This window comes from Musca vetustissima, unplaced genomic scaffold (assembly GCF_032173495.1).
Source record: "Musca vetustissima isolate MV318-11 ecotype Yass unplaced genomic scaffold, APGP_CSIRO_Mvet_v1 utg1769, whole genome shotgun sequence".
NCBI lineage: Eukaryota > Metazoa > Arthropoda > Insecta > Diptera > Muscidae > Musca > Musca vetustissima.
The window spans coordinates 290645-362733 of record NW_026882413.1 but is presented as its reverse complement, the minus strand read 5'-3'; the positions used below and the strand labels follow the sequence as shown (position 1 = coordinate 362733).

Here is a 72089-nt window from a genome sequence, read left to right as displayed (position 1 = left end):
TTTTAGATTTACACCAGACAACAATACTCAATAGTAAGCGAGATAAACAATTTGTTATAAAATGAAAATATGAAAATGTGAAAATGAGCAATTTCTAGTCATAACTTTAAAAGATTTTTATTTTTTCTTCTGTTATAAAACAGCAATTTATTTTTGGTTTAAAAGTTTTGCAAGTTATAAAAAAGGTATAAATATGATGAATTAAATATCATCAGAGGGGAGGAGTTGTGGGCGACATGTAAAAGTATTGCAATGTTGTGACATTTCCATCCTATGAGGCTATAATATCGTACATGTAATATGAAGGGGCAGTTACCAAATACGTTGAAATATGTGTCCATGTTTTGGAATGGATGCATTGGTAGAAATTGCATTTTCCAATACGTCCAATGAGTTTAATACTTGATGAATTATTTATTATTTTTTCATGTGAAACATGAAATATTTCATAGAGTTACGTTCGAACTGACGCTAGAAATTTTCCCAAAATTAATACAGATTTCTAAGGTGAGTTTGTGGAACCCCATTTTGGAATATCATATTTTATGTATTTAATTGAGTTTTACCAGGAAAACTCTCATGCAAAACTTTTTAACAAAATTTAGTTTTTATGTTATTTTTCCTTTTATTATTTATTCTTAAGCATTGCTACAAACAAGGACCCTAAAAGTGTCCAGCTAAAAAAATAATCTTCAACATTTTACTGTAGATATTTAAAAAAAAACTTGCTAAGATTGCAAAAAGAATATATTGTTAAAAGAATTATAAATCAGGCGTTAGGCCTACAAAAAATTATATATATTAAAAGAAAACACATTTTTTATAAATTATATATTTATAAACAACAAAAAATAAAATGCAAGGCAATTTTTTTATTTTTACATTATATATTAGGAGCATAGAATTAGTTACGTTTTTAAATAAGATTTAGAATTAAAAACCAATACAAACCCCTAAGCAAAGGCAAACACAAAACAACAACTTAAAGTAAAAATCCCATGCAACGAATATTATGGAACATAAGTAGAAATTCTATTTATACAAACAAAATATATAAATAAATTATTAAATTATATAATAATTATTACACTTTAATACAGACAAAGAAAAATACCAGTTAATTAAAATATGAAAACGAAAACAAACAAAAAATTATACATTTATAATTATATATATTATATACATGCATATATATAAAATATATATTTTAAAATACATTTATAGTAATAACAAAAAATTAAAAAAAATATAATTCTAAACAATTAATTACAACTCGCCAATATATAAACAAATGACATATTTCAATTCAATTGGGTAACAAAATTCCAGAGATATTTTATTTTTGATGTTATAAAACTATCCGATTTTTTATATTATATAAATAAAAATACAAAAATTTAAAATTTGGTTTAATATATTCGTATAAAAAGAAGAAGTTAAAAGATAAACGAAACACAATATTTTAAAAAATTAAATAGAATTGCCATACTTTCCATGGGAACTACAAAATTACCCATAATTTTTTATAAACAACTTAATCACTTAAATTTCTGACATCGTTAAAAATTGGGTTTTGTATAGGTTCAAGTTTTGGAATCGATTCAATATAAGGGGACTATTGTCTGTGTTTTGAAAGATAGTAAATTTTTATTTCAAACAAATTCCAGATTTCCATGAATAAAAATCCTTATCACAGAAAATGTTTAAAATACGATCAGCTTTCGAGCATTTGGGATATTTTATAAGTAGATAATACTTTTGCAATAATTCCATTTCTTGTTATAGCATCCGATTTTTAATCATTTTTCACGGCCTTTTACAGAAATTTTCGGCAGATCTTGCTGTATTCTTTTTATATTAAACCAAATTTTAAAAAGAGGTTAACAATTCCAATTTTCAAGATAAACAACATTTCATTTTATCAAAAACTGTATCTTAAATATAGAAACTAGCTCAAATTACTATAGATTTGAAATTAAAACAAAATATAAGCAACCTAAATAGAAAACCAAATCCCTCATTACAAAAAACAAAAACAATAGAAGTTGGAAATGAAGCACAAATTAGAATGCCATCAAAAAATTTAGGAATGGAAATTTACAGCTTACAGCCATATACACTTAGCATCATTTCAATTTTAAAATAGGGTCCAATAAAAACCAAGAGAATACCAAAATAAAATAGACAAAATGAAAATTTAACAAAATTTGAACGATTTAACAACAACAACAAAAAGCGTAATTATGAAGTATGAATTTCGTTTAAACAAGAATTACAATTTATTAAAATTAAAAGAATAAAACATAGAAAATTATAACGTCCATATAGAGTAGAGAGAAATAAAACCAAACAAAAAACAACAATTTGCAAACCAAAAAAATAAGAACAAACCAAACTTAACAATACTCTCCCTCTACATTGAAAATTTAACAAAAAAAAAAAATCTAAAGACTCTAAACAAAACAGTGGCGTATTACTTTAATCTAAAATTCCAAAAACAAAACAAACAAGCAAGATATAATCAATTTTCAAACTCAGATTTCTTATTACGAGTATATCCAAAATAATGATAACAACAACAGTAACAATTTAACAAGAACTAGAACAATTTCCTTTCAATTATAGAAAAAATTCAATTAGAAAATCAACTCTCCTTAAACAAACAACCAAACATAAAGAACAACAACAATCCTTAATCAAAACTAAAAAATTCTTCAAAATCTAAGAAAAAATACAGATTTTTATTGAAATATTTTGAATAAAAAAAAAAACAAAAACTAAACCGCAAAATTATGATATATAAAATATTTAAAAAAAGAACATATCAAAAGGACAATACGTATTGTATAAAAAATAATTTATAAAACCATATAAATTAACAAAAACAAATATTTATATTTAAAGACCATAACAAAAACATACATACCGAAGTATATAAACCAGATAAAAATATAAAAAAAACACAATTATTTTGTATTCATAGATGATACTATATAAAAATATGTTACTTTTGTTTAATACTTTTGGCGATTTTTAATTTAATAAAAAATAAGGATAATATTAGTTAAAGTAACAGTGATTCGATAGTTTCAAAAAATAATTTCGATTTCGTTGAAGTTCTTGAGGTGTAAATTAAAGTTTAAAATATTTCATTTTTAATTTTGTGTTGGAGGGTTGTCAGAGAAAACGATTGGTCCACATTTTGGCATACGTTCCATATAATGGTATGTAGATATATTATGTAGTTTGAATGTCGGATGGCGACAGTGACAGTTCCAAGCTTCAGTTTCAAAACAAATTTGCAAAAAATAGAAATTCTAATATTTTAATATGGTCACCTTATATTAATTTTCTTGAGATGTCGGGTGTCTAAATTATCTGAAGTGTCGCTACTTCGTACAAGTGTTTTTTTTTAATTCAAGTTTTTTGTTTAAATTTTGTTAATTATAGAACCACTGTTACAAATTTAAGTTATTATTTATTATACTAAAAATAGACAGCAACTAAAAGCAATTCTACTTTTTCTTAAAAGAAATCTCACGAAACATTTGGCAATTACAAAAAATGTGAATATTTTGAAACAAAAAAAAAACTACAATTAAATTTTAATTATAAATTGTCAATTAAAAATGATAAATTTATTTGATAATATTTTGTTTTGGTTTGTAACCCAAAGAAAAACAAAACCAGAAAAACATGAAAGCAATTATTACAAATATTTACAGCTTAAACAACAAAAAAAGCAAAACTATTTGAAAACATTTCGAACTTAAATAGAACAACGACAACGATTTAAATTTAAAATACAATACCATTTATTATTATTAATTAAAACATTGAAAAATATATTAATTATTAAACTTAAGTGGTAATTTAGGTATGTAAGTACCACAACAACAACAACAACAACAACAACCGAAACCAAATACAAACAACACAAGCATGTAAATTGAAAAAAAAAACAAAAATTAGTTTTAGTTACACACACACGGACACTGACACTCATACAAAACCAAGTAAACAAACCAAAAACAAAAAAGATGAATAAACAAAGCGAATAGATTACAATTAATTATATATTAAATTTTGATTTTTTAGATTTTTAGATTAAGCTAAAGTTAGAGGAGGCAACAACACACAACACACATATATACCTATATATTTAAATTCGAGCGAGTAGCAGCAACAATTTTGTGATTGATTAAAAATATAACCAAGAAAAAATATATAGTAGAAGAAATAAAATTAAAAAATATATACCTAAAAATATTTTTTTTAAATACCAAATATATGTTCTCATATAATTTTAATAATATTGTTTTTTTATTTTTGTATACACAATGAAATTTAATTCGAACCTATAGCCCCAGATTACCATTTTTATAATCCATGAAAACTTTTAACAGCAACGTTACCCGGGTTAAATTTATAAAAAAAAACTTTTTTCCAGAAAACAAAAAATAACAACTCTTGTACCTTTAACTAAACTTCCATTTCAAAAAGAATTTCTATTACGAAAACATACTCCTATTTTTCAAAATTTTATTTTTAATTTTAAGATTTATATTAAAATAATTTCTAATGAATTAAAAAAATATTACATTTCAACTACTATCTATAGATATTTATTTAAAACTAAATTACATTTCATATTTATTATCTATAGTTTTATCTAGTCACCTAACTCCAAGTCAATACAAAAGAAAATAGCATGAAAACAAAAATCTCAAGCCCAAATTCTAGTCAGTAGTGTTAAAAACAAAACAATTTTTAATAATAATAATAATTAATAAAAAAAAGTAGTTTTTATTACTTAAAATGAAATGATTGACAAACATAAATTATTCTCAAATAAGAAGAAAGACACCAAAAAACAACAATTTTTTATTAAAAAATATACATACCATATATATATTATACATTATATATAATAAAAAACATATAAAAAAATAAAACTTATATGAACAAACCAAAAACAAAAAAAAAACTTATTTTATTATATTGCAATTAAAATAAAATGATATAAAACAAAGACTTGAATAATAAGTTTACAACAACAACAACAAAATATTTATTATTAGAATTAAAAACCAGCAAAAAAATCATAAAAATTATTGACGCTACGGCCAATGCAATCAAGCCGTTTTATTTAGAAAACCAAAACTCTCAAGCTTATGGCTTTAAAAAATTACAAAAAAATCAAAAAAAATACACAAAAAGGTAACATCTAACAACAAAAATTATAATTTGTTTATCAACAATAAATAATCATACATTTAAATAAAAAAATAATTATATCTATAACAAGACAAAATATAATCAAGTAATCCACAACGATTTTCACAGTACAGTTGAAATAAAATCAAGAAATTTAAAGTTCAAGCAGTCAATAGAAAATATATATAAAATAAAAAAGTAAAACTTTAACAGAACAACAACAACCACAACAATTACTCTTATTAACCAAAATTATTTCTTCTGCAAACTTATTAATTATTGCTACTAATAATCTTCACATAAAGAAAATGTATATATTTTTTATTGAAACTGAAATTCAAATTGAAAAATAAAAAACAACAACAACAAGAAAATCAAAAATTATTAAACAAAATCACCCATAACATAAATTGAAATACGTAAAAATATAACAAAAGGTGAAGCGAAAGAGACTAAATTGTGATTGAATTTTTATTGAATGGAATTTGGTGGAATGCTGACAAAAAAAGGATTCGATATGTTTTAATAAACAAATTGTGTGGGAAGAAGAGCCGTATTTTGTAACCAAATTTCGACGAGACCACAAGTATAAATTTTTGGCATCAAGAAATCGGTTATCATGGTACGAAACAAACGTCATACGTTTTCTCCGGCATCACTTTTAAAGAAATTGGGACCGATAATTCTACCAGCCCAATTCAATTCAATCCAATCCAAACCTTTGTTTGAGAATTTATATTCAACAAGCTAGAAATGCATGAGTTCCATTTCTGAACAAAATTCGGCTTGAAAAACTTGAATATTCTTTTGACGATTTATATACATTGTTCAGGAGTAAATGTTAAACAATGATGAAAAAATAGCATGACGCTACTCACACGTGATCTGTCGAAAAATATCTATAAAAAGGTATGTCTATGTCGACCACTGTCTGTGGGCACCGCCAGATTTTAAAATTAAAATGCTTTAGTTCGTTGCAAAATCTTTAAATTTATGCAAATTAAAATTTGTATTACAAACTACAATAAATTGAAAACATTTGCAAACATTGGAATGCAATACAATTTCGGAATAAAATTTTAATTTCATATACATAATTGTACCTTATACCATTCGATGGATAATATTTTATTATTCAATTTGCAACACCTTTAAATATTCAGATATAATTTCGATATAAATTGTAGTGCGATTTTATTGTATTATATTCTCGTTTTTATATAGTTCTTTGATTTCTCAGGGCTCTGAAAATGTACAATTTCCTTTATTTTTGCTCTTTATTATTATTATTATTTTTGTTACACCACTCCGCCCGTCAAATCTCCAGATTCCCACAAATACTATTAAATATCCCAAATTCCTCGTTAAACAAAACAATTACTTATGAATTTAATTTAATCTAGATAATTTGTTGTGTTTCAATTGAATATCAATAATGACTCCTATTATAATTATTATCACATTTTCATGACTAACTAACCAGCAGCAGAATAAAAAAAAAAAAAAATTTAACTTTAAATGCATATATTTGCATATAAAAGAGCAAGGTTATATGAAAAGGGAAGAGAGGGAAGGAAGAATAGAAAGGAATTTAATTTGGATAATATTTTTATAAATCCCATTTTTGCAATATAAATTTTAATTCAATAAAAATTCAAATAAAATACACAGAGGTTAGGTAGCACAGACACAGACTCACACGTATAACAGCATAAAATATTAACATCAAACATGAACACACAAATATACATACATATTGAAACCATAACAAAATCACACACACACACATAAGTGGACTTTCTAACAATTAATAATTTATCTAATGGATAACACTCATACACACATACATACAGATTCAACACAATTCAACATTATATATGTACGTACATATCGATATGTATATACATATGTATTTATGTAGACACATGCATAATCAAATGAACAATGATAAGAGATATTGGACAATTATAGATGGAGACAAAAATTCAAGTAGACCGACAAACATGCTTACAGACTAATGGACAGACAGACCGACAAACCGAAAGAGAGACAAATCAATACAATAAACATATTAAAACATACCACAATACACATATAGCCCCAAACGCTCTTATAATACAAATGTATGCACACTTACATTGATACTCGCAACCACTAGCCACATACGGCAAAGGATACACAGACACACACACATTGACACACAATATTCGGAGACGCATCAACACATTAATGCAAGACACACACACAGACGCATGCATATACCGAAATATTGGTGAACAATAAAAGCATTAAAATGACATAAAAATTCCACAACAACAGAACACCAACACATGGACACATTACACACAGCCACATATTACATATAATTTATAATGATAAATGAAAATCCATATATTACAACATTAAATATTACAAGCTGTAACGGCAAAAAATTGTATGGGGATGGGATGGAGATGCAAGAACACACACACACACACACAAATAAAATGTAATAAAATTATGAATTATAGTATTTATAATAATTATTATTACATAAACTTATACATACATATACATAATTATATACATACATTATATATATATGAAAAACAAATATATTATATTATATAAAAACAAAATATATCTACATTTTAGTGGAACCATGTAAACTATTTTTAGAGCCTTGAAACAGCAGTGAAAACAATGAAAAAAAAAACAATTATATATTAATAATAAATCCAACAAAAATAACAACAACAATAACAAGAACAAAAAAACAAACAAAATAACAATATGTGTTTTTAATTATTAATCTACTCTGGGGAATAATTGCTTGGGGGTGAAATATAAAGGTAAGTGAAGAGTAAGTTAATAACTAGTGACCCGACTCAAGTTTTTATTTAAACACTGTCCTTAATGGATACTTAAATATCTTGGAAGACTAATGACTAAAAGAAACGTAACTACTTCAGTTATTATGTGCCTTATTTTAAAAGAGGTATGGAATAAAATTTGTTTAAGAACATTAATAAATTAGTTTTCTCATTGAAAAGCAGTGCGTCTTCTTCTACAAGAGAAGTACTCCTCTTAGAAGAACAGAAATTTTGGTCCTAGAAAATTTGGTCCTCTCACGAAGGGAAATGTGCATTCCTTATCTCATAGAATAAAGGAAAATAGAAACACAACAGGGTTGCTAATAGAAGAGCAATAGAACTTCTCACAGAAGAGAAAACTGTCTTCCCGCAAATGAACGGTAGAGTTGTATAGAATAGCTTATTTTTATAGCAGAATTTTGGAGTTCTCATAGAAAATAAATATCGCTGGTTTAACATGTAAATGCAATAGACAGCGAAATGTGATAAATTGGACTTAGCGCTTTTACTCATCACTACAAAACAACAACAACAACAAATAGGATAACTGTAGATTTTTTATTAAACCGATGCATTCTTACTTATTGGACATGGCTGTATAAAAATGTCAATTTCTGGAAAAAGTGGACTTATTGCATTTACATATTAAGACTGCGATATATTAGGTTGGGAAAAAAAAACATTATTTTTATATGAACTGTAGGACTCTATTTAACATGCTTCGTCCGAATGTCCTATTTGGGCCAAATATGCACCGTTTTGTTGTATGATTTGTTGCCATTTTAAATGTAACTACATAATGCCTCTCTCATAGAATTTCTGTTCCCTATTTGCCCAAAACTTTAGTAACCGATTTTCACAATTCTCCCGTTGTGCCAAGTCCGGACTGTATGGCGGATGCATTAAAACTTCCCAACCAAGCTCCCGCAGTTGCTGGCAAGCCATTGTAGATGTTTTTTGCCTAGCGTTGTCCTGGTGGAACGACACTTCTCCTGCCTTGCAATACTGGCCGTTTCTGGTCAACTGCTATCTTCAAATGGTCCAGTTGTTGACTCATAATAAATAATACCCTTCCAGTCCCACCAAAAGCATAGCAGAACATTCCTGGCCGTTAGTCCTGGTTTGGCCACCGTTTGAGCTTCTTCTCCTCTCTTTGACCACGTTCGTTTCCACACAGGGTTATCGTATGTTATCAATTTATCATCTCTAGTCACCATCTGTTTAAGAAATGGATCTATCTCATTCCGTTTGGCCAAGGCTTCGCTGATGGAAATTCGATCCATCGACACCCAAACATCGAGCTTCTTTTTGAATCCAGCTTTATGTAAATGGTTTAAAACCGTTTTATTGTTGATTTTTAGCTCCTGGGCGATGTTAAGACTGTTAACATGCCGGTCAACTTCGATCATTTCTCCAATTTTATCGATATTTTCATAATGGATTTATTTTTCCCCAACCTAATATATAGCAGATCTTTCATATTTTAATAGAAGAACCAACAATATGTATTCTCATGTAAGCTTAACAGGTTGCGAAACACTGTTTGTCTACCTTCAAAATGTTATTACCTTTAATAATTTATTTCTCTCTAATGATCTTCTCTGGCCATTCAATGATTAATGAGCAAGCAAATAAAATATTGTCCACAACCAAAAGGGAGAGAATATAAACCTCTTCTCCCTTATCTTACAAACTCTAGTAACTCTAGAGAGAATGAGCATCGTTAACTACATCACCAGTAGTAGTGGCGATATAAGAAGCGTTCTAGAGACAAACTGATCTCAGTTTATAAACAACGCTTGGAAACTTAAGACATTAAAATAGAATTGGCAACGTGTAAAGAAGTGCAAAATAAAATAAAAAACCACAAAATAAAAAATAACAACAACAAATGACAACCAAAGAAACCACAAAAATGAACAGCTTCATCTCCATTTCACTGATCTTTGCCATTCTGTGCACCATTGTTGTTGGTAAGTATTCAAAGACATTTTCCAATGATCTCATCACTTTCTATTAAATTGGGCGAAATTGTGTTAGCCTCGCATTGTGTGGCTAATTTGAACAAATTACAAAAAAAAATAAAATGTTTTTGTTTAACCCTTTTGTTGGTGGGGCCAATAGCCAGAATTTTTTGAGCGCTTTGGAAACTGGTTTTTTGGATTAAAGTTAGGCTTCATTTATGTCATACCCGATCACAACAATAGCCAATGGCCACGACCAAGACCAACTATCAGATGAAAATGATGCTTGTTGCGATGATGCTTCAATGAACGTGACGAATAGACGGACGTTTAAACCTGTTGCAAATAGAATTTTGTGTCTGGAACAATTGTACTGCTGGGTTATTTGTCTGTGTGTCTTTTTTATGATTTCAAATAATAAACAAAAATCGTGCTTTGTTTTTTAAGAATGATGCATCACTTCCTTGTTCATAAATTGTTGAATGTAAAAAAATTGCGTTGTTTGTGTTAAAAAAAAAAAAAAAAACATTACTACAAGTTGACAATAATCACTACTTCTGAGGGTCCTGAGTAAGCCACTACTCAGTACCTAACCACGACATTAAACCCTATGTGGTTAATCACATAAAATACAGAATATTATGCAAATTGATGCATTTATTTAATACTTAAATTTTAGATATATTACGTATTCGGCGTTCACCACATTTCGAAGTCGAAATTTTAAACCATATTTTTGCGAATCGTAGGGGAGATTGGGACAGCTTCGGCATCGGGCATATTCGTCAATGGCCATATACAGAAAGTGCTATATTATTAGGTTGAGGAAAAAGAAATCCATTATTTTTTCGGCAAATGGCTGTCCTGATAGATTTCTCCTAAAGTACGATGAAACAATTTCATATTTATGCTCGTTGGATAGATTTCTCCTAAAGTATCAATGAAACAATTTCATATTTATGCTCGTTGGAAGGGTGACATTTCGCAGTAAAAAATGTTTTGCTGTTTGGTGCATTCAGTTCTGCGTCACATGGTGTTAAAAATGGAAGTGAACAAAGAGAAAATTCGGTACATTTTACAGTTTTTCTTTGACAAAGGCTAAAATGCAAGCCAAGCGTCTAAAATTGTGAATGGTGTTTATGGTTCCGATACTATAACCACCAATTATGTGCAATTTTGGCTTCGTAGATTCCGTTCAGGAAATTTTGATGCTATCGAAAATGTCGATAAATTTGGAGAAATAATCAAAGTTGAGCGGCATGTTAGCAGTCGTAACATCGCCGAGGAGCTAAAAATCGACCATAAAACTATTTCTATTCATTGACAATTGATCAGAAACGGTCAGTATTGGCCAACAGGAGAGGCGAATTTTACTTCTTTACAATACTTAAAAATTACAAATATTACGTTTATATATATATATATATATATATATATTTTTGTTTTTTGGTAATAGTTTTTATATTTAGGTATCAGTATAGCCATAAAATATTTATATCTGTTAAATAATTACTGAAATGTAGAACTTTTAACAAAAAGTGCCGAATCTGCCCCAGTCTCCCCTTGATAGAGCCGAGCGTATTTTCAAAAGATCAATGTATTTTCTATGTGGCGGTCTTCGAGGTGTTGCGAACAAAGTGGCAAATTCAATACAGGCTTCACCTTGAATTTTTAAATCTGGTACCAAATATGCTACAATGGTTTAAACAAAAAACCATCTGTTCAACTTCCCTTGTTCGTCCGTCTGACTAATTCTACACATTGGTTTATTTTTAAAATTTGTTTGTCTTTTTTTCTTCGTTTTATTTCGTATTTCAAGTACATTTCACCTTTTCTACTATTTTATCTTGTACATATACATTCTATCTACCTTATATATTCATCTTTAAAAATGTTATTGGCTTTTCGAGCACATATACAACCTGACATTCAATAACGGCTGATTAAATAGTTTTGATTGTTTGCCAATTTTCCTATTGGCATTGTTGTAGCTACGTGTTCTGCTCGCAAGCAGCCAATCAAATCAAAAATGTCAAATAAAAGAAATACTCGGTAATTATAGCCAACAAAACTTTCTTTTTCAGATTACCCTCAACGAATGTCTGTATATGTAATGTATATAAGTAATGTATATACATACATAGGTGAAACAATAATATGGGTATAAATAATAACAAATGTAATGGAACTTAAATTATAATTTTTTCTTCATGTAGTGAAATGCTATGCTCTGATTTTGAACAGTGATTAGTCTTAATATACTTTTTTTAGATCATACCATAATTAATCGAATATTATTAGTAAAACCTAAACGAACTGATATCAAAAATTGAACGGTATTCGACTTCTCAATTTGAATACTGATATTCTATATTTATCATACAGTCGGCTGGTTAATAGAAAATGTTTAATAAAACCCAAACAAACTGATATGAAAAAATGTGGGCGGTATTTCAATTCTTGACTACTAATCTCTATCTCTATATATATAAAAATTACATGAATGTTCGTGATCGCTAGACTCAAAAACTACTGCACCGATTTTTAACAAATTGGGCCTCGATGGGGCATGATGAGTGTTTCTGTTAGTTTGATGTTCATCTGACATATGGCGTAATATTTAGTTTTTTTTTTTTTTTGTGTTTTTGCGCCGTAACTCAAGAACTTCTGCGCCGATTTTGACCAAATTGTATGTACGCTCTATGGGCCGTGAGGAGTGTTTCTGTGTAGATTTTGACCAAATTGTAACAACAAACTGTACGCTCTATGGCAAAAACAAAACATTACTTAATATATTGGGGTATCCGTAAATGAAGGTTTACCGTTATGCGTATTTTTATTGCGGAAATTTGACGTAAATTATTAGGTAAATAGTTTCTGAAATATATTTTTCATGAATTCTGATACGGCAAAACAACGTTTGCGGGGGTCTGCTAGTACTCAATACTTATTTTTAAAAAAAAAATAATAATAACGTTTTTTTAATTATCATAATTCTTCAAAGTTTGGTTTGTATTGTATATATTTTTTTGATATTTTTGTTATTTGATATTGTTTTTTTTATATTAAAATTCATAACTTTTATGCAGAAATTTTGTATTCACTTTATTATTACCCACCTTACTGTGCAATCACATGAAACCTTTCATCTATATTTTTGTTTATTGCTAATCTCAAAAATAAATTTGTATGTCATAAATCCTTTACGTTTCAATTACGAAATATTCTATGAATTCTTGGAAGCACACAAACGTTCTCATGTAAATAAATATATGTATATGTATAACTAAATATATGTGTGATGTTATTATACGCACACACACACATATGTATATACAAATCAACATTGTTCATAAATATTTCCTTATTTATTTTGCATGATAACTCTGTTGTGTTGTTGTTTTTGTTTTCATTACTTATATTTTCATAGTAGTAAGAAATGTACCTTGAGGCCATTACTTTATTGTTGACTCCCTCGCTCCGTCTCGTTGTTATAAGCTTCTTTGGTCTATACCCTACAGTAATGATTAAAGATGTACTAGGTAATAGCTTTACTGCTATTTTGTGGTGATCCGAAGTGATGACGTATCTTCGGAGGCAAAGTAAAATAATAAAAAAATGTGTGTAGATACAAAATAAATGACAACGTTTACGGGACAGAAAGATTTTAGGTAATACTGATTTTAATTTTTAAAATAAATGTGAAAAAATATTTCTAAATACAATGCATTTAAATAAAAAAACTACCAATATAATATTAAATCAATGTCCAAAGTCCAGCCAAACTGATAGGACCGATAAAGTTCATACTTTTTAGCTCCATCTTCGGGTCTAACTTACCTTTTGAAAAAGTATATTGCTTTTGAAAAAGTCACTCAAATCCAATATTTATTTTGTTTAATATGATATGTACAAGACCTTGTGACGGAAATAAAAAAGAGGTTCACCGATAAATGTAAACTTCGGTTGTTATAGATTTTCGTACAAACATCGATCAAACAGTTCTTCCGTTCAAAAATATATGAATTGCCTTTTCTTAAAAATACTGTTCCCATTGTGAGAGAGGAAACAGAAATAGTCGGCCTTCGGACATTCGATATGCAACGGTTGTACCAAATCTGTTATCAGGGCCACAAACCCACAGCTAGACAGACGGATCAATCAAAAATCATTTGATTGAAAATTGTATGAAATGTAAAGACCCTTGACATCTCACACCTATATTTCGATTGGACACATTTTTTATCGCATTAAGAAATATTTTGAAACGTTCGAATTCATATCAACATTTCTATAAATTCTCGATCATCATAGCTCATTTTGTAAGTCGTTGCTGAGTCACTCTACTCGGTAGCGACTTCTGTTGCTTCAAGTGTTTATTTTTATACTTGGACAAGAAAAAAACAAGAAGAACATTGTATTTCTACATCCTCTCGAATTTTATTATTCATTCCTTTATTTTTTATTTGTTGTTGTTGTTGTTCTTAAAGTCAAATCAAAATATCGTAATTATTATTTGTTTAACAAATTCATATGTATTTTCGTTGTATTCATCAGAATGTGTGAGTGTGTGTGCAATGCACACATACGTGTATTTATTTAAGCTCTTCCACGAAGTTCATATGCATTAAATACACGAACAGCCGACAACAACAACAACGAAAATCATCGTTCACGTTCTATTTGTCCGTCTTCAATAATAACAACAATAACAACGATGTATGATGTCATTAATAATTAATAAATCAATCAGACTTCAGGGGAGGTAAATACAACAACAACGGCAATGAGAAAGAGCCACGGTCTGCAGGAAAAGAACCCAAATTTGTTGTTATTTGGCAAAATGATTGTTGTTTGGATTTGCTGTTGTAGGGTAACATCGAAGTGAGGTTTTTTTCTTTTTTCTGTCGGATTTATTGAAAACAAATAATTGGTTATGTATTGAGAAGTGGAATAAACTATGAAATTAACCACTAAGGAATAATTGGTTCTTGATCAGTAATATACAGCAGTTTAAAGGAATAAATTGAAAATAAAAAATATTTGAATACTCTATTGTTTTTGCGTCATGCAAGTGGAAAGTATGTAGACCCGAAACTACTTGCGATGATATACTTACAAAATTACAGACAATCCGGTTGAAAATAAACATGGAACCTTTACGTAATGAAAATTAAATAAGAACTTTTTGTATCGGGCCTATTTAAAAACATGGACATACATTATCTTCTCTGAGAAGTTTTTTACATACAGTCAAATACCACGATATGCCAAATTTGAGGCACATAACAAAAATGGTGCGACACCTTTATATAAGGGAGCTAATATATATATTTTATTTTCTCGTTTATTTATAATTTGTAATTTATTTATCCCATTTTTTTACATATTCACATAGCTGCACCATATCAAGAACTTCCACCCAGAGAAGGTCATGTTCCAGTCTATATTCGTGTTGGCGATCAACCACTTTCGGAAGTTAATCCAAAATTAATTGAAGCTTTTCATGAAGAGGAAACACCTAAAGCTGCAATTGAGGTATTTTTAAAAAAAGAAACATATTAACAATACAAATAAATAAATAATAATTGTCTAAACTAAACAATAGGACAAAACACCCGATGTTGTGGTACCAGAAACACAGGAAGACGCCAGCCAACACAATGAAGAGCAGGCTGCCGAAGAGGTAGCAGAGCACAAAGATGAGATCATGAATGCAGATGAGGTCAAGGTAGACGAAACTACAGCATCCGATATTGCTGAATTTGATGTGAAAACAGACAACGAAGAAACCCCCGAAGAGGAGAACTAAAACGAAATGCCCGAAAACAAATATGAATAATCGGCTATAATTAAGTAACAAAAAAAACAACGCTTAATAATTAACATATTTATAAAAAAAATCAATAAAAGTATTTATGAAATATTTCCATCAACAACAACAAAAAAAACCTAATCTTAAGAAACATTTTATTTACAAATTATTGTTTTAAACAATTTCAAAGTAATTAAAAATTTTGTTCTTAACAAACAATGTCATTAATTTTATTTACAACAAAAATGTTTTGGTTTAAAGACTGATATGAGAATGGAAGGAAGAACACAAGTTAAAATGAAAGAAAAGCGTGAAATTAACACGTAAGTTAGATTTTTTTCAATCCAAAAAAACCCTCTTCAATTCACGGCATAAAACATCAATTACAAAAACAACAAGTGTTAGACCAACAAAAATAATGTACAAAAATATGCAAAAAACAAAAAACAAGTACAAAAACAATGATTTTGTTTTGAAGAAAATATTTCCTTCGGCCATTACCAACAACCCAAAGGACCATTGTTCCGCTCTGTTGATGGAAGTTGTTTAGGGAACAAGATTTACAGGTGAGGCGCGAAAAACAAAATAAACTTAAAAAAAAATAACAAGAAACTTTTTTTTGTCGACTCATGATGTTTAATGCGGATTTTACCGGAACACACTTTTGCACGTAAATTTCGTATAGACGAAAATACTTTGTAAAAAAAACTTTTTAATTGATTAATTTTTTCTATTCAAAAAGCGAAAATAACTTTCACTTGCTATTGATTTTGCCACCGGAATACAAATTATCAGTGTGGAAATAAGAGTTAGAAAACTCACTCTTTAAAGAATATAGGGGTACATAAGAGGCCGTTGTTCGGAATGACATTATGTATTGACTATTTAATGGACTAAAAATCAGAGCAGTCAAAATGTTAATTATGACGTCGCCGTTAAGTATAGCTTAAGTTGATATATGTAAATGTTGATAATAATAAAATGTCAATATATTAAATTTTATTTATGCATCCAGCATTGTCACGCCACCCTCGTTTATTTAATCAAATGAATACTCTTTGAAAAGAATGTTGAGAATTCAAGGGAGACAACTAAAAACAAGTATTTCCAAAATAGCCAATGTCCATCAAAACTAACAAAATAAACAATTAAGCGTAAAAAGAAATAAAACTGGAACAAAGACGAAAGTTCATCATACCTAAACCAAGTCCTACAACCCTTTTCAATGTCACGAAAAAAATATGCAAAATAATTCACTTTTTTCCTTTGTCCATGGATTTTGAATTAAAATCTAGAGTCATCAACCAAAATTAAAATCTTTTAAATTTTTATAAAAAAAATTATTGGTGTGAAATTAAAAACGAAAATCTACCTTTCTGCGGTTCTATACCCTTAGCCTGGGCAATATTTCGCAATATTTGTTCCTTCTCTTAACCGCTTATAGGTCAACAGCTCCACTTCTTAACTTTGGCATATATTCCAAATCTTGTTTTCCCGAGGTGAATATTTTCGTCATACATAAAAATTTGGTCCCTTTAGAACTTTATATGAAATAAAATTTCAATGCGAAAAAGAAATCCATTATTTTTTCGGCAGATGGCTGTACTGATATTTTTCTCGTAAAGTATCGATCAAACAATTTCAGATTTATGTTCGTTGGAAGGGTGACATTTCGCAGTAAAATAAGTAATTTGCTATTTTTTGTTTGGTGCATTCAGTTGCTAGTTGCAGGGTTTCGTAGATTCAGTTCAGGATTTTTTTATGTTAAAGATGCACCTAGCACAGGTAGGCCGGTCGTCGAAAATGTCGAACAATTTCAGATTTTATGTTCATCACCCAGATGCTAAAAATCGACCATAAAACTGTTTCGAAACATTTACAATTGACCAGAAAGGATAAATTGGCCAACAGGAGAGGTGTCATGTTCCACCAGGACAACGCTAGACCACACACATCTACAGTGACTCGCCAGAAACTTCCGAGTACATACACAAATATTATTGGTATCAGTTTAAAATTCAACCACTCCTCTTGGTCTATGTCCTTCAGGCGTATATATATGCGCCTCAGAATACAAATTGTAATTGTTACACAAAAATCTATTTTGTCCACTGAATATTGACCGATCTTCAATTTTGTGACGTTCGGGTCATAAATGTGGCCTCTAGAGCGACCAAAAAACAGACAAAAAAAAAGGTTTTGGTGCATATCATACCCTAAATATTAACCGATATTTATTCATTTAAAACAATAGGGGCCTTCATTGGCCAGAACCCATGCTACATGCAAAATTTCGTGAAGATTGCTCAATAACTGTCAATTATAATGGATAGACGGACGGCACACATGCCTAGATCGACTCACCGACTCGAGATATAACAATCGGTATACTTAGAGGTTGGTCTAGGACAAATATTTCGCGATGTTACAAACTCTTGGAGCTACACAAAGCTATAATAACCTGACAACATAGTTGTGTAGGGTATTATGATAATTAATTCCGTTCGAAAAATTAAAATCTTAAAAATTACTAAATATGGATAACAAATTATGGATGGTATATTGAATGTGTCATCCAGTTTGCAACACTTTGAAACATTTGTCAAGTTGTTATACAGTCGAAATGGCTTATCACGGCAGTAAAGATATGAAAATGAATCGATTTTATCTTTATAAGCGATGTCGAATAAAAATAGTAATAACTTTTTAGATTCTATATTTGACATCACACTGATGTGTGGGTTGTGTATTACAATGATTTAAATAATTTCCAATAATGGATCCCAATGCTTTGCAATAACATTAAGTAGTACATTTTTGAAAAATTCCTCACGTATTTACCTGTTACAAAACTGTATTTCCTTGCACCGACATCATTTGTGACATTGACTCACGCTCTCACCCTTTTCTGTATGTTTCGTTGAAATATTTAAGGATAACGTAAAAAATCTACGACAATGTTTCGACTTTTGTTGTTCTTCTTAAACGTCACCGCAATTTGGTGTAAATTTTCCACTTGAATGCTTGAAATAATACACGTAGCAGTTCGACTACGATATGCGTATCATTTCCACTTTTTTTTTGTACACACACACTCTACCTATTCACCATACCACCCACCAGCAATGCTGGGACAACAATAAATGTACCCTCGCCAATGTCAGCCGTGAGTGACAAAACTAAATTCGCCATATTTCGGCAGTTGGTGTGGTGGTCATAACGATTTCTTTTCCTTCTTCCTTGAAAGTTGGTTTTCTTGTCTTGGTTTCTTCATACAATTCGTGACTTATTATGGAAATCGTTCATGTGTTTAGAGCTGTTATTTTTTGTTATGCCTTAGCGTAGTTCATTGGTTGAAAGGAGGAACAAGTGGCCAATAATATCTAAACATTGGCAAGTGGAGGTCCTGCCAAAAGCAACATGCCATTCTACAAAATAGGAAGAAATGAAGTTAAATTGGATCGCCGTTAAGAATATCAATGATTTTGGTGTATTCTAATTTATTGCAAATCATTTAACAATGTGGTGGGGAATTTATTTATTAGAAGTGGGCAACAAATTACCCGCGTAAAACTTTACAAGAAGGGAAAACAAAAATAGGTTTTCTATTTCTGTTTTAGTTACTTCAGAGAAGAACATTTAATTTGAATGGTTCATCACTTAAATAAAAAATTATTTTTTTCTTCAAATTTATACGTTAAGTTTCTAACCCCACAATGGTCTGAACTATAGAGTCTACTGCTCAGATTAATTCGCACAACAATAATACCAAAATGCATTAAAAGTCCAATTTAAAACACAGTTTGCCGCAATGGCTTATTCGCGAAACCTCCTGCATGGTGTTTGGCTAAGAATTCTAATTAGAAACATATGTTCGGCACAATCACATTAGACACATTGCCGACTGGAACATAAAAAAACAAGAACGAGAACGCATCGAAACGAAATGTTTCATAGCAATTAAACAAATGCCCCGGTATTAAATCGTTCATCATAAAAATCTAATTTTAAGGCTTTCACTTTCATTTTTGGCCATCAACACGGCCGCAACAGCACCGAAACGACCATCGCCACTACTACTGGTCTAGGCGAGTGGAGTGAGTTGGGTGGGTGGGCAACATGGATTTGGCTGAAATTGGCATTACTACTGACACAGAATGGGCGGTCTCGGTCTCTTTTAATGACGAAACCCTAGCAACGAAAAATGGCAAACAAATAAAGATAATAGTCGACCATCTAGAATTGTTTGGCTGATTTGCAACATAGATTTAAGCAATCCATCATCATTTCTACATTTTGTATTTGTTGTTGCTGTTCTTTATTTACAGTCGTTTTGGTCATTGTTGGCCTTACTAATTTTTTGTTGGGGGAGAAATTTAATGATAACGATGATGATGATGCTGCTGATGAGGAGATGGAGGACGGGTCTTCAATATAAATAATGATACAGAATTCGAAACGACTTTGGAGATAAAGGGGGAAAATATCCACTGTTGTAGTAGCGAATTGCAGATTTTACCAAGCAATTAGTAATTAATGTTGTAGTTGTTATTGTAACCGGATTTTTCGTAGATAAAGAAGATATTGCCATATATTAGTATCTTTAACTGGAAGTTAAAGTTTGAAAAGCCCTAGATGCTGGCACAATAAATCGAATTAAATCAAAAATCAAAAAAAAAATTGTTGACCCCGAGAATGGGGAGGTCCCCTTAACAGATATTCCTGCATTGTTGCTCCATTAAAGTTGTTATTTTGAGAAAATGTTGTGTCATAAGCATTATTCGGCAAAGATATACATATGGGGTATTCCCATAACTAACTAATCGATTAACTATTTCTGGAGAGTATATCGAATTTTTGTCAGAATTAGTCAGACGAGTCTACCCATAAGTACTTTGTTCTCGTATTTGTTTAATAGCTAAAGTGAATAAAAAGGCAGGATATTAAAACAAATCATAACAAGGTGGCAATCTTACAAAACAAAAAAATTTAATTTTCTACGAATTGTAGTACCAACTGGACATCGATTATGCAAATATCTCTGAATGTGCTGATCTATGAGTCCAGAATTAAATTTACAAGTTTATAAAATATTGACCTTTTGTGAGGGAGGTACCAGAAGGAGTGGACCAATGGGTTTCATCTTTAGGCTTGATCTAGTCTAGGTAAAGATAACAGGTTGTGAAAGTTTGTTTCGAATTGAACATTCCATTCGCCTGATATTGGATTGATAAATATTAAAAATGTTGACCATTTGTTTGGGAAGTAAAAGAAGGAGTAAATCAATCGGTTCCATATTCGAACTTGATCTAGGCTAGATAAAGATAATAGGTTGTGAAGTTTGGTTCAAATCGAACATTCCATTCGCCTGATATGGAATATTTTAAAAATAACTTTTAGCACAATTTTGACCATTTTGTGAGGGACCTTCCGATGTACAAACTTAAGACGAAATCGGTTACTCCCTTCGAGAGTCACCGTGCGCACCAGTCGGCCAGACAGATACGGACGGACATTTGTAAATCGATTTCTAATTGTCTGAAACGATTATTTCCATAGAAACATGGGGCCTAAAACCAATATTTCGATGAGGCCCACTTTTGCCGTAACAAAGTGTGTATGAACTAATTCGCCATAAGGCAGAGGGTATAATTAACACATAATTCCAATATTCACATAATATGTACCCTTTGTAAGTTTGGGTTACACAGGAGTTACAATATTATGAGTAGTTATCCCCCATACCACACGCAAATCGGAACATTACCTCGGACCTATCTAAAGACCTATCAAAAAATAATTGTAACTTATCAAAACTAATACCATTAAAAATACACGGGAATACTATCCTATCACTCGCAGTAGAAAATAAGTTACTTCGACAAACGGAAATCAGGTTGGTGCAACCGGCTCCTTTTTTATTGTGCACAAATTGAATGCATAACACAGATCATATGACTGGCATCTAGTAATTGTCTACATGATATGCTGCGCAATATTAAGCGGAGCCATATTATTAGATAGGTCACAGCAATACTAGGAAATGCAGCTACAACAGCTTCCACTCCATTAGATTTTGATTGTCTTAATATAATATACGGTTGAGATATATCGGTCCCTTGTTCATAAAATTTTATTTTGCCATAGAATGAAACTATGTCGCACAATTTCATATATTCTTTTGGTTCTAAACATAAGTTCACATTTTGATTTAACCCATAAACCGCATACTGATGTATGCTATTGTTTCAAAAAAATAAACATATTTTGTTTCCAAAACGAAAACAATTCCTCAAATTGACCTAAATAAATTACAAAATAGTAAACCCATCCGCCGGTTATTGTTCTCCCAAAAACAAAAATGCATTGACATCAATTGGAACCAACCACAATTTCAACAAAAACAGATATTCGTTAAATAAATATTTTTCATGATTCATGACCTCTTTAAAATTTAGTATATAAACGCAATTACCGATGGCACAACGATAACAGTTTAATTAAAATTTAAATAATAACCGTCTGTCAGTTAGCCAGTCAGTCAGTATGTTATGTAAATATTTAACAACAATTTTCTTGGGCATTTGCTTTTTGGTAAGTTAACAAGGTTTGGTTTTTTTTGTTATTGTATATTTTGGTCTGTTCCAAAAGCACACACATTCACTAAATTATTCACATAGAATTTGTGTTACTGATATTTAATAATTTGTCTCAATATTTACGTTTTCTATTCGTACATTTTCAGATGTGTAAGACAGATGCCTCGGTAAGTATTGTGAGCAGGGTAGAGAGACCTATATAAAATTCATTCATATTCATATATCATTTTGTGTAATTTTTGTTAAAACAAATCCAAAATCGATATCCAAAAATTGATATGCTAATCAAAAGACGCGCATAAAATAATATTTAATTTTCAGGAACATATTTAAAAAGTTTGTAATTATGCTTTAAATTATTTCCTTTTTAAGAATAATCCACCGCCAGTACCCGACAAAATATCACCAATATTGGCATCATGCGGTTCACCCTCTCAGCAAATGATAAGAGTAAGTGGAAGTCATTTTGTATGTAATATATGAGTTATAATTTATTGAATTATTTTTTTTTTTCTATAAAAGTGTATTAATCAATGGGCCTGCCAACAAGCAATACGTTTGGATTTGAGGTATGTAGTAGTAAAAATATATATTGGAAAGAAAGTAAAAATATATGAATAGCCATACCCTGATGCTTCTGTCATTATATGATCCGCACATTTTAAAAAGGGATATATCTGTTTTTTTTTAAATCCAAAATAAAGTTATTTGTTATTGGTGTATATTTACTCAAGACCTCCGAAAATGGTTAACATTTTGAAAAAAAAAACAAAACTCTATATTATTCGGTCTCAATAATGAAATTTCGAATAGTTATCATCAAAAGTAGGTTTATTGCTTCCCAAAGTACACTCCAGCATCATTTACACATTTTTCATACGATCAAACACATTTTCCAATCACTTTTTCAACTTCGAATGAAAAAGTTAAAAAAAAAGTTTTTTACCAATTCAACGGCATCTTTTGGCGACGAAAATCTTTGACCACACATTTTTTCTTATTACAAAAATTGTCACATGAAAATATGCGGTACGGCGAGAACATTAGATTTCACATGGTAGCGAGTATTAAGTTTCGACCCAAAGGATTTGTGATACGTTTAAGAACTTTGAACTAATCTCGCCTAATTTTTAATTCAAATTAATGCTGACAATAGATTTAAATTTAATTTCTCTACTCGCATTCCAATCAACGCCATACATTTAAATTACAATATCTATAAAAAATGTTTTCTTATTTCAGATGCTTATTAAATCTTAACGGAATACCGCTATTGGGTGGCCTGCTTGGCGGTGAAGGCGGTGGTGGTTTACTTGGGGGTTTGACCGGTGGAGCAGGAGGAAGTGGTGGTGGCGGAGCCGGAAATATCCTTAGCGGTCTTCTGGGACGTTAAAATTCCCATTTAATATATCCTTAACATATTCTTGTTTTAACTGTTTGCTATTATGCATATTATGCATATGGGTAATGTGTATCCTGCACACACATACACCCTTGTCCATACTTCAAATAGTTTAAAAAATTCTCCATACATACACATAGTGTCAATAGCCATTAAAACCCCCTTATATTACTGCTTATGTGTGGTAACTTTTAATTCATTAATTAACAAATACATTTATGATTTTTATCCACTGAAGATGATAGCCATTATATTTGATTGTTATTTCTTTCATAAGGTCCACCAATTTTTGTTTCACCAAATTGTTTGATATGTGCTATTGAAAAAAAAATAATGTTATGGGAATCTGTATGCGTATATATAAGTGCGACAAAAACTGTTCAATAATCCCACAATCGTTATTAGATTATTGCAGTTATTGCCATTTGCCGCTGCGGACAGAAAATTTGGATAACAAAATCAATGAAACGATTTAGGTTTGAAAATATAAAATTCTAACTGTGGGTTAAAAACGCGGCATTTCTCATTAACTTCCTAATTGTGGTAATTTTTTAAATCATCATAATTTCTTAATTTAAACCAAGTAAAACGGTAGTATAGATTGAAAATTCTTTTAATCGTTCGGGACCTTCTTTGGGGTCTATGTAATTTGTAAATTGTCTGCAAGTAAGTTCTTTATGATTTAATAAACATTGAATACCAAATTACCGATTATCAGGTTGGAAAACTGGGCTATTAACTTCATTATCCATTATGTTTTCGGCAGATCGCTGTACTTATAGTATCGATCAAACAATTTCAGAATTATGCTCTTTGGAAGGGTGACATTTCGCAGTAAAAAAATTATTTTGCTTTTTTGTTTGATGCATTCCGTTGTGAGTTACAGGGTGTTAAAAATGGAAGTGAAGAAAGACAAAATCCGGTACATTTCACAGTTTTTTCTTTAAAAAAGGCGAAAATGCAAGCCAAGCGGCTAAAATTGTGAATAGTGTTTATGGTTCCGATACTGTAATAGCCAATTATGTGCGATTTTCGTTTCGTAGATTCCGTTCATGAATTTTAGATGTTAACGATGCACCTCTCACAGGTAGGCCGGTCGTCGAAAATGTCGATAAAATCGGAGAAATGATCGATATTGGCCAGCATGTTAGCAGTGGTAACATTTTCCAGGAGATAAAAATCGATCATACAATTTTTTAAACCATTTAAAAGTGACCAGAAACGGCCAGAATTGGCCAATAGGAGTGGTGTCGTGTTCCACCAGGATAACGCTTTAATGATAAATAATTGACATCTAGGGAGGATTGTGAAAATCGACTACTAGAGTTTTTGCAAATAGAGAGCAGGACTTCTATGAGAGAGGCATTATGAAGTTACCATTAAAATGGCAACAATCGGTGCATATGCCTAATATTAAAAACATAGACCCATGTTGAAAAATTTCGATTGACCATGTTGTTTCGATTGCGATTATGAAATTTTTGTCTTGTCTGAAACATGGCTTAAACCTGAGATTGGTGATGCTGAACTTATTTGAGATAAATATCAAGTTTATAGACACGATCGGTGGTGGAGTGGCGATAGCTGTACATAATTCTATTGCATCGAATGTTTGCAAATATGTAGTACCGCATTAAGGATATTTTATTGTAGTACGATTTTGTACACTATATGTCATAAATGAGTCGTTTATATTGAATGTAGTTTATGTCCATTTTTTCTTATATTGAAATATTTCAAGGTTCGAGGTTGAATTGTTTTAGTACGTTTACATTTAACCGGATTCCATTAATCCAGTGGGTTTCAATTGTCATTTCCTTTTCATATATGTCAAATAAATCCTCATAAAGTAGGTTACCCGGTAAAAAGTTCTAATGTATATGCCGTTTTTCAAAAATATTGTTGTGTGGTATTTATTTTCTTGGTGACTTTGTACCCATGAACATGATATAATATATAACGTTATACGTTTTATAAACTTTTCTAGAAAACAGAGATTTTCATCAGAACCTAAAATAGACTTAAACCACGTTCAAAATAAACGACTCAAATGCACAAATGGCGATGGTAATAAAAAACTTTCATAAAATAAAACAGTTTATAAAATATTAAATTGATATTGAACTCATGTCTTTATTTGAATTTGTCTTCATAAATATTTTTCTGTTTATTTGTAAATTGTTTAGTTTGCGATATTGTTGTTATTTATCATTTACGTAGTAAGGGGAGGGGGTTTATTTTTGTAGTCATTTTTTGTTAATTAATTCATTTAAATATTGACAAAATCATTTTATATATTTTAATCTTTAATTGTAAACATAAATATATACGTATATATTTATATGTGTGTAAGTGTATGTGTGTTTGTATTTGTATTTTGTGAGACCTCTTTTCATACAGAGCATTTCAGGTTTCATCTTCACTGTATTCAAATTTTGATCCTTGTCCTTGAACTTTGTGGATTCGATATTGGATCATTTGTGTTCAATGTTAATTCATAATTCGTGTTTTGTTTCAAAAAATGTTTTAAATATATTCTTTATGTATATATTTATATATATATATGATTTGTGGAAAACTATGCAAAAACATTTATTAATTAAATTTTTTTTAGTTTTATTTCTTTTATATTTTGATTGGTTTTTTATTAATCTTCTTAAAAACTAAAAACATCGCTAATAATAATTTAGAATTTGTTTCAGTTTCGTCAGAGTAAATAATTGTTTGCTGCATTTTTCTACACTATTTACTACATACACACATGTTTATATATGCAAATATGTGCATGTAATACTGTCTGACTGTTCGTTCATCGATTTTCTTTTTTTAATCATTTTTGTTTCGAATCTTATGATTTAAGATACCGCATGAAATGTTTCAATATGAAACTAATTATAAATGAATTAAATTATATTGTGCAGATGTAAATATAAAAAAAAAATCTTGGAATAAAAACAAAAAGAAACAAATATAATATGAAGGATTCAAAGAAGAACATCTTTAAGCCATAATACCGGAAATTATCGTGAGCGCTAACCTATCAATACAAAGGCAAGGCCTTTTACCTATTAAGGTGTTACTGGATTACACAAAGAAAGCTTTCATTGAGAGAGTAATTAATATGTTCTATTTTTTCGTCCTTACAAATTGTTATAAATATTTAAGGTATAGAGAGAGAAAAGGTTGTTGAGAAACTTTTACTGGAAAAGTAAATGAGCGGACCTAATGGTAGATTTGTCCGAAAAAGCAAAACTGGAGCACTTTTTAATTCGTGGCTTGAGAAATTACTCACTCAGCTCGCTCTGAATAATTGGAATATTTAATTGTGTAAATGTATAAATCGAAACTATCGATATTGGAATAAAAATAGCACCCTATGTTAAAGTTTTTATACTTTGTTCTCATTCAGTTTGCAACACCTTTAATTATTTGTCGAATATAAAGTACCTATAAAGTACCTTTGAAACTTTACCCAAACATTGCTTCTATCCCTATGGTGTTTATATTGAAATTGAATATGTCAGCCCTATTTTTGTACATCGAAGGTTTTAGCCGCATTTCTCAATTGAAGTAATTGCAATTTAAATTTCTTTTTGAGATTGCTCCAAACCACCTGTCATATTTTCAAAACCATTGCATTTATGGTTGAGAATGGTAACAATTGAGATAATTCGAAATCAAATAATTTGTAAAACACAATATTTGAGATTTGTCCTATTATTATAATAATTATATAACGAACAATTAACAATTATAAAAGTAAAAGGTTTACGGAAAATGTTCATAAAATGATAATATGTGATATAAATTGAAATTTGAAATATTTTATGTGGTTCTTTCAAATTCATTAGCATTTCAAATTGGTATCATTTTTTTTTTTCAAAATAATCACAAAGCCTTTACTGGTTTAAGCTTATAAAAACATTGCAAAACATTCTTATACTGATTTCAAACTCTAGCTTAACACACTTCTATTGTCGTAATTTTATTTTGTTCTGCTTTTTTTCTTCGTATTTCTTCATAACATTCTCTACTACATTATCAAACTACTTAAATACACTCATTCGTTATTATTTTTAATTTTTTTAGTACTTAATAATTTTGTAATCTATGCTGTTTGCGATTATTACTTTCCTAATTTAGGTCATTTTGAACTTTACGTACATTACACAGCCACTTAATTATGCGGGCATTTCTCTCCACCACCGATGGTGGCTCTGTGGGCCTATAGGTTTGGGTGGTCTGTGGCTGGGTTTCGGTGCTGTCGGGCAAACGCATCGAATCCACGGTACTGACATCCGAAAAGAACACCGTACTGTGTTCCGAATCACTGCCGTTGCTGTGCTTCCGCTTCGACATGGTGTAGATTTCGTGGAATTTATCATCGTTCAGACCCAAACGGTCGAAGAATTTCTCCAAGTCCATCATGGACTCATTACTGGGTGGTGGTTGATGGGCATTGGGCTGTAGCAATTCCTGAGAACGTCTTAACGAATTATTGGCATATTGATCTCTGAACTCTTTGATTTGTTGTTGATGCGAAGTGGCCTGGGGCGGTTGTGGCAGATGGGAATGTGACTGCGACTGGGTGTGCGGCTGCGGATTATGTGTCTGCTGTTGATATTCATCAGCTGAGAAACATTTAGGGAAGAAATAACGCGGTGGATCCGACCGTCTGTATGAGTCCATAGATGATGGAGTGGGGTGGGGCAAATCATTTGACGAACCCTGTTGCTGTTGCGGCAATGATATACGACTGCGATTCTTGAAACGAATACATTTTTGCCGCTTGAATTGTATTGGTGGCGGACTAATGTCCTCGATGGAAGGCTGTGAGCCAGGCGATTGTACAATGGGCTCATCGGATGAAGCCTTGTGTTTCATATAACCCCCTTGACCGCCACCGCCGCCTAGTATCTGATGAGACGAGGAACTATAATAGCGAGTATCTTCATTCTGATAGTTGTGCATGCGTGGGGATGGTGGTATATAGTCATCTTGAAAAGCTTCCGGTACTTCAGGGGTGGTGAAATTCAATAAATAATCTGATGAGTCGTAATTGTCGAGCATAGCTTTACACGAGTAATCACAATAGGAATTGTTGCTGTGCTGTGTAGACGAACCACTGTCCCGACGGTATTCCACCCTAGTCGTGGCGCTGCAACACTTTTTGGTGGTCGCATCGCGTTCTCGATCTATATCGACACGATGCTGACGATAGCACGGCTCACTACGATGTGTATAGTGGCCCGATGAACCGCCGGAGTCACGGTTCAACGATGATTCTCCGGCCGATTTGATTGAACGATTACCGCGACTACAGCAGCTGAGGATTTCGCTGTGCGGCGAGTGTCGATTGATTTGGGTGTGTAAATCAGGCAGGGATTTGTGGCTGTTAATGTTATAGGAAGCGGCAGTGTATTTAGATTTATCATTAGCCATTTCATGGGAGTGTGAATAGGAGCGTTGATAGTTGTATCTGGAAAATGAATGTGGACAATTGTAAAATTAGTTGTTCAATCGATAAGTAAGTGATCTGGATGGATTTTCGATCCATTCGTCGAAATGAAATGAATTGGATTAAAATATATTAATAATATAGAATTCGATTATAATTTGGATAATTTGGATTTTTGGATATCTTGCACTTATTTTTCGTCGATTGGTCATTAAACAACTGATACAAAAATTACTGAGTTGCAAAATTTTACTGCATAAAATTCTTTCAGTAAACTCCATTAAGTTTTTTTATTGTTGAACTGTCAAACTTGCGCTTTCACTTTACTCTCTTTTACTGGATTTTTGGGTAAACAGGCAACATTTTTTACCAAATATTTAAAACCATATATTAACGAAAGGATCGGAAATATCATGACTTTATAAACATGTATCTCAATGATAGACACAATTATTTTGATAAATCGGGATTGGGGCTTGGGAATTTTTATTTTTTCTTAATTTCTATAGATTTACTATAAATAGTAATTTAGACATTAAAAATAACATTATAGAAAATATGTTTAGGGGAAATCGTTTCCATATATTTATACTGAATATAAGTTTATAGCAGCTATAGACTAAATAGATTTCTTCAGATTTAATCGCAAAAGAGAGGGGACATGTTACGTAGATTTCATAGATGCCATAAACAAAGGATATAATATATCACTAATAGTCTTTGTAATAACCCATATAACATTATAGTCTCATATTTCGTCAGTTCCTGATTTTATTTGGTAATCTGGTACATACCAGATTGGACTACTACCCAGATTGACGTTAACATACTATGGCGAATTATTAATGTGTAAAAGACCTTTAAACAATAGAACCAAATTGGTTTTGATTTTGACCTAACCGCCCGCTGTTTACATACATAGTTGCATACTTTTGAATAGCCCTAATATTACCGGACGTACGCGTTTGATATTACAATAGCGGTTTCCCCATAAACTGTCACTTCTATTAAATATATGTATGTATGTCAAATAAAAACACGTATTTGCATAATACGAGGTTATATTGTACATGTGTTCGGCACTTAAGAAGCAATGCTTAAATAAGCCTTTAATAAGCAATTAGTTTACACTTGTTATTGAATCTTTTGTGTCAAGCCATACACCTCTTATCACACACCCTCATTGTGGAAATGTATGTACATACATATATATATATATATATATGCATATATATATATACATATATATGCATATTTTACATGAAGGCATATAAGAATAACTAGTAGGGCATTTACGTCTATTGCAGAACGTAAGAAGCACGATTTTGAATTATATTTATCGATTTGAGATTCAATTGGATTATGAATTTTTAAAAATAAACGACGACTATATATAACGTGTCGGTGTCTACATCGTAACCAAGTACTCAAACTAAGTTTCGGAACATCAGAAATCTATTCGATACATAGATGGTCCGCCAAAAACACTAACGTTAATGGTATTTGTGTTGAGACTAGTAAAGAATAGTCAGAAGTATGTAAAACGAGTATATATTCCGCAAAAGGCTGTATATGATGGAAGTATTGTAAAGAAGATACGTATATTACATTCTGTACAGGTATATGGCGTTTTCACAGTATTCAACATTTTGGCATGATTAAAAATTCGTAACAAGGACCATCCCTTATTATATGCAAGATAAATGATGATTTCTATAAATCACGCTCAATATAATTGTAGGCTTATTAAAGTTTTCACCCATAATTTTTTATAAAATAATAATTTCTGTTTCAAATAATCAATACAAATTTATGCAAAACAAATATTTTTGAAATTAAACTGCACTGTTGCCCTACTAGTTGTTTGATCACTAAAACTGTTTTCCAAAAAGAAAAAGTTTAACACCGTAATAGGTAATTACTCGTACTATAGGAACACAAGATGTTTTTTTTTACCTTAGGCATAATTAATTTTTCAGGCGCTTACCTCGGTCTAGATTCGTTGTGTGTCTCCGACGAGTCTTCAGCGTATTCTGCTGGCGGACTTATGGGTCTATAGTTCTCAGTTAGCACAAGGGGTTCTTCGCCGCCACTGTCGTACATGTTGCCATAGGATTGTTGTGAAAAATATACCGGTGGAGGAATACGAAAAGCTACATCTTCCTCAAATGAAACCGACTTTGTCTGAAATTTTGAAATTGTGTTAATTCAATATATTTGAAAGAAACCAAATGCTATCCCCCCTGAAGTCAGTGGCTACCTTTTCTAGAACTCTTGCTTCCATATTTACCTCATTTAATACAATTGGTTCGCCGAATTGCTCCTTCCGATAACGTGACAATTTATCTCTTTCATGGCCAGAATCTGTGGACATCGATAGACGAAACTTGCCCTGATACAAACCAGAGTTACCCGATGGCACATGACAGCCAGAATTGTGACTATGATGATGGTGGTGATGCATCTGTGACGATCTGCGATGGGCTGGTGTTGAACCATAACGCCGTTCTGCTTCGACAGCCGAATAAGTTGTCTCCCCATACGAGGGATTATATTTGCCCTCATCCAAAATAACGCTGGAGCTGTTGCGGTTTCTTTTGCCACTGCAAACCAAAGTGCTGGCTCCAAAATTGGTACGCTCCATTATCGGATTATCGCTCTTAACGAAATACGGTTTGGATTCAGCCAATAGCTCTACAGCCGATTTACGCTTTGATTGTTGACGATCTCCAGAACGATATAATGCCGACGATGTCGGCTGGCTGTGACCCCAAAAACTACGACACATATCCGAAGAATTGTTGGCACGTTGTACAGATGCAGTTGACGCGTTATAGGATTTCTGCAGGGTAGAGTGCTGTGAGGAATAGCCAGAACTGACTGGCATTCCGTAAGCCAAGGATGATGTAAATTGATGCTGATTGGGCGTGGTCATGGTCTGTTGTGCACTGGAAGATCTATGATATTTTGGCAATGAGGGATACATAGCCGAGTCGTTATGAAGATGGGGAGTTTTGCTGAAACTTTGGCGACTTCCCACACCGAGGCCACCACCAGCTCTCAGCGAGAGGCAGCTACCCGCTAGGACTCCCACTCCACCTCCTCCACCACCACCTTCACCCAGTTGGGTGTAATTGGTATCCAATTGTCTTGCAGTTGTCGCTAATGAGGCGCAACTGTTTAAGACTGCAGCCATTGAATCTGTTGAATGGCGAGCATAAGAAAAGAAAAAATAGGTTTTGATTAGAACCAGAGGTAGCCAACACAAACACACTCACACCCACATACAGTCAGGTGTAACTATTACAAGTTTGCTCTTAACAATGGTGCTCGACACAAATTCGGGTCAATGTAAACAAGTCTAAAAATCATAAAAAAACAACCGAACAACACAAACGCCGTTTGCTTGTCTGTCTATCCGAATATGTAAAAATGTGTTCTTTCTTATTCCGTATAATTTTCAAGGCGTTCAAAGCTTTTATTCGTTGGATTGTTCGGACTTTAATTGTGGTGTTGTTGTTGTTGTTGTTGGTGCAGATGGTTTGGCTTAGACAGCATTTTGCTGTAGACAATCGAAGACCTGCGCACACCGAACAAATGTTTCTATACTAACACAAATTTTCTTCTTCCACCAGCTTTAACAAAAAAAATTAAAATGTGAAGGAATTTTTATAAATTTCCAAATTTGATTTCTATATTTTATTTTATACATTTTAATTTATTTTATATAATTTATTTCGCCAAACCATTTATTCACCACCTTCTTATTTAATCGGCTTTCTATGGAGGTCATTTCTTTCGCAAATTAACTTTAGTCCGATTATTTTGTCTTCATATTTGTTTAACTACCTTTTCCTCGAGTTTTTAGAAAATTATTGTGCTTTTGTTTGAATTGCAAACAATTCCTTTGTTTTATTTGAAATTTGTTTAATTTTTTCTGATTACTTCATTGAAAATTTGTGCGTTTTAAAATTATTCTACTCGTACGTTTAGTGCAATTCTTAACTTATTTACTTCTTATGCCAGGTTATGGATGCTTTTCATCGTTGAGACCCATCTAACAGAAGTTCACATTCGATATTAGATTCGAACATCCCCCAATGTTAAGAATTTTAGGGGGAAAGCTTTACGGGCAGAGAGGGTGGAAATGTTGTCGGTTAAATAGCCGTTATTTTGAAACGAATAACTCAACTTGTTCTATTTGTTCATATTCCAAGAGTCAATTGGTGCGAGCCTTTGTGTGAACAAAACGCAAATTAAGTGGTCGCAAATGTAGGTGAGCAAACTATTAAATATTTGCGCCCGCTCATCCTTTTGGCATGGACGATATTAACGATATCAGGAGTTTACTGAAAGAATTTTATGCAGTAAAATTTTGCAAACTCAGTAATTTTTGAATCAACTGTTTTATGACCAATCTAGAAAAATTATGTGCAAGATATCCAAACATTTTAATTTCTAATTTGCAATTTTAAACGGTGTTGCATAAAAAATGTAAAAAAAAATCGCGAATCTGCAGATTATTTGCTGAATCTTACTGAATGTTGTCTGTTTACTTTTCTCAGTAATTTTCTCTGAAATGAGTAAATGTTACAAAAGTAACTGTTTTATTCAAATAAATATTCTTTGGTTTGACCATTTTCTCCGTTGATTTTTGAGTTAATGCCTGGTTTGGGCTAAGTTTATTTGGATTTGTTTATATTACGTTATGATTTTTCGGGTGTTTTACTTATGGTATAATTATTACAAGATATTAAAGTTGTTTCAAACATTTATATTTTTCCAATTTCTAATTTGCTGTAAATATTTGGTTTACGTGTTCAATAGACAGTGGCATAAAAAAGATTGGCCGAGATGACTTTCTAGAATTCTTTGGTTGTTTAAAAGTAATGGAAAGGTGACTTTTATGGAAAACTTTATTTTTGGAGCTATGGTGTGATATGATGTCACATGATTAATGACACAAAAATATATAGACATATTTTGTCTGTTGTCATTCTCAAATATGGTAAAATTTTTAAAGGAGAGATCGCAAACAAATTCGATTAAAACAGATTCTTTAAAGTTCTGGGACATGGTATAATAATATAAGATGAATGAAAATGCTTGAAAATATGTTGAAGGTAATTATAGCGTCAGTATCATATAAATATAATATGGCCTGCCAATAAAATAGAAATTATATGAAAATTAGTAAAAATAATTCTGAATGAAAAGTCGTTATAAATAAAGGAATTCCTTAATTTAAATATTTTTTGAATTTAGAATGTAGCGTTTTGTAAGAAATACAGAATAACGCCCTAACTACAATACAATAATTCATGGTCTAAATGTCAATCAGCTGATGTTTGTTCCGCCAAAAGTATTTGTTTGCAAATAAAAAATGAAAAAAGCATATAACAATTGAAATGTTTTTTGCTATGTTTTGATTGATTAGAAAATAAATAAAAAATGAATAAATACAATAATTTTATTAATAATTTGTATTTTCTTTAATTTATTGCATTTGGCAACTATTGAATAAAAAACAGGCAACATCTGAAAACATTTGCAGATTTTTGGGTCAGATGTATGTGGAGATGTCTTTTTTTTTGAGTAGTAGATTTATAGTGGTTTTTGGAACCGATCTTGGCCTCGTGGCAAGGTTCACGAAAAAATAAATAAAAAATAAAAATCGTGGTAAATTTTAGCCTGGCCTTTAATCATGATCAAGTGTTATATGTAAATCTACTTTTACCTTATATCATTATACCATGTTTCTGGAACAATTATGGCGTTTTTACACGATATGTATTTTACATATGTGCTGTCACTGTTTCATCCATATGTAATTCCTTATGTGTGTCAAAATTAGCAGCGTACACAAAACATTTATTTTTTGCGTTCAAATTGGCATATGTATTTTACATATGACATAACCTATAAACAAAAAAAAAAAAAAACACTTTTATTTTTTTCTTAAATCAATATCTTTTTTTATTAAACAGCTACAAACGAAATAATAATTTGTAATCGTTGCCTCTTCATACTTTTCTTTGACTTGCAATTGAAACATTTCCTTCCAACAATGTCTTTCATTCAAACAGCTGATTTCTTTTTGTTTCACATATGAAAATAGAGCGCGTCCTATTCGGAAAAAATACATATGTAATTGCATATCGTTTTGACATATTGAAATTTCCGTATGTTTCACTTGACGAGTTCGATTTCCATATGTAAAAAAGTAACAGCACATATGTAAAATACATATCGTGTAAAAACACCATTAGTTATGAATATAATTACAAATGTGAATGCATTCTTATTTAACTTATTCGAAGCAAAATCAAATCCACTAATGGTGCATTTGTATGAAATGTGTAGTTCTATGGATAAAGAATTATTTGTTTGTCATTTTCATTGTTAGATAAAATCTAATTTACTAGAACCCGTTGGGTGTAAATGTAGCATAAAACAAACAAAATATTCTGGCAACATTGTCGCTTATGTCAATGCCATTAAAAATACAGTGGACCACAATCCGCGCCACACGCTACATTTATAGATGCCCTTGTAGTAATCATTAATTCGACAATCGCCATACTCTCTACTTCAAGACACACCACTCCCCATTCACAACTGTTTTTGACATTCGCCGTAAACAACAAAAATACAACTCTGCCACGAATATAGACAGCAAAAGAAATGTCAAACATAGATTTTTGCAAAGTTTATCAACGAAATTAGAAGCGTGTTTTCCCGGTTGTTTGTTTTTCTGTTATTCGATTATTTGTGGCGTGAAATGTGTACAGTAATAATAATAATAAATTATTAATATTGTTTGTTTGTGTTGTTGTCGAGTCGAACTATGTCTAAGCGCAATATTGCCTATATAAAACCACAAGATCCATCCTTTTTAGCAAAACTAAAGCAAGAAATTGGTTACAAAGAGGGGCCAAACGTCGACACAAAGGTGATTTATTTGCGACATTTTTAGGTGATTTGTTTATTTAATGTCGGCATGCGGATTGCAATTCGAGTTGAAAATAATGTAAATTGTAATTTATTCAATGATTAGAGACAAAAACTTGAGAATTTGGAGGACAATATTTCGGACAGTGACGAACCAGAACGTGAGGACGAAAAACCATTGGTTGTGGTGTTAAACTCTGGTGATCTTACTGCGCAAGAAGCTGAGGCGGAACAAAAACGTTTGGCCAAAGGTAAATATAAACAAACGCCGCATTTAAGGATGAACTCTGTTCGAATAGCCGATCCCTTGGCGAGCAAAACCTTTCCGGCGTAGTGCGCTTCTGAGTGAGTGCACCACGAGACGATTGTGTTGCGCTGATGGCGATGTTCGCATGTCTGTCCGTCCGTCTGCGTGTGTCCGTCCATAGCTTTACTTTGTGCTTGTTTTGTGTTGTTATTCGTTGGCGTTGTGTGAGTGTGTTCTGTCAGTTAGCTGTCATTTTGGTTTTAGTTGAGTCAGAAGTCGAGCGTTGGTCTGTCGTTAGTTATTTTTTCTTTTCGTCGTTTCCACGCTCCTCTTTTTTATACAAAAAAAAATTTAACAAAATATTTTTCGCAATCTAGCAAAAAAAAAAAAAATATTGTGTGAATTGAAAGTGAAAGAAATGTTCCAATAACTATGCAGTGAATACTTCCATATATTTGGAAACAAAATAGAAAACAACAGTGCATAGTAAAAAACGTTAACAAAATTTAATAAAAAAAATAATATTAAAAGGTATGCCAAAAAATTTGTTGATTTTACATAGTTTTGAATTTTTCTTCCTGAAAAAGATAAACGTATTGCCGTATTCAAAGTTTTTCTGTGGCCTACAATGTCGTGGTTTTCATCGTCAGAATTTTCTGGTCCAAATGCAGTTTTTCAAGTCCTTAGGAAAAAAGTTTTTTCCTAACCTCACATTTTTTACTCGACAATTTTTTTATAAAAATCACAATTACTTTATGTGAACTTCTTAATTTATAGTCCTCCAACAAATGTAAATAATAGAGTCATTACACTATGGACATATGGATTGCCCAATGTGGAAATGTTTGAAATTCCTGGAACTTTTGCCAGCGGAGCACCCTCAATTCATCTGCTTGGGAAAAAATGAAGTCGATTCTATGTGACACTCATTCACACATACACACATTCGGCCAACAATCCAACAACTGGGGCTCCGCTAAAGCAAATACGATGATAAAAGTGAACATTAAAACGGAATGAAACAACAACAACAAGAGTAGCGGCGACGATGAAAACGACGGAGGCAACAGAAGCAGCTGTCGTCAGACTATGCCAAGACAGCCCGCGCAATAAACCAACCAACGAAAATAATATACAATATGTTAGAGACACCAATATAGCCATGGAGGATAACTTCTACTAAGGTTGGAGGAATTTATTTCTTGATTTTGATTCTACAAAAAGTAAATTGTTCAATGAGAATGGCATCCTTGGCGTCCAATAAAATCAAACAAAAATATAACAGTTCCTTCAATATTCGACATCAGGTTCCATGCAATACCACCTTTTTGTCCAAAGTAAAACGCCAAAGCAGATGCCAAGAACGGGAAAGCATAGTAAGAAAAGAAATCTAAAATAGGAATAGAGAGAAGACTGAACATGATAAAAGGTGCATAATGAAATAAACAACAAAGAATAGGATAGAGGGTAAATCGTGATAAATTATCGCATGAAAAACACTTGGTGAAAGAACAAAGATGGATAGATGGTTTCATCCAATAACTGCGTGTTTGGTTTTTCACTGATATACAATGGCACAACATGAGCTAGGACAGCCATTACGTTGCCTGTTTCTTTGTGGCCCCACAAGCGTTAAAAAAGGTCGAGAGGTGAGGGGCTAAAGTTACTTGGAAACCATTTGAGTCATTAGAATAGTAGTCGGCACTATTTCAACGTCTTTCTATTCGTCCTTATCCGTATTGTTGGAGTAGGGAAGGGAAACCCATTGTTTTTATCCTGAAATCCGTTCCTACTATTATATTATGCACTTATAAATCCAATGAAAATGGTACCCTTTTTTATTGGTAGATATTTACGAATCATTATTAAATCTTTTTATATTTAAATTTAAACACTTTTGAAATGTGTAACGGTCATTTAGGTTACTTAAGTTTTTTTATTTTTTGAATAATTTATCTTAGATTCAATTATTTAAAAATATTATTAAAAAGTTTTGTTCTCAATTGAGTGGCCATGATATCATGAAGATTTTAAAATGCATCCACGTAATTATATTTAAAATGTTGATCATTTATTTATAATAATTTGTTTATATAGTGGTTAGGCTATTTGAGTAGTCATAATGTAATGCAGACTTATACTTGTTTAAAATATATATTATCTTATTTTTATAAGAATTTATTTAGAGTAAGTATGATGTAAGGTGGATTCTTTGTAATGATATATAAATTGGTCATCGAATTTATAATTCGTCTTTTATTGCAAAGTAAATTAGTACACGTACTCCATTTATGTACCAAAACATAACATACTAGAATTAGTTTCGCATCTATATTCCCGCTAAATAAATTGTAAGAATGTGTGTAGAATATCATATATATATTATTAAACGGCCAAGTTTTTTATCTTCCTCATTATATTGGTATAACCTTGACATTAGGTTTGAAATAACATGAAATATTCGAACACAAACACTTATTCGACCAACTTATAGAAAGTGCGATATAGATGCATAATTTCAGATTTCTGGCATAATAAATGTCATACAGCCCTTATTTAAAACTTTATAGAACTTTAAGAACTTTAAGGGTTTCTTTTAGTGTAAAACCAGGGCATCGGTTCTGTTCGAATTTACAAATTTCTTAATATAACATGTTCAGTACGGCCGTCCGTTAAGTCCGTTCTATATGGATCTCGTATTTTTGCATATCCATTTAATTTTTCTCCTGAATAAAAATATCTGTTTAAGTAGATTTTCATTGAAAGTAGAATAAATACAAAACAACATTTCGTTGTGTTGGATCTCTATATTATATTTATTTTAGTTTTAATGTAGGATTTAGGAGTTGATGTTTTATTGGTTGCAAAAATGTGTCATAAATAATTTTGTATTTGTTTACTGTTATTTAATTCAAGAAGAGATATCGCAGAAGTTGCTACGATTTGAGGTGCCAAGAAAAATACATTTTCACTATTAAACTTTATTATTTCTTATATATTACAGAAGCCGCTGAAGCCCGCGCTGATTTAAGTAAGCCCATAGTCTTTCGTAAAAAACATAATTCTAAAGAGGGTTCAGATATAGCACTAGAGACATCATCATCATCGAAATCAACAAAGTCGTCAAATAAGGACGAGAAGCGCAAAAAATCGGACAACAAAAAAAGTATAAAGTTATCCTTCAACGCTGACGAAGAGGAGCAGGAGGAGGACTAGTAGGCAAGCAAATAATACAAGAACGAGTTCAACAAACAGTTGTCACAAACAAAAAAATCGATCAATAAATTGGGAAATTTTCGTATAACACCATAATCGCAGTGTGGCTGGAGTGGCGATTTTTTATACATACATATAAATGTTGAACAGGTATGTAGGTGTGTATATTTAAGTGGTTGTGACAAATACATATAGTATCCTATACATATATATGTCCATTAGAACATAATCAATGATTTGCCGTACAGACATTCACACTATATACTTCAAATAAGCTATCCGTTTATATACATACATACAAACGTATAGTGATATATATATATATATATATATAATACATAAGTTTTATATACATATATACATATGTATTGAGATATTCATATAATTTTATAGTTATACATACTAAAATATGTATAGTGCGATAATAGATATGTGCATACATCTGTATACATATTTATATACGTAGTCTTATGTTCGTTTTTTATATCAAATTATAATTTGAAGAGGAAAATTATATTTGAAGTAATATGTTTTAGTAAATTCTGATGGTACAGTTAAAACTTTTTGGTCTTAAATTTATGTAACATTATTTTCAGTAGATAAATAATAATTTGTAATGAACATTGTAGCAGATGTTTAAATCCGCAGGTTATATTTAACATGGCTTCTGGGAGTGAATTCTCAGTCGACGTTGTCTTAAAAAAGCTTTTTTATTGGCATTTTATATAGTTCGAGGTTTAAAAAGTATTGTTTTATCATTTTTGAAGATACAGAACTATATTAGTAGCTAAATTTATTAAAAACCTTAAAGGGCACAGCATTTGGAAATTATCCGTGTGAAATCCTAATCTTCTTGTTGGCAAAAATGCAGTTTCGGTGCATTGATTACGATTTATTCAATCATGCATATTAGAAAGTAAATTGATTCGCGATCATATGCTTTTTTCCAATACACTTGAACATTGATATTATTATTTTTCCATCTTCTTTACATCTGGATGTTTGGACTCAATTATTCACGCGATATCTCTAATATTTTGACCCACATTAATCAAGTATCAATATGTTACTTTATAATAAAAATGTTCTTGTGAAAATACATAGATCGTTTTAAAAACGACCATACTAATTAGGGCTTATTGCATCATTAACATGAGATCCCGACAAAATATTGATAAGAAGCATTATTTGGCTCTGCACAGAATACAGAATTAATCTTCTGGACAAAGGTCATTTAAGGAAACATTTATTTAGCCAAATGTCCCAATTGCAAAAAAAGAGATATTCTATGTAAGAATAGATAAATTTGTAAAAATTAAATCGAATACGAGCCTTAAGAAATATGATAACAGTTTGAATATGTAATTTTATTCTAGCTTTTTTTGTAATTTTTATATACATACATTGCTGACCATTACTGATTTTTACCCCCCGTGTATCGTTCCATCATTATGGTAAGCATTTTTTCACAGTTTTGTGAAAAATGTTTAGCCAGCCATCCCCTCCCCGCTCTGCACGTAACTCTTTCCAACCGCCTCCTTTCTATGTTACTATAGTATATTTTATATATTTTATAACGAAATCTGTTTTATAACTTGTTCATCGTTTTCTTGCTTTTGACTTCTATCTCTTCTCCCCTTTGAACGGTTTTAGTCAATTCCCTTTTGTCACGATGTTCGTCGTACTGTTGTTGTGGATTGGTGTTTTATTTTTTGTTAAACAACAACCATACCTCATTTCAAAAAATTGAATTTTGAATGTTACGGCAATACGTGTAGCTCATGAGTCGCGGCTCGGGAGTCTTGATTACACCTTGTTATCTGGATCTGATTTGTTGTTTTTTTTTAATTTTCCATGAATGCTTCGAGTTATTTTCCCGAGCATCATCTCTTAGCTCGAAAGTAAATTGATATGCAGATTGTATGAATCGAATTAAATCTCTTTTTGAATTACATTCCATTTTCAAAGTCTTTAAAAAGCGGCATCTATGCTATGACTATGATGATGACTGATGACGGCAGAGATTGTGCGGCGAGACGAGTCTTTGTTTGTGTGTTCTTATTTAGGTTTCCGCCGTTTTCGTTTAGCATGTTCATCGGTTTTGTTTTGTTTACCATATTCTTGGCAATTTGGTGTAGTGGCGGCGGGTAGGTGTGCATGCAATGCGTGGTGAATGGTTGGTTGTTTGGTTTATGCGGTTCAGAGCAGTACATTTTGTTTGGCAGCGTTGTCGCGTTTTGTTGTTGTATGCTAGGCGTTCAAACACACAACAAAATTGTTGAATATGTTTTGTTGATTCCAATTCTATTCCATCTTTTAGTGACATTTGGTGTATCTCGTTGTTTGTTTATGGGATGAATACTCAAACAAAACATTTCCAACAACATCAAGAGAACCATGAGATTCTCTTGACTTGCTATCGTCCAAAGAAGCTGTGTTCTCTTAATATTTAGCAACTGCTGATGGCTCTCGTTTGTTCCTCTGTTGATTGTCACGATTAAATGTAAAAACAACCCTCAGTGGTGAAGTTCTTAAAATGTGTTGTTTGGAGCAAACACTGCTGCTAACTACCGCAGTGTTGCTCTGAAAAGGTACAGTTTTGTATCCATGAGATAATCGACGGTAATAGTACATGTTGTATGTTTTAGTTGTAAAGGGATTTTGTTCTTACATAATTATGCTATAATTATTAAATACTATTTTCGGTGGCGTTTTGGCCGTTAATATATATATATATATATATATGATGTTCAAAATTGTTATATGATGGCCAAATTTATTAACAATGATTACACTTGTTAGTGTTATCTTCCCCATTTAAATTCCATAATACCATTGAATATTTGTTTCGATTCTTTAAAATAATGAAAATTGGTAGATTATGTTATATGGAGCTATACAAAATTTATATTTATTTATAATTGTGAAGGTTACCGGGCATAAATAATAAATATATATATATATATATATATATACTTTGGGAAGTCGTACATTAAAAATAAAGATGACATACATGATTGTATAAGTTGTTATATATATACTCTAAAAAATATAATTTTGAGTTGAAAATAGGAAGCCCTACTTGATTCATTAAATTGAAAAGGTTTCATTTGAAAAATAAAACCATTTTAATATTTATATTCACTTGTCTTGCAAAATACTATGTGTATTGCACCTTCTGGAACACAACTTTGTACGTATCCAACTCGTACTATTTGTGATAGTACGACAAATGATAAACCCCAATGTTGAAAGTACATACCTTATATGTTGAAAGTGCGTACAGGAAGGTTTATGTGTCCTTAAAATGTTTAGGAATACCAGTGGAGCATTGCAAACAACAAATTATTTTAAATATTTTTCTTAATCAAGAAAAGTGACAGTCATTGGTCTGTTTCAGAACCTGCAAGAATATTACATTAATCCAAAACGATTTTCGTAAATTTAAAACGTATAAATTTGAAAACGTATACAACTTTTTGAGTACAGAGTAGGTTCAGCAACAGATCAAATTGTGTTATAATGTTGCTAAAAAATGAGACTTTCCACATTTATTCACAAGTTTACCTGTGTAAATGAACATTTGTGTATTCAATCATGTATATGTCAATAATTATGTCTAAACGGTAGGAATGTTTTCTGTATCTTGTAAATCGAGTTGATTTAAAATCGGTCATAAGTAAATGTACTTTTATACTTCTTAATTTGTTAGATACTGAAACAAATGAATCATCAGGGTAATGAATTTGGAAATAGTATTTATTTATTTTTTTTCTTTTGCATGAAATTAAATATAAAACCCAGACTTAGATTCAAATAAAAATAGGGCATCTGGTAACTCTGTTTTATTCAATTTTTTTCCTAAGCAACCTTTCAAATACAACACTTACAACTGCCGGATATACTGACAGACAGTCGTACTCACTCACCATATATTCTCACGCGCTTCTCCTCTCTCTATTTCTCTCATTGTAAATGACAGAAGGTTGGTGGCTGGCTCTCGGCGGTTTTTGTACTCAATGCTGCTCTTGATTATTTTGGCAACCTTTAGTTGTTTGTTGGTTCTCAAGAGTGTTGTGTGTCGTGTTTTGATATCACGGAAACTTTCTATGCGTTACCGTTAGCCGGTCAAAAAACTTTGTTGTAATTATTTTTGTTACGCCTCTCCTTCCCCACATCAGTACCAAGCAAACCTATCTTCTTTTGGAGGTCGAAGCCAAAAAGTTCTCCAACGCACATTGCCATTATCAATTCTCTTTCCATGCATTCGATGACTTGGTGATTGCCAGCCCTCAAACCAGGACATACATTGTGGAGGTTGGAGGCATTGATGGCAGTTTTTAACATGATTCGAACCCACACTATGGACATGTTTTGAAATTTGCCGTTGCTGATGATGCATTTAACATCATTCAGGGTATGAATAATCTAACCATTACCACTATTACACATACCACAAAAATTAACTTTTGGAACCACGTTGTAGGTATTTGGATGGGAGTTGTTGTAGTCATCCGGAGCTAGAAGCTGCAAAAACACATACTCGGCAATGTCTTCTTCTTGCACACCGCTAATCATGCTACTAGTGCGCTCCGTTCCGTTCTTCTTCTAGTTTCTTTATTTTACTCCACACGCTGTTTCGGACTGAATGGTTGGCTGGCTGGTTGGCTGGCTGACTGATTCACTTATAGCGAAACCAGCAAACAATATTCTTGCTATGTGCGCTTTAGCTTCATGTTCGTCGTTTGTTATGTTTTCTTATGTCGCTTGTTTAACAATTTGTCGGTCTGGCCGTTTGTTTCGCTACTTATTCCGTCTGTTCGTCCGTCCGACCGTTTGTTGGATCGACTGTTTGTAACACTATTTCGAAAGACTGAACACCAACTGAGTCGTCAGAATGTCAGTTCAAACACGCTGTTCAAAACGTCGTATAGTCGGTCGATGTGTATGTATGTTTGTACAACAAAAAAGTTATATGTTTTGTTCGGTCGCAAACTTTACAAATGGACAGTCTACTACCCAATGTGCTTTGAAGCTATATATATATATATATTGTTTATATACACCAATGTACATAATAGTTATATAATTGTATTTGTACACATATACGACTGAAGAGATATAATTCGGATATATAATCAGCGAAGAAATTTAGTCACACTAACCATGATCTCTCTGCTTGGAGTTTCCAAATAAAAATTTAAGAAAACACCAATTTTGGAAGTACGATTATTGATTATTAAGCATTTATTTTAATCGTACATTTAAAATTACATTATACTGGATTTAATAAATACAGTGGATTTTAATTGTCAATTCCATTGCATTAAAGTCATATAAATCCTCACAGAGGAGGTTAATCTGACAAAAAGTTCTAATGTACATGCCGTTAAACTTAATATGTATTAAAGGTCATCGGTATTTTTGGCGCCAAATTAGAAATCTTTATCATTCACGTTTAAAAACTGTTAATAGGGTTAATTTTTATCTTTTATTTTTGTATTATGATTTATCAAACCATACATATACATATGTATGTTGTTATTATTTTCAATGCAAAATTAGGAAAAAGTGATATTGCAAAGTCATAGAGTTTAAGAACACCGACGAATATTAAGGTATATTAAAATATTATATTTTTTAACACATGTTTCTTTTCTAATTACAGTTTTCCTAATCTCAACATCGGTATTTAAAGACATCGGATATCTCCTGTACATTACTGAAATCTACAAAAAATCTCTGGCACCGTCAATTCTAGAATATGACTGAAGTTGATGTTTCTATGCCGGAAGGTACAGGTTTATCATCAGCGGCTAACCTACAACATTCTGAGGCAACAACAACAAGTGGTGGCCAAGAAAATGGGAGTCCTACAAACGTCAACGACGAGGGTGGCAACAGTCAGACAATCCAGGAGACAACCAAACTAAATCCAAATAGAAACAAGGGTGAAAGTATGGACGTGGATGGTGTTGATACTGAAGAAGACGATTCACAGATAACTTCTTCAACAGATACTGGAGAAGGTGGCGGTGCTGCGGAAGCTGACATTAGAGATCGTGATGAAAATAGCAATAGCAAAACAGAACCTCCCTCAAAGACATCGGCTAACGTCAACGCAAACGAGGACTCATCAAATGCCTGCGAAAGTATATCACAAAACTGTGATAGTGTAAATAGTTCAGATGCAGGAAAAACGCATTCTTCAAATCATGCTCGAGACTCGGACAACGACACAAACACAAATGACAGTCATGCAGCATCAAAGACACACCACAGCGAAGATGGCGAGGGCGCTATCAGTGCAGATGGATCGGCAAATCATGTCGATGACACTTCCAATGATAATTCCAGTCACACAAATCCCGATCCATTGGCTGTACCAAATTCAAAACAGAGCCAAAATGGTTCTGCTTCGGCGGAAGAGAAGCAATCAGATGGTGTTGTAGATTTGGGTGATGACTCCGATATTGAAATGTCCGAGCCCTCAAATACCAAGGATTCGCAAAACAAAGAAAAACCTCAAGCACAAGATTCTGATGGCGCAGTTGTCATTGGTTCGGACTCGGAAAATGAAAACGAGAAGCCGACAAATTTATCGACATCAACTACGCCGCTTCCCTCCAAGACGCCTGATGCGACATCGAAAGCTCCCGCAGTAGTTGAAGATGATGACGACGATGATTGTGTGGTCATAGAAGACGATAGTCCACCGCCAGCGCCGAATGATCTCTCGAAACGTAAATTGGATGCTACTGGTGGTCAAGATGACCTATCTCAGCCCCCCAACAAGCGGCAACGTAATAGTCTAACACCAACCCAGGGACAGTTGAGTATTAAAGATGCTAGATCTTTGATGGGTCCCGCATCAGATGCAGCAAATAAAAACGCTGTTGTATATCCTGTAAATATAACACCCGCCTCGCCAGTAACAGGGCCACCAAAACTTGTACCCGTAGGAGCGCCCATAGCGGCGGCCACAGTAGCGGCAGCCTCGTCTATACCCGGCATGCCTATGTTGCCCGGTTTGAATAGCACAACCAATGCCAATTGTTTGCCCGGCCTGACAGACGATATGTTTGTCTTAGAGGCCCCCTCATTTATAGTTCCGTATATCTATGAAAAACCTCCCTCTGACCAAATTAAAAATGTCGTCAAAGAATTGGAAGACAAATTCGCTTTTACGAAAGAAGATTTGGCGGTGGTGGACAAAACCGATGAATTTGACATGATGACCGAACAGAACAAAGAAGATCGCGAAGAAAAAAGTGCCAAAAAGAAGAAACGAGGGCAAGGCGACGATGATTCTTGGTCAGAGGAAGACGAAGATTCCGAAGAAGACGATGATGATGATTCGGAATCGGGTGTTCGTACAAAAGTCCTAATAAAGGAAGCATCTGATGATATATCCGCTCTGAAAGGAGCGATAAAACCAGCAGCTGCGGTAGCAGCAACAGGCACCAATTCAAGTGTACCTGCTAAACCTGGCCAGGAGAACTATTTCGAAAGTCCTCTGGGTAAATTTTTTATGGACATTGGTGTTGGCCTAGTTCAGGAATATGTACAAAATGACTTGATACGTCTTCAGAAGCGAAAAATGCGCAAGAGTCTGGGTCGCAATACAGCCGAATTCGAAAAGGCAATTGCAGCACTCACCGCTAATATGGAGGCCTCAAAGAAAAAGAACGCACCCTTCAAGTTCAACATGAAACGCTGTGAGTTCTGTAATTTCAAATCCGAATCTGCACTTGCCATGGCGAACCACTACGAAACTCCTCACATGAATGGCGCCATGTACAAATGCAACTTCTGTATTTTTGAAATACGAAATGCTACAGAAATTGTCTACCACATGGAAGCAGTCCACAACATCAAAGCTCGACTCATTAAGCCCTTGCCCTATCATCAGTGCCCCAACTGTGGATTTGAAGATAACGGCAAAGCTAAATTGGCTCGCCATCAGCCCGTATGTGCTAAGAAATTCCGGCCTGAAATCAATCTGGCACCTCCCAACGATTGGGAAGCCCCCGCTAAAATTCCACGTATTAAGCCCAGACATGGTTTGGTGGGGACAGCCACCGCTTACCAGGCAATGGCAGCACAGGCCGCTGCCCAAAAAGCAGCTTTGGCTACTATACAACAGCAGCAGCAGGCCAGGAATCTGCAAGCTGCAGCCTTGGCAGCCCAAACTGCTGCAGCCAACAAGCTCAGGGGACGTGCGCCACAAATGCCCGTGGGAAATAAGAATATACCTCCATCCACTGGGGCAATGATTCGTGCCGCTAACCAAGTCCGAAATCCTGCAGCTACGAATGTTGTTCTACCAAACAACTACCAACTAGGAAATATCGCAGGACAAATTCTGCCAGGCAGTGCAGCATCGTCTAAAAAACAACTTAGCACGGGCCAACCTAGCATTTCCATAACCCCACTACCTCGTCAAGCAGCTGGATCGTCAGCGCAGTCGCCTACTACCAGCAAAGTACCACCACCCGGTTTGAAGCCGGGTCAAAATCCAGCCGGTGGCAAGGCTCAGTTTGTTATATGCGAGATATGTGATGGTTACATAAAAGATTTAGAACAATTGCGTAATCATATGCAGTGGATGCACAAAGTGAAGGTAATACGACCCTCTCCAATACTATGGATTATATTAATGTATATATCCCATTCTAGATCCACCCTAAGATGATTTATAATAGACCACCATTGAATTGTCAAAAGTGTCAGTTTAGGTTCTTCACAGATCAGGGTTTGGAGCGTCACTTGTTGGGCTCTCATGGTTTGGTGACAAGCTCTATGCAAGAAGCCGCCAATAAAGGCAAAGATGCAGGAAGATGCCCTGTATGCGGCAGAGTAAGTATTTATAAAAATACAAAAAAAAAAAAACAAGAAAACAAGATATTTCAGTTTGGAATCACTTATACTTACCCTTGGTTCCCTTTATTTTCAGATGTATCAATGGAAGCTATTGAACCATGTGTCGCGAGACCACCATATGACACTGAAACCAGCTCATCTATCCTATAAATGTACCGTTTGTACGGCCACCTTTGGCATGTATAAACAGTTTGAGACGCATGTCTACACTGCTCACAGTACAGTGGCCAAAAAGGCTATGGATGGCAAAAAGAATTCACCAGCTACAAATTCGTCGGCAGGTGGTAGCGGTCGTAATAGTTTATCGGCTGCAAACGATTCTCTGTTGAAGCCATTAAAAATAAACGACGAAATAACAATAATACCACAACCTGCATCAAAATCGCGCATTTCTAACATGGATACTCATGTTATTGGTGAGTGTTCAAACAAATCAAACCTGAAATAACGCTTTCAACGAATCCCATTTCTTATTTTACAGATTAAATGTTTCAGTTAAGATTTGGTAAACAAATACATACATGGAGGCGCAGCGAAAATGTGTTGGCGAGGAGGCCGCCAAAATGTCGCTTTATTAAGGGCTGAACATTGATCACAACACGATATACTTTAACAAAAGAAAAACCAATTGAAAATTCTCTACATTATATGTAAAAGATAAATAATAGTTTTAGCAACTCCATACAACAATGCTCTGGAATATTCAACAACTTCAAAAAGGCTGCTGTGTAAAATATAGAAATGTTTACTCCCATGAATAACATAAAAACAGACATTGTTGGTGTTTCCTCCATCTCCATCCACTTCTTATTTTATCTCAATGCCAATACCCCAACCACCAACCACAGAAGTTCCATATGTCAAAATTGTAATTTTATTTTTGCACAATTTCCATTTTTATTTAGATTCTTTCTTAAGCACACACTGATGAATTTCAGATTCGAAACCATTTCTCGTTTGTTTGATCTTATTCTATGTGGAAGAAGAGGAAAGAACCATAAAACACAGTAATTACAAAAACAAAAAAGAAAAGTTACAAAACCACAAGTGGTACTTGTATATTAGTTAAATACATAATAAGCATAGAATCGTAGACTATAAAAAACAACAACAAACTAAAATGGCAAATAAAACAATAAACGCAAAATTATGCATACAATGAATACATGAAAAAATCACGCGTTTGATTAATAACCATGCATTTGTTTATAGAAACAATTTGGGACAAAACAAGACCCACACTCTCTTCTGCATCTGCAACATGTATTCAGATCATAAAAATGCACGTATCCTCCTCTTTTAATTTGTAATCAGTTATGAATATTACATATAAATATTAATTGAGAGAACGTCTACATATATACATATATCTGTCTATATGATTGATAAGAGAAAATAATTTGAAAATGTGAAATAAAACATCTTTAGATTATTCATAAAGAAACAAAAATAAAAAAACACAATAACAAATTTAAGTAAAAATATAAGGTATACACACTAAAGGTAAACAATTTATAATTATATTATTACACATAATTTATATTATTTTTAATTTTGAGTAAATAAATAAATCTTCTTATTAATACTATAAATAATATAATAAAAAGCAAACATTTTAAAACTTATATTTCAGAGTTTTTTTATTTATAAGATCGGGTCGACTGAGCCCTGAGCACTGAGAGAAATCTTAGTGTCAAAATTTATGTTCATTGCTACAAAATACTACTCAGTGTTGTCTTTTTACAAAGTTCAGTGAATGAGTTCGAATTGAGAAAGGCATTTGAATTTTTGAAGAACTGATATTTATAAATTTTTACCGTTTCCACGACATAGTGGTCTACGAACTGAAACGACCCGAGTCCTACTTGGCCAACGTCTGCCCATTAGCTCATTGGGTAAAAGAAATAGGACAGCTGCAACAACAACAAACGTTTACAGTGAAAAAAAATTAGCAGTTAACAAAGTAGTTTTTATGACTGCTTTTCTTTACAGTTGGAAGTCCGACATTGACGCATACAAAAAAATTGTGATCTTGTCACAGGCACATATCGAGCTTTAACCCTTCTTTGCATAGTGATGGAAATTTCTGTCATACCAATTATTACCCAACAATATATTAAAAGAATGTTAAGTTTTGGCTGACCGAGCTTTGATAAATGTACATTACACACTTATGTGACAAAATAACATAGGTGACTAATGGTAAAGGTGGTCATATGCTAACCGACTTTTTGCCTGCAATTGAAGAATACGACTTGGATAATATGTAGTTTCAAAAAGTCGGTGCCATTTGCCAAACAACTCGAGCGAAAATGGCTTTATCGTCGTGGCGATATCGAATGGCCCCTTTATGTTTATTCAGATAAATATTCAATTCTTGAGCAAAACATACAAGTTATGTCTGAGACACTGCCCAAATTGTGTCTAAAAGTGGTCGGCCCAAAGGAATCATTGCTTGCAACAGATCATTTAAATAGTGAAGTGTTTCACACACAATGTCAATTTTTAAACTTTATAATAAAAAGATATATCATGAAAAAATATGTCATGTGTTTTATTTATTTTTACCACGAAATGAATAACCCTATATAACCTATGGACATCTATTTATTAACTAGTTGAATATTTTAGTTACCTATTTTATTGAAAATTGTACCCACTATATTTAAAGTTCATATTGTTCCAATGAATAATTTTATTTTTTAGTAAGAAACAAAACTATTTTAATGATCACGAAATTAATAAAAAATAAACCAATTCAATTCAAGATTTTACTGTATGTTAATATCATTGAGTATCGATCTTTCAACTAAATATGCTCACCAAAAATTATATTTTTTAGGTAAATTATTGTTTAATCATCTAATAAATATTCAAGCCGTAAATGTATCGAAAAAAATTAATAGAATTTTTTCAGAATTTGTGTAAAAATATATGTATATTTGTAACATGTCTGTATGTATGTGTGTTTATGTATACTGATCTACAATATACATTTTAAGTTAACAAAAACTACATGGATGTATGTATGTGTAGCTCAGCTAACTTGTACCAGCCAATATCTATTGCTCTATTATTTTATACAAAAAATTAATATCCAATTATTTGTTTTGCAGTCTTTTTCTAAACTCTACTTTCTATACAAAAAAAATTGTAAAAATTGTACAATTTCTGCTCAGTTAACCTCTAAAGAATTTGATGCATCATCTTCGTCAGTTATGGTTTTGGAAGCTGTTGAGTGTAGACCCGCCGAGGGAAACAGCGATGCCACTTGCGGCAAGTTAGCCAATTCATCTTCACTGATAATTTTCGGTTTCTCATCCTCATTGGTACTGGACTTTGTTAGCTGATAGAAAGCAGTGTCGCTGTGTGTGATATTCACAATGCTACCCGTCAATGGAAGCGCACTCAGCAGTTCTGCGGGGCTGCTAAATGCTCCAATGTTAACTGGTGCTATTCCGGTTAAAACTTGACCCGTAACATTCGTCTGTATGGGAAGTGGAATGTTACCCAAATCGATGTGACTATTGTTGGTGTGTGTATCGTAGAATGTCAAGTCAACTCGCTCCTGTGATTCAAAACTGGTGTCATTTTCGCCAACTTCAGTGAGAATACCAATTTCATAGACAACAGCCTTGACCACATATCTGCAAGAAAGATCATGATTAGAGCGACTTACTAATACTGGTAATGTTTATGTCACTTACAGATTCTTTGGTGTGTCATTTAGACTGGCATGTAAAGCCTCGATGGTGTCATTATCTATGCCGGAACTGGCGTCGAGAACTGGCAATGACCAACTAAATGTGGCCAAGGTGGCTAGGCAACACCATACAGCTATTACGTGGTAGTTTTTCATTTTGTACTCCTGATTTATTTTCTAATCCACTTGTGTTCCACAAACTCAGCTGTTGCTGTTTACTTCTCGGTTGGTTATCCTTAGTAGTCCTGCGATAAGAACAATCACAAAACAGTACTACAACCACCAGAATCGGAAATATTTAAAGAAAGCGATTAGTTTTGTTTCTCCTAGCCACCAGCACAGACCGAAATGCACAATGTATTGAGATCACCCTTATAATGAAACAGACTTTTATATAGGATCAATACTATTTTAACACCGACAACAATGTGTCATAAACACACACACAGCCGAACCGATGTTGACGTTTTGAGAATGTATCGGTCCATACAAAGAGTAATAGTCAGGCCGTCATGCGGACAATTAACATCCCTGCTGCTGTTAATTGGCAATCTGGCTGTGAAACGTGGAGAAGTGGTTTCAAAGAAAAAGTGCTAGATTTTAATGGTGACGACGTCGACGATCACTGTTCAAAGGGAGGGTGCTCTATCTACAAGTTATAACTTGAATTTAAAGTAAAGCAAATGATAGAGAGAGGGAGGTGCGACGACGCTGTTGTTTACTTTGACCGAATATGCTAATTAATTGCGGATAATTTGGAGCGTGTTTCCTGGCGAAAAACAAAACAAACGTATAACACTCTCTGTCCACTAACTTTTGTATTGTTTCCTTGCCCTTGTTAATATGTTTGTTTTCCTTAAGTATAGGGCACACACACATATTTTTAGTAAGAAAATTTAAAAAACGCCACTATATGAAGTGATATAAATATTAAAGTTAAACTTGTTGTCGGAACGAATGTTCTGCAGCCTGACTATATCTGCTGACTCAGTGTTTTTCAGCAAAATTGTTTAATTTGAATTTAACAGTTTTTGGAATTGTGTCTGCTATATGTATAAATAAGCAGTCGCTATTGTGTTATAGAAGTAAATATTTTTTTAATACAAGTCAATTTTATTGTCTGATATTAATATATTAATTTTTACCTGTTGTTACTGATTATGTTTTTAACATGTGTAAAGTATATTTAGTAATAAGATTTGCGATATCATTTAATTTCATAAATAATATATTTTATGGCATCCATATTACTTCAGAATGTAATTATATTCTATTATATTTTCTATAAATATTTTTTATTTTGTTATCTATAAATAGTTTTATTGAAAAGAATACTAAACAATTTTTGATCTTCCAAGTATCTTGTCTATAGCTCATATTTTATCATTTTATATTTTTTTATAAAACGTTATCTCTGAAGATGGTTATATTGGAATATAAAGAAATTAATATATATATATATATATATATTGGAATTATACTGAAAATGAACCGAACTATATCAAAAAGGTCCAACGTTTCTTGAACTTAAATTAATAATAAACTATTTTGGAGAATTAAATATTATTTTAGTATAAAGCAAGGAGAGTATAGAAGAAGGTACAAAATAATATTAACCAATTTGAAGAAATTCACTAAAATATCGCTTGTTCAAAGATGATGTAGACAAAATGTTGCTCATTGTCATACAGATATTGGAAAGCATATAGGGGAGACTGCGGCACCTTCGGCATAGGGGCACATTCGGCAATGGCGTTTTCGATATGAAGCTCTCATTGTACATCACTAGCTTTGATCCATAGGTATCGAGTATAAAAACAATAAGTGTCGCAAAGTTTGAAATCTCTAGCTAATGAGCTTATTTACATGCATTTTTTCGTATTTTTACAGATGTTTTTGTAATATTTCCATACAATTTCGTAAGTATTTCGTGTATAAAACTTTAAAGATTTTAAGGCAGAATTATTAAAAAGTCGTTACTTACAATGTTTATTCTGATAAATATATTTAAAAATATAATGTTTTTAGAAGATTGGAAGAATAAAATTAAAAAAAAAAACATTAGAAAGTACCTTTGATTCGGCATTTTAAATTGTGGCACATTCCTTCGATTGTGTTATTTCTGGTTGTGGTAATGGCCTTGAGACGTCAAAATCCCCAACATAGCCTTAAACGTGAAAACATTGTGTCGCATCTTAAAACAAAATAGAACATTTAGGGATTTGAATTTCAACCAGGCTGATAGCGGTGATAATTACAAAGCTATGACTATTGTGCCGAATTTGCCCCATCAAATGTCGAAGCTACCCTAGGTAGGGGCACATTCCACGATTTTGACTTTTTTACAAAACTGCTAAAAATTTTAACTAATACAAATTTATTATATGTTTTTGGTACTATTTTTTATAATTAAGTATCAGAGGACATTAACCAGCCATAAAGTTGTTATATCTGTTGAGTAAGTACTGCGATATAGAGCTCTAAAAAAGTACCAAATGCGCCCTAGTTTTTTTTTATAGACTATAATCTATATCCAATAATTAGACAGTAATTTAAAATAAAAGGGTTATTTCAAATAGCTAAAATCGATGGGATCCTTAAATGATCAAAACATGGACCCCATTGTCAATTGTCTTCCCAGATCACTTACTTATATTTGGTATAGTGAAAAAACCTGGCCAATAATATTCGAAAAATGATTTGCAAATCATTGGGGACTATGTTATTATAGATCAACATTGAACATGTTCTGCCAAGAGGTTTTGTATCTGGATTTCCAAATTAATGAATCATCGGTTGGAAAATGCGACTCAAAAATTAAAAATGCCATAAATCGAGTGGTGTCGTTTAAACTGATCAAGGATAACAAATAAAATATATATTGATCATTTCAAATCGTTTCTACTCACTAATAAATGTGAATGCCAAATTACAAACTTAAAAATGGGCGAGACATTGAAAATTTTCTTCAAATAGGTTTTAATAAATTAGAGGACATTGGTGCGAAAATACGCTTGAAACCTCCAAATAACCGAGACTGGTTCCGAATTTATTTTAAAATTGTTCTGCAAGGATGTGATTTCTCCAAAAAATTGGGAATGTCAAAATTACATAAATTTCTATATATTTCTATTTTTTCTGAATATCCAAAAGATAAATGGGCAAACTGTGCTTTGTTATTCATTGCCGTGTAATATTAATAATTGGGCTATCGTGCAATTCACGTTCAATATCAAAAGCAAATTTCTTTATTATGTTTGTACACCATGACGTATGATCAACAATTATCGTGTAAATACGAATAATCAAAGAAGACATCAAGGGCTCAAATGGAAGATCAAAAATACATTTTTTTAAGATTTCGTAAATCCATGACTTTTTATTAGAATTCAACCGCACAAATAAATATGTTCCAATTGTCAACCTATAATCAAAGTTATTGAATGGCAGTGAAGTATTTGTTTTATTTGGTGAATGCCGTTTGATTTGTATTGTTTATATTTGTTGTTTTTTTTTATTTCTTAAAACAATGGAAAATTCCCGAGCTTAAACATTTAATTTACACATAGTCAAGTCTGAAATATACATACATTGTTATATATGCATGTATGCATATACTGTGTGTATTCGTGTAAATATTGTTGTGTGAGGATTAAATATTGATTTTCGTTGTTAAAAACCCCCCAATGAAATCAAGTTCCTAATTGATTGACTTAAACAAATGATCCAGTTTTATCTTGTGGTTCTTATTACCAATTTTATTTTAATAATTGAATACAACATACATCTCATTAAAGGTAAATCAAAAAAAAAAAAAAAATACAACAACAATATTTAAAATAAATTAATTATGACGTAAATTGTACAATTTTAAATACGTTGTCTTTTGAAGCTGCGTGCTATTTTAATAGCAATAAATAAATCTGAACCAACGAATAGTTTCCCACTCCATTTAATCATATTTATTACACATATATGTATAAATGTGTGTATATGTAAATTCTCCGACTCGGCTGCAAAACAATTTGACACCCAATAAATATAGCCAGCAACTGGAAACTGTTGGTGTTATTTTTAGGTTATTGTCTTTTCGATAAAAAAAATACGGTCAAGTACGGTTATAGCGAACTTGTGGGGGCGAAGCAAGTTCGTTATATCCAATGTAAGGCAAAACAAAGGCTTAGCAGGAAAAATACGTTAATTTATATCAGATTTTAAACTAAAAAATGTATTTAATAAATGTTCTTCATTACATTCAATGTGAGAGATCATTCGTGAAAAAACAGTATAAAAACAAATATTTTTTGAAAATGTGTACCTGCCTTAACTTACAAATTAACTTTTTTGAGAATGTCAATCGTTAAATATGATGTATATTTATAGCAACTTTATAACAGACTTAAAATAAAAGAAAACTGAAAGTTGGTACAGAAAAAATAATTCGTTTTAATAAAAGTTGGCTATATCCGTAGTTCGGTATAAGAGTAAAGATTTTTATGTAAAATAAGTATTAAAACTTCGCGAAATTTCATTGTAACGGGTGTTCATTATAAAAGTAATCTACTGTAATAGTAATATCCGTTGCTACAGTCATGCCTATTTTACTCGTTTTTTCTAACATAATCCGCATTTTTTCAATATTCGCTGGTTTTTATTAATTATCACAATTAAAACATAAATTAATATCACAAATTTGACCACTGTTCTAAATAAAGATTGAAAAAATGTTAAATTTGAAACCGAATTGTTCCCATAAATATTATTAGCTGAATTGATGATGCTATATTCACACGACAAATGTGGTAAAGTAATACCTCCAAATATGGATTGATATTTTAATTAAAACAAAAAAAAAATCTCAATGATATTTTGGGTCAAATCGGACACTCCAATTGATATATATATATATATATATAATATGTTTATGAATTGATATATAAAACATAGTTTAACGTTGGTGGAAATGTTGGCTTGTCAAGTAGATCTACGATTTACTTTTATTTCGGTTTATTAATTTCAAAATATATACCAAGAGTGTAGCCTTAATAAGTATTAAGTAGGAGATAAATCTTATTCATGTAAAAAATATAAAAAGTTCAAAATATTCACACAATTATGTCGTAAGTCATGTATATTTGAAGTGGGGTGAGTGACCGCTCTTTTGTGGCTTTATCTCGAAAGATAAAAACCGGAGGTCCTCAATTTTTTTACCACTGATAGTACTCCTAAAGTTCTACAAAAAGTATTAAGGGATAATTGTAAAAAAGTAATGGGTTTTGATTTATTTAACATTTAAAGTTTGATTTTGCCTCTGAAAGTCGTGTAAGTGATTGCGGAAGTGCCATATTTGTGAGTGGTCCAATTCATATTTAACCACTTCATTTAACTAGGCACCACTGTACCACACAAAGTAGATACTAATTATATAAAAACATGAAGAAGTACCATCAAAAGAAATAACTGTACGAGTAGATATCCTAAAAACATAAAAATTTGTATTTTTTGTCAAAATTCAAATGAAATCTCTATTAACACAAACATTTCGCACCTTTGGGACAAAGCCATAATCTACCCACATTAGCCTCGCATCAGCAGTTTAAAGCAGTTGATACTGCGTCTGTTCGCTTGACTTCAATCTGGCGAACAGTAGTCAAATGATGAAGCGGCTTTAAAAAGCTTCGCATCACCAGCAATATTTGTCATTATCACAGTCACCGCTGAAGCGAAACATTCGACAAAAATTCTCAGTGAACAATTACGGTTGTATTACCGTTCCGACTGAAATGGAGAGCTTTAGATTATTGGCAGTGGTGTGCTTGCTTGTGGCCAGGGTATCTTCCGCACCCGTAGATCAATCAAAACCCCACAATGATTTATTTGCTGGTCTTTTGAGTTTTGCCCAACTCGGAAACCCACCGAAAGAAAGTGACATTGTAAAGAGACGCATTTATGAGGAGAATCCTGACAGGGCATTGAAACAAATCTCATTACAATCGTTGATCAATGAAATGGAAGGAAGTATGTTTGCATCTGCTTTAAGTGTCCACAATGTGGCACATGATCAGTCTGCCGTAATTCCAGAAATTCGCCCAACTGTTGAAAAGAAAGTAGATGATCATGATGTGAACAAACGGAACTTAGTAACCGAATCTACACCTAGTGTTGAGACAGCAACAACGACAATTCCCGTGGAAGGTGAAGAGCGTAGGGTAATTTTACAAACGACGGAAAGGGTTCCTGAAATTGCTGGTGTGCCGGCTCATATCATAATCGATCGTATCGCCATTCAGCCCCATCATGGTAATCGGTTTCCTTTAATACCCGCCTTTGAAATAAAACATACCCGAACGGAAAATGGTGAAAAAGTACCGGAAATAACTAAAATTAGCATTTCTAAAACGGAAATTACATCAGTGCCTAATACAAATGCACCAGTTACTGTTACTCCCGCCACAGAATCATCTACCACCACCACTACAGAAACAACTACAACCGCCACCACCTCCGTAGAATCATCAACTGCAGCCATATCCACCACCTCCACTACAGAATCAACTAAAGTCACACCCACCACTCCCGAATCAACCACACCAACAGCAGAAATCAGTCCAACAACTTCTTCGACAATTGCTGTTGTTGCCAACAAAGAAACTGAATCGACCACAGCCAAAAATATAGAACAGCTCAAAGAAGAGGAGCAGGAACTGAAGGAAAAAGTTGCCGAAATTGAAGCCGAGCCAATTATCCTTTCAGCACGTGTCTAAAATCTTGGTACAGATATCAAGGTTTCTTTTGACAAATCCAACATCTCCCAAATCGTCAGTGTAAATACATAACCCTATTTATTAATATTTAAAAAAATGTTTTTTTTCTCATTCCCCATTCAATCAAGCCATATTTTAATTTGTCAGAAATGACTATTTGCTCGTCCAATTTTCGAAAAAAAAGAAAATCATGTGATGTGAAATTCTCAGTATTACTTCGTATTGACTAACATTTAGACTTGATTTGTTTTTGTTTTTTTTTTTCATTTCATTATTGTTTTCGACAATACAAATTTTACAGTGTATGTATGAATGTATGTGTAGCTCTATATATAATAAGTGTATGTATTTTTGTTATTAGCATATAAGTGAAGATTTTGATTTTGCAAAATTTGTTAAACAAATAAATTTTATGGCGTCGTTTTGTAAATTGTCGCATTGAAATTAAAGTTTTTGTTTTGCCTTGATTTGAATTCAAGTTGTCTGCTAGGGAAATAGTGGAGATGTGAAAATTAATTATTTCCATTGATAATGAAGGAAAGGAAATGTTCACAGTTCCGATGTTGTTGCTTAATGATAATCATGGGAACGTTATTTTTGATCAGTATATGTTTGAAACAAGTTTGAGGTTGCAATAGAGGAATGTTTTGAGTAGACTTCAATTGGTGACAAATATTCGATAATACAATAAATTGACATTTGAGATAGATGTTTGGAAAGATGGTTAAACATAGGGGAGACTGGGACACATTCGGCTATCGCGTTTTCGATATGAATCTCTCACTGTACATAACTGTTGCAAAGTTTTTAATCTCTAGCTAATAAAATTATTTAGATTTACGGTTTTTGTATTTTTACAGATGTTTTGGTAATATTTCCATTCCATTTCGTAAGTATTTCGTGTAAAAAACATTTAAAATTTTAAGGCAGTATTATTAAAAAGTCGTTAATTACAATGTACATTCTTTTAAAAATAATTAAAAATATATTGTTTTTAGAAGACCGATAGAAAAAAAAATTAAAACAATAAATTATAGATGGCTTATCGAGCTTGAGGTCAAAAATAAAAATAAAAAAATCTATCGGGGTACGTACATTCAGTGTTTCAAAGTGGGACACATTCCGCCATATAAAGTTAGTGCTATATTATTTCCTTAAAAGTTTTGAGTTTGTCTTTAAATATATTATATTAATATGATTCGAAATTACAAATATAAGACCAAACGTGTTTGTATTGACGAAAATGCCATAGAAAACAGCTATTTCTGATAGTGTGTGTGGCCTTGAGACGTCAACGTCCGCCACTAGAAAATATAGCCTTAAAAGTCAAACTTTGAGTGGCATATTAAAACAAAATGAACAATTAGAGGATCTGAATTTCAACAAGACTGATAGCGATGATAACACTGTGCTACAAGATAAAAAAAAAATTGCAGGGGTTCTAATGTACCAATTCTGTTTAGTTGGAGTCTCTGGACCACGAAAATACCTTTGGTTTTTCTGGGTTACTTCGAAAATTTATTTTATAACGGTAAATATAGAGAAAAACGTGGTTTCATGGATTTTCAATTTAAAACTCGAATAACTTATTTACTTTTTAACAGATTTATATTATTCTTGTTTTCTTTCGAAGAGTATAATTTTTCCTTTCAAACAAGATATATATTTGGTAAATCGGTTGAGGATTGACTGAGCTACAGCGGTTGAAATGTGAAAAAATACGTATAAAATGACAAAATTTACTTTTCTTCGGGCTGTACGATGGCCTCATCAGCCTTATGACCAATGAGGCCATATTTTAGACCCCATGTTTCTTTGGACCTAAAAAGGAGCCGAACGGATTGTTTACATAAGTATCTATGGGCTAAAACATGGCACTCTAAAGCATATTTCCGTGACAACCAAACATTTCAGTTTGGACAGGTAAATCGATTTGTGAACCATCGTACGGCGCTTCTAAATGTAATAACTTCATTATACTACTATGAATTATAACGATATAACCCACGTCAATATTTTCAGCTACATTTTTTGGTAATTGTAGTAATGGGTGACTACTATTATGTTTTTGAAAACATCAATCGTAATCACTGGCAAAATGTATACCTAATTACTATTTAATAAAAAAATTTAAAATAATATAACTAATATTATTATTTCATAATAAATTAAAAAATGTATATGGGGTAAGTGCACCAATAGTCGGCACTTTAAGGATTTTAAACGTTTCACCACCTCGAGAACTTTTTTTCACAATATTGTATATAGGTGAATATGTTTCCAAATTTTGTTTACTCTCTGATACACTAAAAATTTGTTTAAATAATTTGTATTATGTAGATTAAATAATAATAATTAATTAAATAATTAAATAAAATAGTGTCTATGTGCCAATAGTCGGCACTTTTTTCCAATTGTCGGCATGTCGTATTTTAGTTAAACAGAAATTATTTATTTAATTGATTTTTCTGCTATTTTCATTAATAAATTATTATTATCGGATGTTTCCATCTGTGTTGTATTTAAAAAATTATATAAAATAATTTTATTTATTAAAATATTACAATTATAAAACATGGTGCCGACTTCGGTAACCTTTTATCCAATTCTCGGCATGGCTAAATAATTCATTTATGTAAAATAACTCAATAGTAATTTGTTATAAGTGAATCGTTATTTAGAGCACTTATTTAACATTTTTTTTAATTTTGAGCCAAAATGATCGGAAATGTGATTATTTTTCACCCATATGCCGACTAGAGGAAAACCTTAAAAATGTTGATCCTAAGGGCGGCATCGATAAAAATATCATACTTACATTTTTCATATATTATATTTTTTTAACGAATTTAAATTCTAAAGTATTCTCCTATATGTTCTTTATAATTACGAAGATGATCCTTGTGAAAAATATATAATTGTATTATAGTTACAAGATTTTTGAAATCGACATGTCCACTATTTTTTCATAAGAACTATGAATTATCGTTAGTGTTGACAAACCTCATTAACCAAATGCCAATTTTGGACTGAATGAATGTACTTAGCTCGATTAAATTTTATACAGAGATAGATTGCAGTGTTATTGAAGATTATTCAAGGTATTTTTCATATTTACGCTGAAAGTGTGTTAAAGAGTATTTTAAATAAACATTTTCTAGCATATATATTGCAATTATAAAAAATACTATTTATGAGAACATAGGGTAATTCTCATAAATAGTATTTTTTATAATTGCAATATATAAGCTAGAAAATGTTTATTTAAAATACTCTTTAACACACTTTCAGCGTGTCATTGAACAAGTCTACCATAAATTCCAAAGTTTTTTGTTGAATCGCTAAAGTTACATCAAAATGGCACAGTACTTTGAAATCAACTCAATATGTACAGAATTTACAAAACAAATTTTTATGTTTTATCATTAAACAATACACCAAAATATTCTTTACTCGTCCCATGCAGAGATGAAACATTTTTAAAGGAATCGGCTCTATCATTTTAGTCTTAATCTAGCTCTATAGCAAGTGCTTTAGTTCCAATGGCTTTTCATTTAAAATTGGACCTGTCTTATTTCGTTTTCAACATGGGTATCTCAACTTGAAAGTAAAATAAACTTAGATCATAACTTTCCACTTTGCAAACACTGTGTTTCTGTTGTATACGAAAAAATAAAATATTTTCTATTATCTTATCAGTAATCATTTATAATGCGATTTCTTTTCATCATCGTTTTTCCAACTGTTGCTGGATATGGGGAGTGTACAAGGTACAGGTGTGTAAAACAACAATAACAACAACCATGTGCATTTTACCCGCGAACAGCAGCAGCTCCAGCACCCACAAAACTTATGTTTTGAAGGGGGGCTTCTGAATTCCCCACCATCATAATAAAAATACAGTTCGTTGTGCTGTGTAAACATTGATCACTTGCGGGAAGCTAGGTAAGGCAGGCAGATGATTCAGGGTAGGACAGGGCAGGGCAAATCGACTGTTTTAATTCGAGAGTGTACTTGCAATCAGTATCTAACCAAGTGTTTAACCGTCTACTTGTTACGAGAGCCTATTTGAAATAGTGACAAAACCAATCAACATCATTATAACAGCCGAACCGATCGATTTCAAATAACACAACAATAACAATTGTTAAAACAACGACAACAACAACAACGGTAAACAAACATTGATCGTTCAAATACTAAAAAATAAAAACAGAAAATAAACAAAACTACGAAAATAATTGCGAATTAAAAATGCTCACAGAAATTGTTTTCGGAGCAGTAGCAGCTGGAAGCAGCAGAATGAAACGCCAGCAGAGGGAAGATTGCTCCCGCGCATATATCGAATATAACAGCAATGAGAATAACAGATAGTCGGTTGTTTCAGTAGTGCCTGCCGTCTTCTGTACGAAAAAAAATTAAATTCTCCCAATTTTTCATCATATTAGAAATGAGTCATGAACAGCGCAGAGGGCCACTGTGTTTTTGTTTGTCTAGTGACTGTTGTGGCTGCTGTTGCTGTTATTATTATTATTATTTCGAAGTGAAAATGAAAACTTGGAGATGATCTAACAGCCAACGTTTTGTCGTGCCGAATCGCGTAATTGTAGGTGCAATCTTCAGTTTCGCTATGTACTAGATGTGTTCAAGTGCCGGTATTTCGGTGGCTAACGAGCGGGTTATTTATCGAGTGCAAGCGGGTATGGACACAATGACGCCAGCGTAAACACGAGCATTATTTTCTCCTTTAGTCCCTGGCCCTCTTTTAAATGTATAATAGGCATATATTTATCGATGACCCCAATGGCGTTTTTGCTCGGCCAGCCACAGTGAATTCAATTCTCTATATGAGTAAAAATAAACACGCTCGAAAACTACAACACCGATAAACGATTAAACAAATTAGTATTTAATATAAGTGTTTTATCAAAATCTGATCTGTATTCCTATGATAATTATCAACTTGGCTGATAAAAATGATCTTGTGCGGTCATTTACCTCAAATTAATTGTGATTTATTAATACATGTGAAAACAAAATGAAGAGGGGCCAATGAAATTCGAAATACAGCGGCGGAATAACTAGCATCTATGACAGTGTTGGTTATTAATAACAAATATGACTTCAAATTCGAATGGACTATTCTATTTTATTTTTTCTTCTTCTTTTCTTTCAACATATATGAGTGGTTTGATTTTATAAAAATACGATGGGATTGATTTTATCCACCTTCTGAACACAATTTTCCCTCAAGATATTTCGTTATAAGATTAAAACAATTTTAATTAAAATATTTAGGTAATGCCGACTGATATCTAACGGATCATATGGCCTATTGTATACAGTAAAATCGAGATTTATGATTTTAATAAGTTGAGACCACATATGTTTTCCAGAAGGAATGGCAAAGATCGACTATATAATCCTTGCACAACTTCTAGTATAAATGTTAAGGTATAATAGGTTCAAACTTTTTACATTGGGTCTATGGTCCATCGAAACTGTGTTAATATTTAACATCGGAGAGCATTGTCTGCTTTATGGATATTAGAAAGAAATAATTGCAACAATGCTTTTACTCAGCAACATATTAGGAATTTTAAAAAAAATACAATTACTGTTTCAATTAAACCTAAAACATGGGAAAAATACAAAGTATTTTAAATTTTAATATGGCCACCACTGTATCTAAATTCATATCAGACTTGCCGTTGTAAACTTCGTAACAAAATTGATTTTTATCTGACAAATGACACAATGTGAATTGCATTAAATAATGAATTTTTCCACAAAAAAAAAAAATTTCATAGAAGACTCATTGCCAAAATACTGAAACAAATTTTTATTGAAACAATTGGAGCTGAATGAAATTACAATGTGCCGGGAATGGTGATAAGATATCATTAAATATTCTATAATTTGGCAATATATTCTTCAAACAAATATACAGTCTAGTTTGATATTATAGCAAGTCTTAAGAAAACTTCAAATAAAATTTCGGTAAACTCTTTGGAATTCTTAAAACTGTAAAATTAAGTGTAAGATTCGCATACCCCAGGCATTTTGGATACATATGATATATAATTGTATGTGTTATCTAAAGTACATATCAATCAAATAATCGATATATAAGTCTAGACACACGCCATATGCTTGGATGGAATTCAATCTAGCCCTATCCGTTTTTCAGATTCCTTGATTGATGCTCGTAAGTACTGGCATTACTAGATGGAAGGTGTGATTGCAGGTGCTTCATGAGTTCTTGGATTTTGCAATTTAAAGTTAGAATGGAGTTTAAGAATGATTGTGTGGATGCGGTGCCATCCCCACATATGTTCATATGTATTGAACAGCTTATATATATATACAGTGGTCGCCAAAACATATGCAACTGAAATTGAATATGTGGAAATATGTTGTAATCTCTTTATTTGAAGTTAAAAAATAGGTCAACTTGGTGTTTTTTCACCGTTCAATTGAAACTGTAATTGTAATTTTTCCCAGAAATTTTTGGTAAAATTTATTGATAAAATGGATTACTCGATTTTAGCTGGGTCAAAACATATGCAACTCTGGCGAATTTAAAAATACCGTTACTCTAGGTATCATAGTATTTGTTCGGAAAGTTTTAGTATTTTTGAGTGTTAATAGGTAATTTTAATAAATATTTTATAAAAAAATAGAAATGACAAGCGATAAATTCGGGTTGGAGTTAAAAAAAGCTTATAATTTATCCATGCAGATGGTCACAAACAATAATTTATTACATGTTCCCAAAAGTCCTTCAATTTATTTATGTGACATTTTTCTTTTTTAAGGGGTAGAAATTAAATCCCCAGTAGCTATGCATTTATGCACATGCGAATGTATCACATGCATTTATTTGTTTATCTTTAATTATTATTATTAGCGTTCGAAAAGGTTTTGTAGAAATGAATCATTTGATTGATTACTCTACCGAAATTTTGAAATGATAGAATACCATTTGGATCTAATATTTACTCACTATTATTTAAATTCCGATATTTCTCTATATAATTTAAAGAAAGAAACACGTGGATATTCGGGTTATATGCTTTTTTAAAACCGGAATACATATAACTACAGAAAAATAAATCATTCATTTTCGTAACATGCAAAAAACAATTCTCTTACAATTGATACATTTTTGTAATTATTTATGTATTTATATTATTAGCAACTTCACTTGGCCGCTTTACAACTGTTCTTCGTAACATTGACATTGTATTTTTCGTTTTCTTTTCGAAATAATCCCATGACGCTTTGATAATACACCTTTTGCCAAAAAGAGAGCAAATTCATTTCTATGAAATAAAATACAAAAATCCAAACTCATTATGGTCGCGCATCGATAAGATATCGCAAAGTTAGTACTAAAATGGTCTAAATATTTTCTTTTTTTTTGGTTTCTAATCAAAAACAGCAACAACGACAAGGGAAGAACCAACGTTTTTTTATTATTATTTACCTGATCACTTGAAATCGAAACGACGATTTGCGTTCGAATTATTTGATTTTACGTTGCCATTATCATTCAAAGGCTTGAGGGCTCATTGTTCGGTTATTCATTCAGTCAGCCAACCAGTCAGTCATATGGAAGATTATGACTGTGTACTGCTGTAAGTGGCCCCTTTTCAGAATAAAATAACAAAATCAAAAGCAAACATTTTGCAATTATTGCGGAAAATTAGTACAAATCGGAATAACACCGCAGAGCAGATAATCAACGAAGTGACAAGAAAATGTCAAATTCTGGAGTAAATGGCGGTTTCGCCAAATGTTTTATATTGTTTATGGCCTTAATAATATTGGTAAGTAAATAGGGAAATAAAACAAGTCAAGTAAATTGAATTGAATTGAAGAAACGATTTGGTCTATCTAAACAACTGGATGAGTAATTCATTAAAAATGTTGCGTCTATATGAATGGAAAACAATTTTGATAAAACATTTAAATTTACCTTTATTAAATGTATGGACTTTAATTCGTTGTATTATATTTAATTTTTACCCAGCAACTACATAGTCAATGGCTTATATTTAAACTGTTCGCATGGTGCTAATTCAATATATGAATAATAATTGAAACATATGGTGGTGATAAACAAAACCAGAAACCTCTTTGCACTGCCGAAGTTATTAAGGTTATATTACACTTGTCCGGAATAGAAAAAAAATACTACATAAAATATTCTGTCCTCCCGAAACAATAATATGAACTAACTAATAAAAGGGAACGAAAACAATATGCTAATCGTACGGATAAAGGGATATGACAGATTAATTAAAGACATAAATGCAGACTAACACTAAAATCTCAAAACTTTGAAAAATTTATTGTGAATAAAATAGTTGTTATTTTCAATTTAGGACTTTTAGGCCCTTAATACAATTTAATTTGGTATTTGTTATCAAACATTTATTAATTTAATTATTTGGTGGTTCAGCGTTAATATTAAAATTATCAAATTCTACGTCAATGTGTCAAATTTATCATTTACTTATGAAACCATTGCTGTATGAAAAAATACACAGTCGAAAAATTACCTTCATTTGAAATTCCAACTTTGTGATTATTAATTTCAAAATTTCCCCCTCTACAGAAAAACAATAACAGCAATGGCCAAAATACAATATGTACTTATCTTATCAATTCTGATAGATTTTGCTATTTAATCTTTAAATTTCTACAAAAAAGGTAGACCAAATTGATTACTTCATGTAACCACAACAGAACTTAAGGAAATATAATGAGAAGGCTGCTACAAGTAATACACGAGTTGCATTGATAATATTCTTTTTTTTTGTGATTACAGCTTCAAGGTTGTTTATATTTGGGTCTTTCCGTATGGGGCATTACACTGAGAGAATGTTCAAAAGAGACTACTGATGTATCGGCCGCACCGCTTAAATTTGCCACAGATTTAATTTACTTCTTGAGTAAGTATTTAAAATTAAAAAAAAAACTATCAACAATTATTTAAAAGAAATTGTGAGTCAAATCGTTTTAGACGTTCTCAAATTATGAATTACTATGCAGCGGTATCATTACAAGAATTTAAGTCAAGTGTTGACTGAGAATTTTGAATCAAATTTTAACCAATTGAAACGTTAGAAAGAATTAAAACCAAAATCTTATGGCAATAGGACATTTTTAAAATGTTGCTCCCTGTCTAGTCCTGCCTAAGTACATCAGTTTTAAGAGAATATATCAAATATGAGTTCTTTTAAATAATTCTAGTCAAACGGTATTGTTTCCGCGTTTGTTAAATACAATACAAATCTGAGAACCATAATCAAAACTTTGAATTTCTATAATATATTTGACTTTAATATTTTATATTCTTCTATACACCCATAGGTAAATGGTAAAATATATACTTTTTATTTATTTTGAAGGAGATGCAGACAAAATTTTTTAAGTCTATAATTATAAATTATTTCTTGCATTTTATTCAAAGGTTAGTTTTAGTATAGTGACGTGTTTATTTTTTTAATAACTCTTTATTTTTTATATATATATAACCGTTTTTTGTTAGTTTCATCTTTTTCATTAAATAAATAAATAATAAACACAATAATCAATGTATATAAGAACTATTAGTCCCCTGAATATTTCTATAAATCGTAAAATTGGCGGTTAGTGTTATGGTCCTACAGTAGCAATTTCAGTAACATTTTCACGTATAATTTTATTTCCAGATGAAGACTGTGGCAATCCTTCCATAACCACACCATCGGTGGAAGAATCATTGACGATACATGTAAACTGGGGCGAATCTGATGAGGTTACAAATCGAACCTTCATATTTATGATTGCCTATGCAGCAATTAGTGCTTTGTGGATTGTTACCTCTTTGTTGGTGATTACAACAATTTGTGGGCCCGTAACAACAGTTGTAAAAGCATTATGCTTTTGGCCATGGTTCTTAGTTATTATTGCCGGCAGTATTTTGGATGCAGTGGCTACTGGATATCATGTACATGATATTGTACACACAACTGTGAGTAGTATTCAATACACATGGTGCATTGTACAATATAATTTGTCCATTCTTTTTCATAGTCTGTCGAAAATACTTTTACCTATCTTGGACTATCAACTGCCGAAGCAGCTATGAATATTTTGAAACCGTTTTCCACCTACTTTGTAACACCTTCGATAATAATGACCTGCATTACTTCGAGAATTGTGTTAATTTGGTTATTGAACATTTTTGGATCCAGTTTTTGCCTATCTCTTTCCAGTGTTCTTTCAAAGAGGGTAAGTATTCATTCCAAATAAGTACTTTGAATAGCTTGATATTCTCTTGAAAAAATATTACACATTTGTAGAATTCTTCGACTAAGAGCAGCGTCACCAGTGCAAATACAGCTAGTACACTTCCCATTGCAACACCACAAGAAAGACAACCATATCGCGAAGCTCAAATGATGGCTGAGGAAATACAACAGCAACAACGATCCTCTACACCTACAGGACAACGAGAATCAGAATTAATTCGACCAAAACCATTAATCATTCAGAACCCTTCCAGCGTACAAAGACAATCATCGATACCACCTCAGAACACAAGAGCCTATGAACAGCAACAACAACCATCTGCTCCTGTACAATCTCCCAAAATTTATCCATCCGTGAACGAACAAATGACATACCGCAACACAGAAACTCATCCCGATAGATTGAATTATCCAACGCAACAACAGCAACAGTCTCAACCTCCACCCCAGCCTCAAACCCAACTCCCACCATTGCAACTTCAACCACCAAAAACGCCTGTGAATCATGAACAACTCTCACCAATATCCCCCCTAAACCTACGTTATTCTGTAGTAGGTGACAACTACTCACCGCAGTCTCAACAAAATCAAAGAGTCAGTGAGGAATTAAGAGGTCAATTGCCTTGGTCCTACACCAGTATTCCACCGCCTACACCAAAGAAACCACAAATGCAAGTTTATCCGGAAATACCCGAACCCGATTATGGAAATTAGTCAACCAACAATATAAATTGTGTGATAGAAATATAATTTGTTTTTGTTCTTTTATTGTTTCATGTTTTTCTTAAACTAGTTAATGTAACACATTGCTTTGGAAATAAAAAATAGTTGTAAATTACTTTTACAATTGGGCTAGAGAGTTTTTGTGCTTGAGGTAGTCTGTAACTTCGATAAATGCTGAATTAATTTCCAATTCCTTTGAAATGCCATTAATATGAACTTCGATCTTGGGAACTTCGTCACAGGATTTGGAACCCACCACAATTATAATGGGATATCCCATTCTGAAAAAAATATATATAAAAATATGTCCATATTGAACAGTACTAGAATATGATAGGATACCTTTTCGCTTCCATTAAACGTTTTCCAATAGTTAAATACTTTCGATCATCATGTAAAAGTTCCCTGTTACAAATGGCCTGCATTTGTGCCAATAACTTCTCTTCAATAACATCGCCTTGACTGGCTTCTTTACTACCTTGTTTGGGTCCAATAACACACACATCATATGGCGCCAATAGTGATGGCCATTTCAATTCATTTTCAGTTGATAACACCTCTAGAGATGCCGCCAATACTCGACTGACTCCAATGCCATAACAACCCATTATCAGTGTCTTAGGTTTACCATCCGTATGCAGGTATGTGGCATTAAATACTTTTGAATAGCGATCACCAAGCAAGAAGGCATGAGCCACTTCCATTCCCTTTACATGTTTAATATCTGCACTTTTACACTTTAGACATGATATCTCGTTGTTATTCTCTCCGGTAACTTCAATATTAAATGCATAATTACAATTTTGGCAATGCAATAAATTGTCTTCACCAGCTGATGATATATAGTGGTATTCGTGAGATAGTTTACCTCCCATCATGCCAGTACATGCTTCAACTAAACATAAAAAAGACATTTATATACAGTTTAATGAATATGCCAATAATTTAGGAAACTAATATGTCTATAAGGTCTACAATTTTTTTCTTCAAAATCTTAAATTTTATTTTTTATGTTTATTAATGACTATTTTTGAATAAAAAATTAGTTTTTGCATTATTTTCTATGAGTTAAAAAGTAAAAAATAATTTCTAATTTTCTCTCTGGACATGTATCTCACCCACAGAAGGATCGATAATGTTTAACCATCCAACCCATGTTATTTTAAAAAATAAGTCATTCATACAAAGATACTATTTAACTAATACATGAACAATGATAAAAACAAAATTAATATATTCTTGTAAAGAAGAAACTCTAATAAAATAACCTTTAATTTTCGCTTATTCAATCTAAAAATTAATTTATTGATATGGTGACAATACGTCCCCTTTTTCTATTTTCATTTCCTAAATCTTGTCACCTTATTATAGAGCATAAGTAGTCCTAAGGATAGTGGACTAAATACAACTCCTTTATATTTGTTATTTATATATATTATTGTAATTTAATTTTTAAGATTTGCCTATCGGGCACGTCGATCGCCGATTTCAATTTCATACGAACATATTTATTTATTCCACATCGGAATGAGTGTGATTAAAAATGTGATTGTAGGTGTAAAATTGAGATTGTATTCACAACTCTTCTATTATGTTGTCTTTACATTCACTGTCATAAATAATACTTGGCCAATATCCAAGTTGTTCAAAAAATGGTTGATTAAATTATAAATTTTTCCCATCAATTGAAATTTTCAAAATTTGCTTCAACCCATAAATGACACAGACACATACCTTTTTCAAAGGGCACCTCCAGTTGCTTAAATAGTTTGGTATATGCATCATTGACCAACTCATAAGTTTCACGAGCTTCTCCTTCAGTCCGATCAAATGTATACATGTCTTTCATGAGGAATTCTTTAGCTCTCATTAAACCAAATCGAGCCTTTAATTCATCACGAAACTTGGGTCCAATTTGATATAATCGTAAGGGTAATTGCCTATATGATATGGGTGCTGTGGATGCCAACATGGAAGTAATAGCTTCTTCA

The 72089-nt window shown here is 32.1% G+C and overlaps 7 protein-coding genes across 7 annotated transcripts in view; 4 read left to right on the top strand and 3 right to left on the bottom strand.

Moving 5' to 3' along the window:
• Nucleotides 1-27982: 27982 nt before the first annotated feature.
• LOC133328759 (uncharacterized) lies at nt 27983-32507 on the bottom strand. The gene is made up of 3 exons (XM_061537306.1): nt 31598-32507; nt 31295-31491; nt 27983-29328 (listed from the first exon to the last, which is right to left on the bottom strand). The coding sequence occupies exons 1-3, from the start codon at nt 32501-32503 to the stop codon at nt 27984-27986; spliced, it is 2448 nt and encodes an 815-aa protein (XP_061393290.1). The 5' UTR covers nt 32504-32507; the 3' UTR covers nt 27983.
• A 3581-nt stretch (nt 32508-36088) lies between these two features.
• Nucleotides 36089-39727, top strand: LOC133328749 (uncharacterized protein KIAA1143 homolog). Its single transcript, XM_061537297.1, has 3 exons — nt 36089-36259; nt 36365-36509; nt 39510-39727. Exons 1-3 carry the CDS (start codon nt 36155-36157, stop codon nt 39719-39721), a joined length of 462 nt encoding a protein of 153 aa, XP_061393281.1. The 5' UTR covers nt 36089-36154; the 3' UTR covers nt 39722-39727.
• A 5758-nt stretch (nt 39728-45485) lies between these two features.
• Nucleotides 45486-49090, top strand: LOC133328758 (uncharacterized). Its single transcript, XM_061537305.1, has 4 exons — nt 45486-48344; nt 48401-48580; nt 48678-49020; nt 49086-49090. Exons 1-4 carry the CDS (start codon nt 45486-45488, stop codon nt 49088-49090), a joined length of 3387 nt encoding a protein of 1128 aa, XP_061393289.1.
• Nucleotides 49091-51779: 2689 nt separating this feature from the next.
• Nucleotides 51780-52491, bottom strand: LOC133328757 (uncharacterized). Its single transcript, XM_061537304.1, has 2 exons — nt 52312-52491; nt 51780-52251 (listed from the first exon to the last, which is right to left on the bottom strand). Exons 1-2 carry the CDS (start codon nt 52461-52463, stop codon nt 51780-51782), a joined length of 624 nt encoding a protein of 207 aa, XP_061393288.1. The 5' UTR covers nt 52464-52491.
• Nucleotides 52492-58079: 5588 nt separating this feature from the next.
• Nucleotides 58080-59073, top strand: LOC133328755 (uncharacterized). Its single transcript, XM_061537303.1, has one exon. The coding sequence runs from the start codon at nt 58091-58093 to the stop codon at nt 59069-59071; it is 981 nt and encodes a 326-aa protein (XP_061393287.1). The 5' UTR covers nt 58080-58090; the 3' UTR covers nt 59072-59073.
• A 7742-nt stretch (nt 59074-66815) lies between these two features.
• LOC133328754 (uncharacterized) lies at nt 66816-70152 on the top strand. Its single transcript, XM_061537302.1, has 5 exons — nt 66816-66903; nt 67908-68031; nt 68794-69095; nt 69158-69355; nt 69427-70152. The coding sequence occupies exons 1-5, from the start codon at nt 66835-66837 to the stop codon at nt 70087-70089; spliced, it is 1356 nt and encodes a 451-aa protein (XP_061393286.1). The 5' UTR covers nt 66816-66834; the 3' UTR covers nt 70090-70152.
• Nucleotides 70153-70216: 64 nt separating this feature from the next.
• LOC133328753 (probable proline--tRNA ligase, mitochondrial) overlaps nt 70217-72089 on the bottom strand; it is a 2339-nt gene continuing 466 nt past the window's right edge. The window contains exons 3-5 of the mRNA XM_061537301.1: nt 71833-72089; nt 70441-70993; nt 70217-70379 (exon numbers count right to left, since the gene is read on the bottom strand). The exon at nt 71833-72089 is cut by the window's right edge and continues 5 nt beyond it. Coding sequence (XP_061393285.1) covers nt 70217-70379; nt 70441-70993; nt 71833-72089 — 973 coding nt within the window. The remainder of the gene's footprint in view (nt 70380-70440; nt 70994-71832) is intronic.

Coding starts and splice junctions, on each gene's coding strand:
- LOC133328759 (XM_061537306.1), bottom strand. CDS start 32,503: ATGGCTGCAGTCTTAAACAGTTGCGCCTCATTAGCGACAACTGCAAGA. Junction 31,492..31,597: donor AACCAATTGTATTAAATGAG/GTAAATATGGAA, acceptor TCAAAATTTCAG/ACAAAGTCGGTTTCATTTGA. Junction 29,329..31,294: donor CACAACGAATCTAGACCGAG/GTAAGCGCCTGA, acceptor TTCATTTTCCAG/ATACAACTATCAACGCTCCT.
- LOC133328749 (XM_061537297.1), top strand. CDS start 36,155: ATGTCTAAGCGCAATATTGCCTATATAAAACCACAAGATCCATCCTTT. Junction 36,260..36,364: donor GGCCAAACGTCGACACAAAG/GTGATTTATTTG, acceptor TTCAATGATTAG/AGACAAAAACTTGAGAATTT. Junction 36,510..39,509: donor ACAAAAACGTTTGGCCAAAG/GTAAATATAAAC, acceptor TATATATTACAG/AAGCCGCTGAAGCCCGCGCT.
- LOC133328758 (XM_061537305.1), top strand. CDS start 45,486: ATGACTGAAGTTGATGTTTCTATGCCGGAAGGTACAGGTTTATCATCA. Junction 48,345..48,400: donor AGTGGATGCACAAAGTGAAG/GTAATACGACCC, acceptor ATCCCATTCTAG/ATCCACCCTAAGATGATTTA. Junction 48,581..48,677: donor GATGCCCTGTATGCGGCAGA/GTAAGTATTTAT, acceptor CTTTATTTTCAG/ATGTATCAATGGAAGCTATT.
- LOC133328757 (XM_061537304.1), bottom strand. CDS start 52,463: ATGAAAAACTACCACGTAATAGCTGTATGGTGTTGCCTAGCCACCTTG. Junction 52,252..52,311: donor AATGACACACCAAAGAATCT/GTAAGTGACATA, acceptor TCTTTCTTGCAG/ATATGTGGTCAAGGCTGTTG.
- LOC133328755 (XM_061537303.1), top strand. CDS start 58,091: ATGGAGAGCTTTAGATTATTGGCAGTGGTGTGCTTGCTTGTGGCCAGG.
- LOC133328754 (XM_061537302.1), top strand. CDS start 66,835: ATGTCAAATTCTGGAGTAAATGGCGGTTTCGCCAAATGTTTTATATTG. Junction 66,904..67,907: donor TTATGGCCTTAATAATATTG/GTAAGTAAATAG, acceptor TTGTGATTACAG/CTTCAAGGTTGTTTATATTT. Junction 69,096..69,157: donor ATGATATTGTACACACAACT/GTGAGTAGTATT, acceptor TCTTTTTCATAG/TCTGTCGAAAATACTTTTAC.